This window comes from Chlorocebus sabaeus, chromosome 21 (assembly GCF_047675955.1).
Source record: "Chlorocebus sabaeus isolate Y175 chromosome 21, mChlSab1.0.hap1, whole genome shotgun sequence".
Lineage (NCBI taxonomy): Eukaryota > Metazoa > Chordata > Mammalia > Primates > Cercopithecidae > Chlorocebus > Chlorocebus sabaeus.
Window position 1 is genome coordinate 122,283,650 of NC_132924.1, and position 70,228 is coordinate 122,353,877.

The 70,228-nt window shown below is 47.3% G+C and overlaps 2 protein-coding genes and 1 non-coding gene across 3 annotated transcripts; all 3 read left to right on the plus strand.

The window, feature by feature from the left end:
• The first annotated feature begins 1,441 nt into the window (after positions 1–1,441).
• Positions 1,442–29,790, plus strand: LOC103227191 (zinc finger protein 783). The gene is made up of 6 exons (XM_037990911.2): positions 1,442–1,971; positions 5,864–6,259; positions 6,349–6,475; positions 6,627–6,752; positions 23,850–23,978; positions 26,305–29,790. Exons 1-6 carry the CDS (start codon positions 1,948–1,950, stop codon positions 27,141–27,143), a joined length of 1,641 nt encoding a protein of 546 aa, XP_037846839.2. The 5' UTR covers positions 1,442–1,947; the 3' UTR covers positions 27,144–29,790.
• Positions 29,791–32,548: 2,758 nt separating this feature from the next.
• LOC119621549 (uncharacterized) lies at positions 32,549–44,283 on the plus strand. The gene is made up of 3 exons (XM_037990912.2): positions 32,549–32,774; positions 38,461–38,576; positions 39,743–44,283. Exons 1-3 carry the CDS (start codon positions 32,655–32,657, stop codon positions 40,677–40,679), a joined length of 1,173 nt encoding a protein of 390 aa, XP_037846840.2. The 5' UTR covers positions 32,549–32,654; the 3' UTR covers positions 40,680–44,283.
• Positions 44,284–55,478: 11,195 nt separating this feature from the next.
• Positions 55,479–55,550, plus strand: TRNAC-GCA (transfer RNA cysteine (anticodon GCA)). Its single transcript has one exon. It is a non-coding gene; the product is annotated as a tRNA-Cys (tRNA).
• Positions 55,551–70,228: the final 14,678 nt, after the last annotated feature.

Consider the following 70,228-nt stretch of genomic DNA (forward strand, 5'->3'; position numbering starts at 1 on the left):
CCTAGACATGCTGAGGTTTGTGCCTAGCATTCTGTGTTTTTAACAAGCACCCTCAGTGAACATGATGCACGCTCAAGTTTGAGTACCACTGACTTAAACTTTTTTTCTAAAAAAACGAAGACTAGGTGTCAAACATTATAGCACTCTTTTCTTAACAGAGATTAAATTCTAGCGTTTTTGTCTCCAGCCCATTTTCCTGACCCTTTTTTTTGATACGGGGTTTTGCTCTTGTTGCTCAGGTTGGAGTACAATAGCGCGATCTCGACTCACTGCAACCTCTGCCTCCCCGGGTTCAAGCGATGATCCTGCCTCAGCTTCCAGAGTAGCTCACCACCACACCCAGTTAATTTTTTGTAGTTTTAGTAGAGATGGGGTTTCATCATGTTGGCCAGGCCGGTCTCAAACTCCTGACCTCAGGTGATCCATCGCCTCAGCCTCCCAGACTGCTGGGATTACAGGCGTGAGCCACGGCTCCTGGCCCATTTTCCTGACCCTTTCTGTTTGCATTGGGCCTTAACTGTTACTCTATAACGTCACCACTTACTGGTATTTTATAATCCTTAATGGATTGTACTGATCCCTGATAAGATCCTAGGGATGCTCTTAATGTCTTCAGTGCATATTTGCAGTTTGTGTCTTAGGTTGGGATAGTTCAACAAGCATTTCCAAAATGAATAATGCCAAATATTGATTTGACTTGTTACCTTAAAGTAACACGTCCTAACCTTTCCGCAAACTCTAGGGGTGCACCTTAGGGTATCAGATTGTGTTTTTTTCTGATAGTTGACCACGCTTTTGCTTGGCTCAAATATTGGTGAAAATAATTTATCATCCCCGCAAAAAAAGAAAAAACTAAAACCAAAACCAAAACCAAAAAACCCCAAACAAAACCAAACACAGAAAGAAACAAAACTGCAGATTTCTAGCGGGAAGAGTTTGCCAGCTTGTTGGACAAATACTGTGAGATGAATGGGAAATGCGGAAAAGACAAAACAAAGCTTCAACTGCATACAGCACATTTAGTTCAATGTGCCTCAGCACAGGCCGAGGAAAACGGGTCCTGCGGTTTATTCAAGATGCCTCAGGGCCTAAATGAGGGGTGGACTGATTCACACTTGCTGTGATCTGCAGCCTGGTCCAAAGCTACAGAAGGATCCTAGTGGGTGACTGAGGACTTTCCCTGGGTGGGCCCCGGGAGGAGGAAGAGACCCCAGCGTCCCCAGGAGGGGAGGGCAGGCTTAGGAGAGAAAAAAAAATCCTACAATCTTCACCTTTGTTCTGTAAAACCTAAAAGAGTTTAAAAACGTTCATCTAAGTTTCCTTGGTTTCTCCCTGGGTACACACGTATCCTTTTTACTTTCCCCAACTCAGTTCTGTGGTGCGTGGGAGGCGCTGCAACAGAGTCTCGGTCCGGACTGGAGCCCCGGCGAGGGACGCCCCGGTTCCCCACGTAGCTTTCCCTCGCGAGGTTTCGCACTTTCCAGCGCCGCTCCTTCCCCCAGCCCTCCCGGCTCCCGCGTGGGACGCAGAGAGGGGTTGGGTGCCGCACTGGCCCGGGAGTGGCTTATGCCTGATAGAGCCCGGATGGAGACCGTGGGACGCCCGCCCCGGCGTCGACTCCCGCGCCCCGGGTGAGGGTGGGCGGCCGCGCCTGGGTCCCGGACGCCGCGGGCGCTGAAGGCCTCGGGTGGGCGCGGCGCGGTGGCCGCGGGCGTGCGGTCCTACGGGCTGCAGGGGGCGCTGTGCACGCCCTCAGGCTCGGCCGCCGAGCGCAGCTCTTTTTAAAAGGGACGGCGGGGCACGTGGCTCGGGACGCAGTTCGCGGCCCCCCGGCAGTAGCTCCCAGGCTAGGCGGGTCCCGCTCCGCCTTCGCTGTCGCCGCCGCGCCGCCCCGGGCCCGACAGGCCGGGTCCAGGGACTGCAACCCAGCGAGGGACGCGGGTAGCCATGGCCGAAGCAGCGCCTGCCCGGGTAAGCGCCCTGGGCCCCGCGGACGCCGGGAAGGCCCAGGCCGCCGCTGCGTGAGCCCGCGCGAGGGACTCTGGCCGCGCGGGGCCGCCAGGCGAGAGGGCCCTGCGCGCAGCCTCCGCGCTCGCCGCCCCCGGCCCATCGCCCGGCCCGCGTCGAAGGCATTGACCGGGCGGCCCAAACTCCAGGCCCGGCGGGTGGGGCCCCGACGTCAGCGACGGACGATCCGGCCCTTCTGCGGCCTCTGCCAGCCCGGGCCTCAGAGTCACGCTAGGCGACTAGGAGGCCGCGCCTTGGAAGCATTGTTCCCTTTGAGGCCCCGCGGCGCCCCCACAGCAGGCTGGGCGGGCAGGGGCAGCAGGCCCCACGGGACAGTCGCGGAGGCTGAGATGGGAAGGGACTGGCCCAGGGTCACGCATCTGTTAGAGGCGGGAGCCTCACGCCGGGGCAGGGACTTTGGAATTAGACACTTTAAAACGCCTCATAGTCTACTTTTGCCAAAGAGAAATATTTAAGTGTCGTTTACAAGAGAGATTGTAGATTAAAAAAAAAAAAATCAGTGTAGCAGATTTTATTTAAATTTGTTTTTTAGAGGGAGTCTCGCTCTGTTGTGCATGCTGGAGTGCAGTGGCACGATCTCGGCTCACTGCAAGCTCCGCCTCCCAGGTTCAAGGCATTCTCCTTGAACTGGGACTCTCCGTGTAGCTGGGACTACAGGCGCCTGCTACCACGCCTGGCTAATTTTTCTATTTTTGGTAGAGACGGAGTTTCACTATGTCGGCCAGGCTGGTCTTGAACCCCAGACCTCGTGATCTGCCTGCCCCGGCCTCCCAAAGTGCTGGCATTACAGATGCGAGCCACTGCACCCGGCAATTTAAAATTTTTAAAATTAAAAAATGTTATATATATATATATATTTTTTAGACAGGGTCTCTCAGCCAAGCTGGAGTGCAGTGGTGGGATCTCATCTCACTGCAACCTCTACCTCTGCCTCCCGAGTTCAAGCGATTCTCCTACCTCAGCCTCCCAATCCCAAGTAGCTGGGATTACAGGCGCAGGTGCCTGTCTCGTTTATATCTATCTATCTGTCTATCTGTCTATCTAGATATATATCTATATGAATAAGTTTGTTCATAAGAATAAACTGTATATATAAGTATTCCTATACAGAATTTTCTCCTGGAGAAGGAAAAATCACATCAGTTTTTTTCTGCATCTTCATCTATATAAACTAGGCCAGTTTAACAGATTTTAGAATATTGGTTTGATATTGTGCAGTTTGTCCAATTGGGAGATTATAATCCTTTGGCCATTTTTGACATACTGGAAAATGCTTGTAAAGAGCTCAGTAGATGATACCTACTGTTATTAATACACCTCAGTGAAGGTTTTGAAACCTTGATTTTTCTGGATACTTTTATTAAAGTAGAACTTCCTCTCCCTCCTCTTAGTGAGTGTGGTGAGCTTCTTTTTGGGTTCCCTGAGTGCAAGGGAGAGAAGAAACGCTGGGGATTCTGCAGGTTTATAGTCCTGTTGCCTGGGAAGAGGGGGTCCTAGGAGGTGACATCATCCACTCCCCCTAGCCTGAAGCTCACAGCTTTACTACCTTTCAGCTCACTCCTGTCCACCTGCTCCTTTCCCAGTGCCTTCTTGCAGCACTTGAGATCCCAAGAAACTTCCCAAAAGGGACAGATTTGCCCTGGACTCTTGTTAGCCCATCCTATCACACTGTTGTTATTTGTAAGTATTCCTATACAGAATTGTTCTCCTGGAGAAGGAAGAACCCCATCAGTTGTTTTTTTTTTTTCATCTTCATTGTATGTTTACTATGATAGGTGTTCAGTAATTGTTGAATGAATGAAGCAATTATAGATTATTAGTGCTAAGAAGGAGGGAACAGTGAAAGTCTCTAGGATGCGTTGTCTAAGCAAGACTCTTAAAGACCAGAGGGACTCAGGCATACAGAGGATGCATATTGAGAGCTGACATGAAGGTGGAGGAGGGCCAGGTGGGTCCTCGCAATCCACAGGAGGCCAGCATGACTGGAGCGCGGCAGGAACTGGATGGCTCAAGGTCAAGAGAGGTCGGCTGGGCCATGAAGAAGTCTAGATCTTACGCCAGGTACACTGGGAAGCTACTGAAGAGTTTTAAGCAGGGGACTGCAATGATCTCTTTGTGTTTTTAAAAGATTACCAGGCCGGGAGCAGTGGCTCATGCCTGTAATCCCAGCCCTTTGGGAGGCTGAGAAAGGCGGATCACAAGGTCAGGAGTTTGAGACCAGCCTAGCCAATATGGTGAAAGCCCGTCTCTACTGAAAATATAAAAACCAGCCGGGTGTGGTGGCAGGTGTCTGTAGTCCCAGCTACTCGGGAGGCTGAGTCAGGAGAATCGCTTGAACTCGGGAGGTGGAGGTTGCAGTGAGCTGAGATTGCGCCACTGCACTCTAGCCTGGGTGACAGAGCAAGACTCTGTCTCAAAAAAAAAAAAAAAAAAGATTACCGGTTACTCTGTGGAAAGTGTATTGTCGTGGAGAAGGCTGGAAGTAGGGGAGAAGGCTGGAAGTGGGGAAATCAGGTAGGCAGGACCGCAGTGGCCGAGGCCAAGCAAGGTGATGGGGACTTGGACTAGACACTGGCAGTGGTGAAGGAGAAACATGGATGGATTTGAGGTAATTTTGGAAGTTAATACCCCGTGGTGATTTAACCATGAAGGATGAATGAAATTGAGGGGTGAGATGTCGATTTGTCTCTCCAACGAGGCTTTTAGCAGCACCAACCAGGACTGTGCCCATTGCACATGCACGATGATGGCTTGTGAATCAGATATCAGGGTAAGTTGAGGCACTTGAGAAGCTTTTTCCAAGGCACTGAAGGACAACGGAATAAAAGAGGTGGAGGTAAAAAAAGGCCATATGAACTATTTGTACCATATCCCTGAGCCAGAACCATCACCATAATCACCGTCATTGTCTCAGTCTGCTCAGGCTGCCTTACTTGGTTCCCGGCAGGTCTCTTTTCCTGGTTTGCAGACGGCTGCCTTCTCATTGTATCCTCACATGACATACAGCAAGATCGTGTCCCTTGTGTTTCTTCTTACAAGGGCACGAATCCTACATATGAGGGCTCTGCCTTCATGGCCTAATTGCCTCCCAGAGGCTCCACCTCCAAATACCAGCATATTGGGGATTACTGCTTCAGCAAATGGATTTTGAGGGAGACACAAACATTTGTTCCATAGCAATCATCATCTTCTTAGCCCTGTGACATGGGGCTCATGTTTATTATTTGTGCTGTGCTACACATTGTACTAAGTGCTTTGTACACAGATTTTTCTTAATTCCCTCAGTCTTATTGTATAGGTACTATTATTATCTCCATTTTCTAGATGGGGAAGGGAAGTTGGAAGCTGTTGGAAACACCTTGCCCACAGTTGGCCAGCTTGTGAGTGGCAGAGCTGAGTTGCACCTGGGCTGTCCACTGGAGAGTCATGTCTCTGTGCCACAAAGCCTTGTCTCTTCATTTTTAGAAGAGGAGACAGACCCAAGAAGGGGAGTCACTGGTTTGAGGAAGGGGAGTCACTGGTTTGAGACTGCATGGTTTGCTCAAGCCTATGGGGCATGCCCTGTCCCCATAGCTAGTGTATAGGATGGGCGGGGGCTGTTTTTCTTCCACTTTCCCACTTGCTGACACGTTGGTCCAGCCACTGTCTCTTGTATCAGTTAGGCTGGATTCCTAACTGACACCCTAGCCTCTCCATCTCCCCCCAGGGTGCTGCTAACTCAGGATCCCAGATGGGGCTTTACCATTGCAGGTGTCATTTCTGAGGTGTGTTTTTGAGATGGAAGGTTTGATTGTATAGTTCTCACAATACCTCTCTTTTCTCTTCTTGTGAGCAGACCCCCAAGACAGACAAGCACACAGAGGACCAGAGTCCTTCCACACCCTTGCCCCAGCCAGCTGCTGAGAAGAACTCGTACCTCTACTCCACGGAAATCACACTGTGGACGGTGGTGGCTGCCATTCAGGCCTTGGAGAAGAAGGTGGATTCCTGCCTGGCCCGCTTGCTGACTCTGGAGGGGCGCACGGGGACAGCCGAGAAGAAGCTGGCCGATTGTGAGAAGACAGCTGTGGAGTTCGGGAACCAGCTGGAGGGCAAGTGGGCGGTGCTGGGGTCCCTGCTGCAGGAGTACGGGCTGCTGCAGAGGCGGCTGGAGAATGTGGAGAACCTGCTGCGCAATAGGAACTTCTGGATCTTGCGGCTGCCCCCGGGCAGCAAGGGGGAGTCCCCCAAGGTAGCGGCGGGACACCCTGCGGGTGGGAGAGCTTGAGGGGCCGAGCCTGTGAGTGTGTGGGTGAGTGAGTGCAACACTTGTGGTTCCAGGTGCCCGTGACCTTCGATGATGTGGCCGTGTATTTCTCTGAGCTGGAGTGGGGCAAGCTGGAGGACTGGCAGAAGGAGCTCTACAAGCACGTGATGAGGGGCAACTACGAGACCCTGGTCTCCCTGGGTAAGGCCACGGAGGGAGGATCTGGGCATCTGTCCACAGGTTGTCTGTGGACAGTCTGTTTCTTTGTTTTGGCTTTTGGTACTTTGGGCACCTCTGCATCTTTGTGGGCATCTCGGGTCCAGCTCTTCCCCATTTCTTGTTCTGTGCACAGATTATGCCATCTCCAAACCGGACATCCTCACCCGGATAGAGAGGGGAGAGGAACCTTGTCTTGACAGGTGGGGCCAGGAGAAGCAGAATGAAGTAGAGGTGGGGCATCTAAGGATGTCGGGCACTGGTAAGTAAAAGAGCAAGATGTGGTGGCGTGGGGGGAGTGCCAGGGGCTAGCTGCACCATCGCCCACCCTCTTGGGCTTCCCAGACAATCAGGGAGGCCAGAAAGGGAGCATAGGCCATTAACCCAAAGTGGGATCACTCTGTACAAGGCCACCCTGGACAGGAGTGGGTGGCAGACTTAGAGCCATAGGGTTTCTGTATCTGTCCAATGTGGGCCATCATACTCACCTTACGTGGCTGTGATGACTGAGTGACAAATATTAAGCATGTACATGCTGATCACTTTGTAATAGTGGGGACTGGCCGGGCGCGGTGGCTCACGCCTGTAATCCCAGCACTTTGGGAGGCTGAGGCGGGTGGATCATGAGGTCAGGAGATTGAGACCATCCTGGTTAACATGGTGAAACCCTGTCTCTACTAAAAATACAAAAAATTAGCCGGGCGTGGTGGTGGGCGCCTGTAGTCCCAGCTACTCGGGAGGCTGAGGCAGGAGAATGGCGTAAACCCAGGAGGCGGAGCTTGCAGTGAGCCGAGATTGCGCCACTGCACTCCAGCCTGGGCGACAGAGCGAGATTTTGTCTCAAAATATATGTGTGTGTGTATGTGTATGTGTGTGTGTGTGTGTGTATATATATATAGTGGGGACTTAGTAATACCTCCACCAGCAGCACTGCTGCCTCCTGGCGTCTTCAGGCCTGTCCATGTCCCTGCTATTGCTTGTGCCCCTGTCGCGGTCCCACAGCCCCAGCCTGCGGCAGGAGGGCCTGTCATGTGCTGGCTTCCATTTGTGTACATGGCCCTCGGTAGGAGGGCCAGGCATGCCCTGTCCTTGTAGCTGGTGTATAGGACAGTGGTTCCAAAGGGGACTGCACATCCCAATCCTCTGGGGGGCTTTTTTTTAAATTAAATTTTAATAAAGTAGAATAGCACAGTGAATCTCCAAATGATCGTCACCCAGACTCAGCACTCCGCTGGGTTTGCCACACTCGCTTCATCTGTTTTTTCCCTTTTCCTGAACGTAACCACAATACCATGGTCACACCCACAGAATATCAGAATATCATCTAATACCGTCTAATACCTAGCCTTTGTTTTGTTTTCCCCAGTTGTCTCAAAAATGTTTTCCATAGGTCTTTGGATCCTAATTGTAATACACCCAAGTCCACATTTTACATTTGGTTTGTGTCTCTGAAGTCTATAAAAACAAACTTATGAAGACCCCCCAGTCTTTTTCAACAGCTTTATTGAGATATAATTCATATACTATATAATTTACCTATTAAAGTGTGCAATTGAGTACTTCTTAAAAAAATTTCAACTTTTACTTTGGATATAGGTGTACACGTGCGGGTTTGTTACCTGGGTATATTGTGCCCAGGTAGTGAGCATAGTACCCAAGTTTTTCAATCCATGCTCCCCTCTTTCCCTTCCCCCTCTAGTAGTCCACAGCGTGTGTTTTTCCCAGGTTTATGTCAATGTATGCTCATTGTTTAGGTCCCAGTTATAAGTGAGAACATGCAATATTTGGTTTTCTGTTCTTCCATTAGTTCACTTAGGATTATGGCCTTCAGCTTCATGTTGCTGCAAAGCACATGATTTCATTCTTTTTTATGGCTATGTGGTATTCCATGGTGTATATATACCACATTTTCTTTATTCAACCCACCACTGATGGACACCCAGGTTGATTCCATGTCTTTGCTACTGTGAATAACATTGTGATGAACATATGTGTGCATGTATATTTTTGGGATAATGATCTATTTTCCTTTGGGTATATACCCAGTAACAGGATTGCTGGGTCAGATGGTAGCTCTGTTTTAAGTCCCTTGAGAAATCTTCAAACTGTGGAAACAGTGGCTGGACTAACTTACATTCCCATCAGCCGTGTATAGGCATTCCCTTTTCTCTGCAGCCTCGCCAGCATCTGATTGTTTTTGAGTTTTTAATAATGGTCATTTTGACTGGTGTGAAATGGTACTCATTATGGTTTTGATTTGCGTTTCTCTGATGATTAGTGATGGTGAGCATTTTTTCATGTTTGTTGGCCGCTTGCATGTCTTTTTTTAAGAAATGTCTGTTCATGTCCTTTGCTCATTTTTTGCTTGTTGGTTTAAGTTCCTTATAGATGCTAGATGTTAGACCTTTGTCAGACGCATAGTTTGCAGATATTTTCTCCCATTCTGTAGGTTTCGGTTTACTCTGTTGGTAGTTTCTTTTGCTGTGTAGAAGCTCTTTAGTTTAATTAGGTCCCACTTGTCAATTTTTGTTTTTGTCGCAGTTGCTTTTGAGGACTTAGCCAAAAATTCTTTGCTAAGGGCAATATCGAGGAGGGTATTTCCTAGGTTTTATTCTAGAATTTTTATAATTTGAGGTCTTACATTTAAATCTTTAATCCATCTTGAGTTGCTTTTTGTATATGGTGAAAGGTAGGGGTCTAGCTTCATTCTTCTGCACATGTCTAGCTAGGTACCCCAGCAACATTTATTGAATAGGGAGTCTTTTCACCATTGCTTTTTTTTTTGGTCAGCCTTGTCCAAGATCAGATTATTGTAAGTGTGTGACTTTATTTCTGAGTTTCCTATTCTATTCCATTGGTCTACATGTCTGCTTTTGTACCAGTACCATGCTGTTTTGGTTACTACAGCCTTCTAGTATAGTTTGAAATTGGGTAGTGGGGAACATCACACACCAGGGCCTATCATGGGGAGGGGGGAGGGGGGAGGGATTGCATTGGGAGTTATACCTGATGTAAATGACGAGTTGATGGGTGCAGCACACCAACATGGCACAAGTATATATACATATGTAGCAAACCTGCACATTGTGCACATGTACCCTACAACTTGAAGTTTAATAATAATAAATAAATTAAAAAAAAAAAAAAAAAGGATAGAAACACACACACACAAAAAAAGAAATTGGGTAGTGTGACACCTTTGACTTTGTTCTTTTTGTTTAGGATTGCTTTGGCTATTCTGGCTCTTTTTTGGTTTCATATGAATTTTAGAATTGTTTTTTCTTACTCTGTAAAGAATGATATGAGTAGTTTGAAAAGAATAGCGTTGAGTCTGTAAATTGCTTTGGGCAGTATGGCCATTTTAACAATATTGATTCTTTCCATCCATGAGCATGGGATGTTTTTAAATGTATCTGTGTCATCTCTGATTTCTTTAAACAGTATTTCATAGTTTTCCTTGTAGAGTCTTTCATCTCTGCGTGGTTAGCTGTATTCCTGGGTATTTCTTTCTTTTTTTTGGTAGCTATTGTAAATGGAACTGTATTCTTGATTATACACTCTCAGGCTGATGTTATTCTTGTGTAGGAATGCTACTGATTTTTGTACACTAATTTTGTATCCTGAAACCTTACTAAAATTGTTGATCAGTTCCAGTAGCCTTTTGGCAGAGTTTTAAAGGTTTTCTAGGTACAGAATCATTGTCAGCAAAGACAGATAGTTTAACTTCTTTTCCTATTTGGATGCTGTTTGTTTCTCTTGCCTTATTGCTCTGGCTAGGACGTCCTATAGTTGAGTGTTTTTTAGTATATTCACAAAGTTGTGCAGCTATCACCACAGTCCAATTTTAGACCTTTCTTGTTCCATCAAAAAGAAACCCCATACCCATTAGTAGTCACTGCCTGTTCCTCTGCCCACCTGTTCCCCTGCCCCAGGCAGCCTCTGATCTGCTTTCTGTGTCTATGCATTTATCCATCTGGAAACTCCATATAAATGGAATCATACAGCCGGGCGCAGTGGCGCACGCCTGTAATCCCAGCACTTTGGGAGCCTGAGGTGGGCGGATCATGAGGTCAGGAGATCAAGACCGTTCTGGTCAACATGGTGAAACCCCGTTTCTACTAAAAATACAAAAAATTAGCTGGGTGTGGTGGTGTGCAACTGTAATCCCAGCTACTCAGGAGGCTGAGGCAGGAGAATTGCTTGAACCCGGGAGGTGGAGGTTGCAGTGAGCCAAGATTGCACCACTGCACTCCAGCCTGGGCAACAGAGCGAGACTCCGTCTCAAAAAAAAAAATGGAATCACATATTATGTGGCATTTGTGCCTGCCTTCTTTCATTGAGCATAATGTTTTGAAGGTTCATCCACATTGATTGTAGTATGTATGAGTACTTCATTCCTTTTTGTGGCTGAGTGACACTCCATTGTAAAGATATGCCACATATTGTTTATTCCTTTATCAGTTGATAAATTCCCCCCGTGCCCCCCCATTTATTTATTTATTTATTTATTTATTTAGAGACAGGATCTCACTCTGTTGCCTAGGCTGGAGTACAGTGTCATGATCTCAGCTCACTGCAGCTTTGACCTCCTGGGCTCAAGTGATCCTCCCATCTCAGCTTCCCGAGTAGCTGGGACTACAGGCACATGCCACCATGCCTTGGCCTTTCAAAGTGCTGGGATTACAGGTGTGAGCCATGGGCGCCTGGCCTGGTTCTTTGATTTTATGTTGTTTATCACTTTCCTTTTACGTGGAAGTCTTAAATTCTCAACTAAATTTGCGTAATTTCTTCAATGATCTTATATCCAATCCTAGCACTTCATTATCCTGTAATTTATCTTAGAATTTCAAAACAGTGAAGCAATAATACTACTAACAATTAGACTTCATTGAAATACAAGATATTTTTGCAGCTCTTTTTGTCCTCTGTATACATTCTGTGCAGGACTTATGGGCAAAATAATACCTTTTAAAGTCACTTGAAATATTTTCTCTATGTACTTATGCCACCAACTTGGTATACAGTTGCATTCGTTTATTTTTAGATTTTTTTTATAGATTATTCTTTTTGTTTTTTGATGTAACTTAATTTTTTGAATATGTAAGATATTTTATGTTTGCAAAGTCAAAATGATTTAACATGGTACATTCAAGGAAATCTCATTTCCATCCTTGTGCCCTCTCCCTATAGATAATCATCTTTATTCGTTTCTTATTTATACTACCATGTTTCTTTTGGAAACATCAGTAACACAGATGTATTTGTATTCCCACCCCTGTCTTATTCAGTATGTTGTGGAGACCACCTCATGCGATGATGTACAGGTCTTGCTCAGTTCTGTGGATTCGGAATGTTCTGTGGTGTGATAGTTTATTTCACAGTCTACACCTTGGACATTTAGGGTATTTCCAGCATATTGCTGACATAAATAATGCTGCAGGGAGTACTTTGTGCATAAATCAGTTCATATTTTTGCCAAGGTATCTTTTTTTAAAATTTGTTTTTTGTGAGAAGGAGTCTCACTCACTGTGTTGCCCAGGCTGCAGTGCAGTGGCACGATCTCGTCTCACTGTAATCCCTGACTCCTGGGTTCAAATGATTCTCGAGCCTCAGCCTCTGGACTGACTGGGACCACAGGTGTGCGCCACCACGCCTGGCTAATTTTTGTATTAGCAGAGATGGGGTTTCATCATGTTGGCCAGGCTAGTCTCTAACTCCTGACCTCGAGTGATCCACCTTCCTCAGCCTCCCAAAGTGTTGAGATTACATATGAGCCGCTGTGCCTGGACCCAATGTATCTTTGAGATGTAATCCTGGAGGTTGGATTGCTGGGTCAAAAGGTAAATAAATATGTTATTTGGGGAGAATTTATTTCCAGATTCCCCTGGACAGAGGAATCATGTGCATTCCCATCTGTGTTGTCAAAAAGGTTCTCTTGCCAACAGAGGATGTGGACAAACTTGTAGGATTCTTTTCAGTGTAATAGTAACAAGTATGACAGTGTAGTTTTAATGGCACCTCTCTTACTGAGTGTGGATGAGTTTTTTTTCCTTTAGAATTCTTTCTATTTTAATTTCTAATTTTTATGGTACATAGTAGGTGTGCATATTTATGGCGTACATGAGATATTTTGATACAGGCATACAATGTGTAATAATGACATCAGGGTAAATGGGATATTCATTATCTCAAGCGTTTCTTATTTCTTTGTGTTATAAACATTCCAATTATACTCTTTTAGTTGTTATAAAATATACGATTAAATTATTGTTGACTGTAGTCACCCTGTTATGCTATCACATACTAGATCTTATTCATTCTATTTAACTATATTTTTTACCCGTTAACCATCTCTACTTCCCCCTTTGCACCTTCCCCCAACCCTTCCCAGCCTTAGGTAACCATCGTTCAACTTCTCTGTCTCCATGAGTTCAACTGTTTTACTTTTTGGCTCCCAAAATGAATGAGAACATACAAAGTTTGTCTTTCTGTGCCTGGCTTATTTCACGTAACATAATGTCCTCCAGTTCCACCCATGTTGTTGCAAATGACAGGATCTTCATCTTTTTTATAGCTGAATATTACTCTGCTGTGTATATGTACCACATTTTCTCTGTCCATTTGTCTGGTGATGGGCACTTAGGTTGCTTCCAAATCTTGACGATTGTGAATAATGCTGCAATAAACATGGGAGTGCAGATAGATAACACTGATTTCCTTTCTTTTGGGTATATACTTAGCAGTGGGGTTGCTGGGTCATGTGGTAGTTCTGCTTTTAGTTTTTTTGGGGCACCTCTATACTGTTCTCCGTAGTGGTTGCACTAATTTACATTCCCACCAACAGTGTTTGTGGGTTCCCTTTTCTTCACATCTTTGCCAGTGTGTGTTATTGCCTGTCTTAACTGGGATGAGATGATAAGTCATTGTTGTTTTGATTTGCATTTCTCTGATGATTGATTATGTTGAGCACCTTTTCATATATCTGTTTGCCATTTGTACATTTTTTTTTTTTTTTTTGAGACGGATTCTCACTCTGTCACCCAGGCTGGAGTGCGGTGGCGCATCTTGGCTCACTGCAAACTCCGTCTCCCGAGTTCACGCCATTCTCCTGCCTCAGCCTCCCGAGTAGCTGGGACTACAGGTGCCCGCCACCACGCCTGGCTAATTTTTTATATTTTTAGTAGAGATGGGGTTTCACCATGTTAGCCAGGATGGTCTCCATCTCCTGACCTCATGATCCGCCTGCCTTGGCCTCCCAAAGTCCTGGGATTACAGGCATGAGCCACCATGCCCAGCCATTTTTTTTTTTTTTTTGAGACAGGGTCTCACTCTGTTGCCCAGATATGACAGGAGTGCAGTGGCACAATCAGAGCTCACTGCAGCCCAATCTCCTGGGTTCAAGCCATTCTCCCACCTCATCCTCCCAAGTAGCTGGGACTAGAGGCATGTGTCACCACGCCCAGCTAATTTTTGTATTTCTTGTAGAGATGGAGTTTTGCCGTGTTGCCCAGGCTGGTCTTGAACTCCTGGACTCGAGCAATCTTCCTGCCACAGCCTCCCAAAGCACTGAGATTTCAGGCATGAGCCACCATGCCCAACCTGGATGCCGTCTTTTGAGGAGTATCTATTCAGATCTTTTGCCCATTTTTAATCAGATTGTTTTTTAATTGGGTAATTGGATTTTTTCCTATAGATTTGTTTGAGCCCCTTAGATATTCTGGTTATGAATCCCTTGTCAGATGGATAATTTGCGAATATTTTTTCCCATTCTGTGGGGTGTCTTTTCACTTTGTTGATTGATTCCTTTGCTGTGCAGAAGGTTTTTAACTTGATGTGATCCCATTTGTTCATCTTTTGCTTTGGTTGTCTGTGCTTTAGGGTATTACTCAAATCTTTGCCCAGACCAATATCCTGGAGAGTTTCCCCAGTGTTTTCTTGTAGTAGTTTGATAGTTTGAGGTCTTATATTTAAGTTTTTAATCTATTTGATTTGATTTTTTTATATGATGAGAGATAGGAGTTTAGTTTTATTTTTCTGCATATGGATATTCAGTTTTCCTGGCACAATTTATGAAAATGACTGTCCTTGTTCCAATATATTTTCTTTTTTTTTCTTTTTTGTGACGGAGTCTCACTCTGTCACCCAGACTGGAGTGCGGTGGCACAATCTTGGCTCACTGCAACCTCTGCCTCACGGGTTCAAGCAGTTCTCCTGTCTCAGCCTCCTGAGTAGCCGGGACTACAGGCGCCTGCCACCACTCCCGGCTAATTTTTGTATTTTTAGTAGAGACGGGGTTTCACCATATTGGTCAGGCTGGTTTTGAACTCCTGACCTCAGGTAATCCGCCAGCCTCAGCCTCCCAAAGTGTTGGGATTACAGGCATGAGCCACCACGCCTGGCCTAATATATGTTCTTGACACCTTTATCAAAAATGAGTTCGCTGTAGATGTGTGGGTTTATTTCTGGGTTCCCTATTCCGTTCTTTTGGTCTATTTGTTTTTATGCCATTACCATGCTGTTTTGGTTACTATAGATCTGTAGTTTAATTTGAAATCAGGTAATAGATTCCTCCAGTTTTGTTCTTTTTGCTTAGGATGGCTTTGGCTATTTCAGGTTTTTCAGGGTTCTATATATACTTTAGGATTATTTTTTCTATTTCTGTGAAGAATGTCCTTGATATTTTGATAGGAATTGCATTGAGTCTGTAGATTGCTTTGTGTAGTGTGGGCATTATAACTAATTCTGAACATGGAATATCTTTCCAGTCCTCTTCAATTTCTTGCATTAATGTTTCATAATTTTCGTTCTAGACATCTTTTACTTCTTTTGTTAAGTTTTTTCCTAGGTATTTTATTTTATGTATAGCTATTGTAAACGGGATTATTTTCTGGATTTCTTTTTCAGATTGTTCACTGTTGGCATATAAAAAGGCTACTGATTTTGTATGTTGATTCCGTATGCTGCAACTTTGCTGAATTTATCAGTTCTAATAGGTTTTTTTTGGTGGAGTCTTTAGGTTTTTCTAAATATAAGATCATATAATCTGCAAACAAGGATAATTTAACTTCTTCCTTTCTAATGTGGGTGCTCTTTATTTCTTTCTCTTGTCTGCTCTAGCTAGGACTTCCAGGATTATGTTGAATAACAGTGGTGAAAGTGCATCCTTATCTTGTTCATCCTTATCTTGTTCCCGATCTTAGAGGAAAGGCTTTCAATTTTTCCCCTGTTCAGTATCAGGGGAAACTGGCTGTGCATCTGTTGTATATGGCTTTTATGGTGTTGAAGTATATTCCTTCTGTACCCATTTATTTGGATTTTTTAAAATCATGAAAGTATGTTGAATTTTATCAAATGCTTTTATGGTATCAATTGAAATCCTGTGGTTTTTGTCCTTCGTTCTGTTGATAAGATGTATCACATTCATTGATTTGCAGAGGTTGAATGATTCTTCCATCCCTGCCTGGGATAAATCCCACTTGGTCATGATGAAAGATCTTTTTAATGTGGTGTTGAATTGGTGTGCTAGTATTTTGTTGAGGATTTTTGCATCAGTGTTCATCAAGATATTGGCCTGTAGCTTTCTTTTTTAGATGTGTCTTTGTTTGGTTTTGGTGTTAGGGTAATACTGGCCTCATAGAATGAGTTTGGAGGTATTCCCTCCTCCTTTATTTTTCAGAATAGTTTGAATAGCATTGGTGTGAATTCCTCTTTAAATGTTTGGTAAAATTCAGCAGTGAATTCGTTACGTCCCTGGCTTTTCTTTGCTGTGAGACTTTTTATTGCAACTTTGATCTCATTACTTGTTATTGGTCTGTTGAGGTTTTGGATTTCTTCATGGTTGAATCTTGGTAGATTGTATATGTCTAGAAATTTACCCATTTCTTCTAGATTTTTCAATTTATTGGCATATAGTTGTTCATAATAGTCTCATGATCCTTTGATTTTCTGCAGTATTACTTGTAATATCTCTTTTTTATCTCTGATTTATTTGGGTCCTCTTTATCTTAGTCTGGCTAAAGATTTGTCGATTTTATCTTTTCAGAAAACCAACTTTTCATTTCATTGATCTTTTGTATTGTTTTTTGTTTCAATTTTATTTATTTATGTTCTGATCTTTATTGTTTTTACACTAATTTGGAGTTTGGTTTGCTCTTACTTTTCTGGTTTTCTAGCATGCATGATTACGTTGTTTATTTGAAGTTTTTCTACTTTTTTAATAGAGGCACTTATTGCTGTAAACTTATGTCTTAGTATTGCTTTGCTGTATCTCACAAGTACCGTAGGTTAATTTGATATGTCGTGTTTCTATTTTCATTTCTTTCAAAAAATTTCTTTCTTTCTTCCTCTTTTTTTTTGTTTTGTTTTCAGACAAGGTCTTGCTCTGTTGCCCAGGCTGAGTGCAGTGGTGTGATCACAGCTTACTGCTGCCTGGTCCTCCTAGGCTCAAGCAGTCCTTAGCCTCCCAAATAACTGGGACTAAGGGTGTGTGCCACCATATCTCGCTAATTTTGGATTTTTTGTAGAGATGCATTCTTGCTATGTTGCCTAGGGTAATCTCAAACTCCTGGATGCAAATGGTTTCCCCACCTTGCCCTCCCAAAGTGCTGGGATTACAGCTGGCCTCAAAAAATTTCTTAATATCCTCCTTAATTTCTTTGTTGACCCATTGGCCATTCAGGAACATATTATTTAATTTCCGTGTGTTTATATAGTTTTCAAAGTTCCGCTTGTTATTGATTTCTAGCTTTATTCCATTGTAGTCAGAGAAGATACCTGGTATGATTTCAAGTTTTTGAATTTTTAAGAACTTGTTTTGTGGCCTAACATATGGTCTATCCATGAGAATGATCCATGTGCTGAGAAGAAAAAAGTGTATTCTGCAGCCGTTGGATGAAATGTTCTGTGAATATCTTTAGTCTATAGTACAGATTAAGTCCAGTGTTTCTCTGTTGGTTTTCTTTCTGAATGATCTGTCCAGTGCTGAAAGTGCGGTGTCAGAGATGCCAGTTATTACTGTATTGGGGTCTGTTTCTCTCTTTAGCTCTAACAGTATTTGCTTTATACATCTAGGCGCTCCAGAGTTGGGTGCATATATATTTATTATGCTATTAATATATCCTCTTGCCGAATTTACCCCGTTAGCATTATATAATGAACTTCTTTGTCTCTTTTTATAGTTTTGTCTGAAAATCTGTTTGGTCTGCTGTAAGTCTAGTTACTCCTACTCTTTTTTGGTTTCCATTTGCATACAGTAGTTTTTCTATCCCATAGTGCACATGTGTCTTTAGGCATTTCTTTGGGCAACAAGAGTGAGACTTTGTCTCAAAAAAAAAAAAAATTGGTTCATCTTTAGACTTTCTACTCAAGATATGAGTAGCTTACACAGTACAATTACAGTATTATCATACGCTGTGTTTGTGTACTTGCTATTACCAGTGAGTTTTGTACCTTCAGATTTTTTTTTTTTATTCCTTATTAATGTCCTTTTCTTTTTGATTGAAGTACTCCCTTTAGCATTTCTTGTAGGACAGGACTGGTGTTGATGAAATCTCTCAGCTTTTGTTTGTCTGAGAAAATCTTTATTTTTCCTTTATGTTTGAAGGATATTTTTGCTGGATATATTATTCTAGGATAAAAGCTTTTTGCCTTCAGCACTTTTATTTTTAGTTTCTTGGAGACAGTCCCTCTGGTGCCCAGACTGGAGTGAAGTGGCACAATCTTGGCTCATTGAACCTCTGCCTCCCAGGTTCAAGTGATTCTCGTGTCTCAGCCTTCCAAGTAGCTGTGATTACTGGCATGTGCCACCACATCTGCCTAATTTTTTGTATTTTTAGTAGAGACGGGGTTTCACCATATTGGCCAAGCTGGTCTCAAACTCCTGAGCTCTGGCAGTCCGCCCACCTCAGCCTTCCAAAGTGCTAGGATTACAGGCATGTGCCACTATGCCTGGCCTTTCAGGACTTTAAATATGTTGTGCCACTCTCTTGAAAACTTGTCAGGTTTCCACTGCAAAGTCTGCTGCCAGACATATTGGAGCTCTATTGTATGTCATTTGTGTCTTGTCTTTTGCTGCTTTTAGGATCCTTTTTTAATATCCTTGACCTCTGCGAGTCTGATTACTAAATGCCTTGTGGTAGTCTTGTTTTGGTTAACTCTGCTGGGTGTTTGCTAACCTTCTTGTACTTGAATATCGATATATCTTTAGGTTTGGAAAATTCTCTGTTATCATGTTTGAGTAAACTTTTTGTTTTTTGTTTTTTTGGTTACAGAGTTTTGCTCTGTTGCCCAGGCTGGAGTATAGTGGCGTGATCTTGGCTCACTGCAAACTCTGCTTCCCGGGCTTGCGTGATTCTCCCGCCTCAGTCTCCCTAGTAACTGGGATTACAGGTGCTTGCCACCGCACCCGGCTAATTTTTGTACTTTCAGTGGAGATGAGGTTTCGCCATGTTGGCCAGGCCAGTCTCAAACTCCTGACCTCAAGTTGATCCATCTGCCTTAGCCTCCCGAAGTGCTGGGATTGTAGGCATGAGCCGCCATGCCTGTCTGTGGCTAGGGCTGTTCTAAATGCTCCCTCTGTGGGTGGGTGCCAGCTAGGTTCTGCCTGGTGTTGCTTTCTGCTGTGACAGGGCAGCACTGAGTTCCGATGCAAAGTCCTACAATCACTGCCCTCTCCTTCCCCCAAGCGCACACATTCTCTCTCTGGAGCCGCATGGCTGCTGCGGGGGTACGGAGGAGGGTTGGTATCAGCAATTCAAGACTATCTTTCCCACCCTCTTCAGTGCTTCTTTCCTTCATATGATGTTACAGCTAGGTACTGTGACTGCTCATCTGGGTTTTGGTTTTTTTGAAGGTGCTTTCTTGTGTGAATAGTAGTGAATTTGGGGTTTCTGTGGGGAGATAATCGCTGGAGGGTTGTGTGGAGGGTTGTGTTCGACCATCTTGTTCCCCCACCTCCCTTTTTTTTTTTTTTGAGGCAAGATGTTACTCTGTCATCCAGTCTGGAGTGCAGTCATATAATCATGGCTCACTGCAGCCTTGAACTCCTAGGCTCAAGTGTCTTCCCACCTCAGCCTCCTGAGTAGCTAGGACTACAGGCATGTGCCACTATGCCTGGCAGGTTTTAAAATTTTTGTAGAGACAGGGTCTTACTGTGTTGTCCAGGCTGGTCTCAAACTCCTGACCTCAAACAATCCTCCTGCCTTGGCCTCCCAAAGTGGCAAAATTACAGGCATGAACCACTGCACCCGGCCCTATTTTTTATATGTTTAAGGGCCATTTAAATTACTTATTCTGTGAATTATTTATGTTTCTTGCTCTGGGAATCTTTTAAAAAATGCATATTTCCTAGGCCTACCCCAAATCTACTGATGAGACTCCCAGGCGTGCTCCCCAGGGGATGCTGCTATACTAGCCTAGTACAGGATTTGGGTTTGGGAGCCCCCATTGTAGTGTTCTGAGCCAGGAGTCCCTAAAGAGTGAGGTGTGTGTGTGTGTGTGTGTGTGTGTGTGTGTGTGTGTGTGAGACTGAGTCTCACTCTGTTGCCTAGGCTGGAGTGTAGTGGCACAATCTCAGCTCACTGCAACCTCCACCTCACAGGTTCAAGCGATTCTACTGTCTCAGTCTCCTGAGTAGTTGGGATTACAGGCATGCACCACCATGCCCGGTTAATTTTTGTATTTTTAGTAGAGATGGGGTTTCATCATGTTGACCAGGCTAGTCTTGAACTCCTGACCCCAGGTGACCCGCCTGCCTTGGCCTCCCAAAGTGCTGGGATTACAGGCGTGAGCCACTGTCCCCAGCTTCCCCCACCCCTTTTTAAAATCACTCTATATTCAAAATATATCAGCTCTTTTACTTACAGAGAAAATATGAAACTAAACATTTGTTCTCTTAGCCTCCATAATGAAACCTGTATTCAGAATATGTCCACTTTAAAAAGAAATAAAAGATTTGCAGATTATCAAGCTGAAACCTGGGAACTTTGGCATGTATTGTTTCTGTGAGTCCAGTTTTTTTTTTTTGTTTTTTTTTTTTCCTGGAGTCGGAGTTTCTCTCTTGTTGCCCAGGCTGGAGTGCAATGGCTCGATCTTGGCTCACTGCAACCTCCACCTCCCGGGTTCAAGTGATTCTTCTGCCTCAGCCTCCCAAGTAGCTGGGATTACAGGTGCACGCCACCATGCCTGGCTAATTTTTTTTGTATTTTCAGTAGAGACGGGGTTTTGCCATGTTGGTCAGGCTGGTCTTGAATTCCTGACCTCAAGTGATCCACCCACCTCAGCCTCCCAAAGTGCTGGGATTACAGGCATGAGCCACCGTGCCCGGCCTGTTTATGGGAGTCCAGTTCTTTCATCCCTTTGTAGCTGATACCTGCCTACTTGGGGCACTGGTTGCCACCACCACGGGCTACTCTTTTTTTTTTTTTTTTTTTTTAAATTCCCATTTTACAGATAAACTTTAAAATTTATTATTTATTTATTTTTTATTCTGAGTGGCATACTCTTGTGTGTCGTCACTTGTAACAGCTGAGCTCATGGCATTTTCTGGGAGACGGTGCTGCTGTCTCTCCTGCTGTTCTTTCTTTCTTCTTTGTTTTGTTTTTTTTCTTTGAGACAGAGTCTTGCTTTGTCACCCAGGCTGAAGTGCAGTGGCGCTATCTCAGCTCACTGCAAGCTCCATCTCCCGGGTTCATGCCATTCTTCCTGCCTCAGCCTCTCTAGTAGCTGAGACTACAGGCGCCCACCACAACACTGCCCGGCCAATTTTTTGTATTTTTAGTAGAGACAGGGTTTGACTGTGTTAGCCAGGATGGTCTTGATCTCCTGACCTCGTGATCCATCAGCCTTGGCCTCTCAAAGTGCTGGGATTGCAGGCGTGAGCCACCGCGCCTGGCCCTGTCCTGCCATTCAAAATCATCTCCAATGAGGTTGCCTTCTTGACCTGTGCTTCCCTTTATTCATCTGGGGGCACTGGAGGCCAAAGGGCTGCGTGGGTCTTCACCTGATGGAACTGATGGAACTGATGGAAGTGGCATTTTTGGAGAGGCCTGCGACTGCCCCAACTAGGAGCACCGCTGGCTTGTAGGCTGCTCGATCCTGGGGGTGCTGCTCCTTTGCCAGTGCTGTCCCCCAAATCCAACTGCAGCAGAATCTGGCTCTTCTTTCCAATATTTAAAAATCATTCTTAAATTTTTTTTTTTGGCACGGTCTTGCTCTGTCGCTCAGTCTGGAGTGGTGCAGTCATAGCTTACTGCAGACTCAACTTCCTGGGCTCAAGTGATCCTCCCACCTCAGCCCCCTGAGTAGCTGGAACTACAGGCACACGCCACCACACCCAGCTAAGTTTTGTATTGTTTTGTAGAGGCAGGGTTTCACCATGTTGCCTATACTGGTCTCAAGCTCCTGAGCTCAAGTAATTCTTCCACCTTGGCTTCCCAGAGTGTTGGGATTACAGGCGTGAGCCACTGTGCCCAGCCTTATTTTCAACTATTATTGGCTCATGAACAGTCAGGATTCATTATTTTCACTTAGACCATTCTGTTTCTCATTCTTTTTTGAGGCTTCATCTTGCTCAGTCACCACCTTGTGATGCTTGGGGCTGTTTAGTAGGATGGATGATGTGTTTCTCTTTGTCGTAGAAAGGATCCAAAGATCAAACTTCAGAGGATGATCCACTGAAATTTTCAGGATCTGCTGATGAAGCAACTGTCTTTAGGCTTGTCATGAAAATAACATTTTTAGGGGCAGTAAAACCCATTGGTTTATAACTCTCCCGTACATAAAGGGGAATTGGTAGCAGTGTTAGCAGGCACAGACTCCACTGGATTATTATTTTTCACCAGTATTTCACCCTTTGATAACCTTCTGGCTGGTTTTACCTCTTCTCTTAGAAGAGAACCTCAGTTGAGGTAGAGTGGACAGGACCCCACTTGGGTTACTATTTATTTATTTATTTATTTATTTATTTATTTATTTATTTGAGACTGGGTCTGGCCCCGTAGCCCAGGTTGGAATGCAAGTGGCACAGTCATGGCTCACTGCAGCCTCACACTCGTGGACTCAAGCCATTGTCCTGCCTCAGCCTCCCAACTAGCAGGGACTGCAGTCATGCGCCACCACACTTTTGGTTGTTCTTTTATCTCTTGACAAGCCATTGTTCTCTGGAGTTTTAAGTTTAGGAAGATCCAACGTGGTAAATTCAAACTCAGGTTTGGAGATTTTCCCACTTTTCCCATAATTCTGGGTTTGTTGTCTGTTCCCTTCTGATCTGATGCCCATCCAATTTCAAATTCTTCTTAGCGTCAAGTGGACAAACGATGTGAGCCATTTGCTGATTTCATCTCTGATGGTAGCATTCTGTCAGCTCTTACTGTCAGCCTTTTGCTCATCATAGTTTTTTTCTCATCATCTTTTTTTGCTTAAAAAATCAGAGCTTCAGCTGGGCGCAGTAGCTCACTCCTGTAATCCCAGCACTTTGGGAGGCCTAGAGGGTGGATCACGAGGTCAGGAGTTCAAGACCAGCTTGGCCAAGATGGTGGAATCCTGTCTCTACTAAAAAAATACAAAAATTAGCCGGGCATGGTGGCGGGCGTCTGTAATCCCTGCTACTCAGGAGGCTGAGGCAGAGAATTGCTTGAACCCGGGAGGTGGAGCTTGCAGTGAGCCAAGATCACGCCACTGCACTCCAGCCTGGGCGACAGAGTGAGACTCTGCCTCAAAAAAGAGAAAAAAAATCAGAGTTTCATTTCTTGTGTGAGAGGACACGTACTCATTTTGGGGCTCTACCATTTGAAAGTCTTGCTGACAGCTGGGTTGGTTACGATCACTCTGGGAGGCGGGCACTGATTAAACGTGAATGGACTCGGTTCTAAGAAGTAGGTGTAGGGACGGAGTTATTTTGAAAGAAAACTTCTGAGGGGGAAACCTTGATGCTCCTAACGCCATGTCTTCAGTTGTGTTTCTGCCCCGCCTTGGGTCCCTTATGTTGTAAGAGCAGCTTGGAGGAGGAGGAGGAGGAGGCCCGAGCGCGGGAGGTGGTGGCCACCCCATTGGCTGCTGGGACAGGCATGGTGTTTCTCTTTCCTGCCTTAAAATGCCAGAGTCTGTCATGACCTGCCTGGTGATCATTACCATGAATTCCTGTCTACTGAATTCCTGTGCTGCAGTTTCCTTCTCTGGGACCTGAGGCTTTAGACTGGAATCTAGCTGCCGGGTATTCGGTGGGGTCCACCTCACTGTCATGCCCTGTGCTGCAGCTGAGGCCCCAGGATCCCAGTGACTCTGCCTTTCCCTAGAGGGTCCCTGGTCATCTGGGCAGGAGACCTCCGCGTTGTGCTCAGTGTCACTGGTTTGCATTCTCCAGGCCTCCCTCCATATCCAGAGCACCTCACCAGCCCACTCAGCCCTGCCCAGGAGGAGCTGAAAGAAGGGCAGGCCCCCAAGCAGCAGCAGGACTCAGAGGTGAGAGTGGCCCCAGTCGGGCCAGGAGCAGGTGAGTGAGGACAGCGAGGCAGCAGGATGAATAGTGTCCCGAGGCAGCACGCGGTTACCAAGCGACGGTGCTGAGCAAAAGCACTGGAAGCGTGGGGCTGGGAGAGATGGCTGGGAGACTGGTTGGGCTGGGTTGAACAGGCTTTCTGGGAAAGGGGCCCCTGAGACAGGCCTGAAAGAAGGTAGGTTTTGGCATTTTCAGCATGAGAAAACAGTCCGTATAGACGGGTGGGTTCCTCCCTGTGTTGGGGGCCTGGGCACGCGGGTCCAACAGAGTGAGGGGAGGGGTAGATGGGTGTATTGTGCCTCCCCAGGGTTCTTACGAGGGTCCCATCCACAGGGCAGTGTGTGTCCTGTGCCCAGCGCGGCACCAGCGTGGTGTTTCTCAGTAAATGCCCTTTCTGAAGACCTGCTGGGAACTCTGGCTTTAGCCATCCTTCCAGACTTCTTTGTCTGCTTTTATTTAAAGGCAGTCCCTGCCTGTCCTTTCACAAAAATATGTATCAGGCCATTTAGCAGAACACTTGGCAAACAGTCCAGAGCTCTGTTCTCTGTCTAGTGTTCCTCTGCGGAGCTGGCTCCTCCACCTGGTTCTGCCACTGGCCCGACTTTCAGTCTCTGGTTGCTTTCTCTGCGGTGATTTCTGGGTATCTTCCCCACTGGATCTTCCTCCATTCCCTGGGTTTCTCTTTCCAGCATCGTGTAAGTCTGGGCTCTGCTCATGGAGTTGGAGAGATGGGACCCTCTTAGGCAGGAAGGCAGTGTTCTTGCCCCATTGCAGACCTGGAACGGTGTCCCGGAGCCTCCCAACCCTCTGTTCTTTTGAGGCTCATCAGGGTGACAGATGCTGAGGGACAGGTCATTAGCACTGGCCTGCAGGGGTGTTGGGGACGTGGCCTTCGTAGCTCTTGTCTCACCTCTGAAGCCCTCCGGACAGCAGCCCTAGGCCTCCTCTCCCTGGCAGGGACTTGCGTATGTCCAGGGCTGCTGGGGAGATGGCTATGCACGCTGCAAGCCGTGGGTGTCCTGCAGCCCGTGTTGGGAGAGGCCCTTGCCGAGTCTTTCTCACACAGCCCCCAGCCAGCACCAGCATTTTATCCTTGATTAAGTCGAAAGGAGAGTCTAGATGGGGAGTCTCCAACCTCCTCCACCAGGGACATCCTGCCAGGCATGGGGCCAGGGGAAGAAGGGCGGAGGCACCTGTGGCCACAGCAGAGCCCCACAGGAGCGTGGTGGCCTTTTGGGAGTGGGGTGGGGTTGGGTGGTGGGATGTGGTGAGGGGCTTCCTCCTGAGGGTTCCTTCCCTCCCTCTCCAGCTGCTATCTCCCTGGGGACTGTGGGGACCCAGATCAGTCTGGGCTCCTTCCTGGTGTTTCCCCATTGTGGTCTGGTCTGGCCTGGCTGGAAAGGCACTGCATGAAAACCCAGGCATCAGATCTCAGGCATGTGGTCTGATGATGATGGAAAAGCTATTCATGTGGTCTTGGCATGGCCGGGCTCCCAGCCCCCATGTCAACAGTCTGTGTCCCTCTGCCCAGAGGCTCCGCTTCCCTGAGAGGGTATGGTGCCAGGACCCTTCCTCCCTCACATTAGGGACCCCTGAGAGCTGGGTGCTGAGACCTGGGGTCTCAGGTCTCCAGCACTTTGCTGTGACCACCTGCCACTGCCTTGGTTGTCCTTGTCACTGCTGTCCAGCAGCTCCTTGGCTCCACCCAACCTGGGAGTTGAGCGGGACTCACACAGACCCAGGCAAGAATCTCAGGTCCTAGCGCCTCCTGTCACCAGTGAGTGTAGTGGCAGGCAGGTCATGGACGCTCTGCGCGGATTTGTCATGTGGATGAGCAGCTGAGCATGGGTGCAGCACTCACCACCCCTAATCCGCAGAGGCCTCTTAGGGTGGTCTGGGGGCAGTGAGGGCCCCTGGGGCTCATTGTCTTTCACAGATGGTAACTAGTGTCACCAGAACTCTTGGGGGTGGGGTCCTGCCACCCTCTCTGCTGTGCCCAGGGTCTCTGCTTCTGTGTCCCACTCCAGCTGACCCCTAACCTCCGGGCTCCCTGGCTCCTGGCCTTGCAGCTTGATCTCCCCTCCCCTGGTGTCCTTAGCTTGGCCTGCAGGAATGAGGCTGATGACAACAATCAGGACTGAGTGACCGTGCGAGGCAGTGCCTGTGTGGCGGGGCTCAGTGAGCAGGACCCCTGCAATGTGCTGTGAGCACTGTGGGGAGACAGGGCCCGACTGAGGCTGGAAGCCAGGACTGGGCCGAGTGACCTAGGGGACAGGGTGGTGAGGTCCACTTGGAAACCAACGTAGACTCCTTTTGCCAGGTGGTGGTGTGGTCATCAAGACAGAGGCACAGTCTGAAGATGAGATGACGCCTGAGCGGCTTTTTCTGGGGGTGTCCCGAGGCCAGACCGAATGCAGAATTCCCCGAGGGCCCAGGAACAGGCCTGGGGGCCCCAGCCGTCATCAGGCCCAGGGCGTGCCCAGGGTGCGGGCAGGGGAGCCACGGCCACCGGGGGTCGGCGGGGAGACGCCCCGAGTCCTCTCCCGCCGGCGGCAGCGGGCATTCACCTGCCCCGACTGTGGGCAGAGCTTCCGCCTGAAGATCAACCTGACGATTCATCAGCGGACCCACGTGGAGGAGGGGCGGCGGGAGGCCCCCGGCCACTCGCCCACCACCTGCGGGGACAGCCAGACCACGCTGGAGCCGGGGGAGGTGGTGGTGCCTGGCCCTGTCATCCGCTGGCTCCCCGAGGAGCCTGAGGGCCGCCGCTCTGTGGCGGGGGGCCGTGCATTGGTGGGGCGGCGGCCCGCGGCCAGCAAGATGTACCACTGCAGCGAGTGCCTGCGCTTCTTCCAGCAGCGCAAGAGCCTGCTGCTGCACCAGCGCCTGCACACCGGCAATGGCCAGGGCTGGCCCGCCTGCCCCTACTGCGGCAAGGCCTTCCGCCGGCCCTCGGACCTCTTCCGGCACCAGCGCATCCACACTGGTGAGCGGCCTTACCAGTGCCCCCAGTGTGGCCGGACCTTCAACCGGAACCACCACCTGGCTGTGCACATGCAGACCCACGCCCGAGGCCAGGCGGGCCCACACTTGCCTGCCGCCCCTGCCCGCCACGGGAGCCCCCCGCTGCCCTGGCCCAGCTGCACGGAAGAGGGCTGACTAGGCAGTGGGCCACAGGGGACTCCTGGCAGGGCCTCTCCCCTGTGCCTGACGCGGGTTCCTCCTCTTCCTGGGATGGAGAGAGGTTTGTTGTTTTTACCCATTCAAATGGGAAGCTCGCCGCCCTTCTGGTGGCAGTGTGTGTGACCGGGTGCCTTCTGTTTCCTGTTTGCACTCTTTGCTGCCTTTTCTGCATTCCTGACTTGTAAAAGATTCCTTAAGGCTTAAGGGATGTCTTATTTTTGATGGGGCCTCTGGTAGGTACCAGAGCCAAGAGGACCAGAGATCATGGCCCTTCCAGTATGGGGGCGATAGAGACATCGGGGACCTGGGATTTTTGTTTTGTGCGGGGACCTGGGATTTTTGTTTTGTGCAGAGGTCTCCTGCCTGCTGTCACCATGAGACAGGGGAGTGGATGGTTGGCCTGAAGAAAGGGCCCTGGAAAGTTTTTTTACTTTGCTATTTTGAAACTTTTTTTCCCTTGTTATAGAGACTCAAGTGCTTTTGTAAATGTGTGTAGTTGCTAATGGAACTTCGCCTTTTGCAAAGTGGAAAGAGCTGGCTTTTCCATGTGGGGCTCACAGAACTGGAAGGGGAACTATCTCCACCAGCCTGTGGGTCTTTTATATTTTTAAGATGGAGTTTCGCTCTTGTTGCCCAGGCTGGAGTGCAATGGTGCAATCTCCAGAGGTTGCTCACTGCAACCTCTGCCTCTCGGGTTCAAGTAATTCTCCTGTTTCAGCCTTCTGAGTAGCTGGGATTACAGAGGTGTGCCACCACTCCTGGCTAATTTTTGTATTTTTAGTAGAGACAGGGTTTCATCATGTTATCCAGACTGGTCTCGAACTCCTGACCTCAGGTGACCCGCCTGCCTCGGCCTCCTGAAGTGCTGGGATTACAGGCGTGAGCCACCACTCCTGGCCCAGCCTGTGGGTTTTGACGGGGATGTCTTGGCTGCTGTCTCGGAAGCACAGTGTCTCCCTAGGTGTGTGTTTCTTGGCCCAGAGTGACTCCCAGTATTCCTAGTCCTTACCCCACAGGATAGGCACGTCCATTATTTACTTTTGTTTGTCAGCTGGGAGGGGAAACTGAAGCCTGGAGTGGGAGACACTTCTTCCCAAAGCTCAGTGTTCGTGGGTGTGTAAGATCCATTGACTGGACCCCAGAAAGCACCCTGAGGGGCAGTGCGGAGAGAGCCCAGGAAGCCCCTCCCCTAGAGGAGGCCCTTGGTCTGGCTGAGGGCCACCTCTACCCTGGGCCTCCAGGCGTACTTTTCACATTAAAGGGGAGGCAGGCTCTCAAAGGAGTTCTCCCTTGAGCACTTTGGGCTCTGGGGCAGAGTTGGGCTAGGAGATCTGGGTGAATCCTTCAGTCACAGCTAGTCTCATGTTCCTCTTCTGTCAAAGGGGGTCATGGCCCTAGTGTATCCTACCTCAAGAGTTGTCAGGATCAAATTAAGAGGCACTGGGACAAATATGAAGCCTAGCTTTGTGCTTCCTTTCAAATTCAGGGCCTCCTTTCTACTCATTCCAGCCTTTTTTTCCCCGTCAGGATCCCTCAGGAAGGACCTTTATCTTCTGGAGTGAGTAGTGGCAGTTCCACTGGGCTCAGTGAAAGACTCGCCCATGGGGCTTTGTTCTGCAGGAGTCCTTTGTGTTTCGGTGAACAAATTCCTACCAAAACATGAGATTCAGACTGTAGAAGTTCAGGCAATAATATCAGGCCTCATGGAGAAGTCTGGAGGTCAGCTGGCTTCTGGTGTCCCGTCACACCACTGCGGTGCTGCCTGTAGAGCAGCCTTGGTGTGGGTGACTCTGAAGCTGGAGTGATGGGACCCCGGCTAACCTTGTTTTTTACCGCCTTGTCTGGCACTGAGAAGTGGCCACCCTTCAGGGCTGCTTCTGGGGGCCTTGGTTCCTGGATGTGCCATTTCCTTGCCCTTCTGACCCTCACACTTCTTCCAAAGTCTTGAGCATAGTTGGGGGCCAGTGGTAGCATTGCCGTCATCTCTGGGAGGAGGGTGAGTATACAAGTCAGTGACAGTTCGGCCAGGCTCCCTTGGGTTTGGGAAGAGGCACCGCTCTTCTGTGCTGTGGATCCTGCTTGTTTGTTTTGGGGTCCCCCAACCCTTGCCAGCAGCTTCACAAATCAGAGACAGGCTGTCAGCAAGAGCTCAGACAGGATATGTGCAAGTGCAGGTGCGCGAGTTTAACCCTCAGCTGCAGGAGCTAGTCTCAGGTGTTCTAGGGATACCTCAGGCTAAGAATTTTGCCGAGTTTCTGGGCTTGTTTTTCTAATGCCAAATGCCCCTGTGTAAGTATCACAAGGTGCTGATTCTCCTTTTTTCTTTTTTTCATAGCAATGTGCACAACTTTGAGCTAGGTCTTGTGAGTTTGCCTAGCACTCGGACGTGTTTAAGTAACGTTCTTTACATTGAAACGAGTCAACCGAAGCTTTGTGGTGCAGGAGCTGAGGGTGCCCCAGACTCGGTGGGAGCCCTGGTTGGGCCCCAAACTTCCCCAGCAGGGTCCTCGTCTTCCTCATTTTTGAAATAAACGGGTGGGCCATGACGTTAATAAGCCCGAGAAAACTGTGAAGGTGGTAGTCCCTTGCCCTAATTGGTGCTCAATAAACTTGTTGACATGAACGAGTGCGTGCGCGTGATCTGGTTTCTGCTCTTTGGGAGGTGAGTGACCGTGCGGGGCAGTGGCAGCTGGCGACACCTGCGGGCTGTTGGGCACCAGCCTGGGGCGGGCACTCACACCTGTCGGCGGGCGCGCACACCTGTCGGGCACGCACAAAACCTCTGAGCACGCTGTGGGGGCGGGGCCTCCCGGGCTGGCCAATGAAAAGCCGGCACTGGGTTGCAGGCGCCAGCCAAGCGGGGGCGGAGCCTCCAGCAGCGGCCAACGGGGATCTGGCTTCGGGATGCGGGGCGGGGCCCACGCGGGGCCCACCCGGTCGCAATTCGCTGGGCCTGGGGCACAGCTGCCTGCCAGGCGCGTCCTCCGTGTGTCCCGAGTCCCGGCAGCCCCGCGAGCTCGGTCCGTGCGGGGAAAGCGGGGCTGACGCCGTCTGCGAAGAGAACTGTGCAGCCGGGCTTGTGTGGGGCCGCGCGCAACGGCAGTGGCGACTCCCTGCCCAGGCAGGCCAGCACAGGGCCATGGCCGAGGCGGCTGCGCCTCCGGTAGGGGCGACTCTCATGGAGGCGTGGGAACGTGGAGCCGAGTCCTGAATTCGCCAGGAGGATGTCTCACCTCCCACCATCCCCCGCCACCTCCTGGAACTGGGGAGGGCTCAGCCCGGGTGGCAGGAGGAGGACAAGGACTCCTAAGGCCACACGATAAACTCCCTTCTCGCTCTTCATTTCCTTGCCTGTGGAATAAGGCGAATGGCCCTAAACACAAGATTTGGAGGTCTCTCCTGCCCTGATATCCACTGGACCCGGCTCTGAGGGCGTGGTGGACTGTGGACATCTTCATTCCAGACTCTCCAAGGTTCCTCTTTCAGGACCCGCCTTTTGGCACTTGCCCCCACCCCGCCCCACCCCCCAGTGGACCATCTCAAAGATCCACCCCTCCCGCCAAGCTGAGACCAATGCCATGGCCTGGGAAGGGATGTCTGCTGCAGTCTGGTGGAGCCAGAGTCTGGCTCCTGACTGTGAAGTGGACTCTAGACTTGAGCTCTGATTCCAGTCAGGAGGATTCTGATGCCTGCCCACTCTTTCCAAAATTCCCTGACAAGTCCTTCTGGCCACTGCTGAGGGGATCTGCATTGTGAGGACTTTTGGTTAGGGACTTCAGGCTCAGGCTTGACCTAGGCCATTGCTGGCCTGCATAAGAACTGTTGAGATTTTCATAGGTCTTTAAAGGTAGAGGGGCCATCTCCTAGTATAAATAGCTTTGCAGTGGTTTTGGATCCATTCCTGGGTGGCACATTTGTGGCAGGGCATTGCAGGGAGGTGAGGATGTTAGCCCCTAATTTGAAGACGGTGCTGCCTCCTCTGGGCTCCACTTCATTGTATCAGACAGAGGCCAGACTTGAGGATGGAGAGCCATGGTGTGAGAGGAAGGAAAAGGCCAGGTATCTGGTGTCTGGTACTTGTATGTGTGGGACACTTTGCTGAGTATGTTTATTGGGGAGGTCTCTGAGAAACTCAGTTGCACAGAATTAGATTAATCAGTCTCTGGTTCTTAACACATTCAGATCACTGGTCCATAGCCTTTATATTTGTTTTTAAGAATATAACATGTGCTAATGTCATACGCCCTGAGTGCTTTTTCGTATATTCAGTGTGTTTCATCCACACAGCCACCTTAGGAGTGAAGGAAGTTAGGATATCCCTGTAAGTGAGAACATAGAACCTTAGATAAGTTATGCGGCTTGACCTCAGGTTGTGCAGGATTCAGATGGCAGGAGAGGCACTGAGTCAAGTTCTAGGTGAGTTCCATTTCCAGGAGTGCTCCCTTTATACCTCAACTGTTCCCCACTGAGGCATTCCTGGATTTAAAATTTTATTTCCAGCAATACACAATGCATTTTCCACCTCCTGTGAACAGGGTATTCCTTGTAATGTTTCCTTCTTCTTTCCTTTTCTGTCTTCAACTTTCTCTGGCCCCTGTTGCCTGGCAGCTAGGAGGGTGAAGACCATCCTGGGGCTGGTTGACAAGGCACCTGGATCATGGGGATGTGGTATCAGGCAGGACAGGAAGTCACACCAGTAGATGTCAGGGTGGATGGGCCTTAGAGATCGCCAAGGTGGAACAACAGGCCTTTCTCCCCGTGAGCCCACTAAGGTGTGTGGACTTGTTCTAGAAGAAGTTGAGGACTCAGATTGCTGCTTGGGTGTGCATTGGACCCCGGGTCCCCGGCAGGTGTTCTGGACTTGGGCTTCTCACCATTTCTTGGCTCCTGCTTCTGGCCATGTTCCCTAGTTGGTTGAGTAATGGGCTGAGCTAATAGAGGCAGTGAGTGGTACAGCTGGGATCCACTCTATTCATTTATGGTAGTAATGTTAGTTATGTCATTTTCCATTGCCCCTGGGTCTTGGTTCTTGGTTCTTGCCCCTGGTCTTCTCATGGGGGCTTTGTGGGGTCCAGTGTCTGCTGTCTTTGAGTATTAGGTGGGGTCTGTTTGGGAGTCTGACCAGTGGGGCCCTCTGGCATTCAGAAAACGTCTCCCCCATTCTGGAGAATCCTGACCTTCCTGTGTCTGGTAGCGGCTCTGGGCTGCTCTCGTTCTGGTGGCTGACTCACAAACTTGTGTCTGGTTGCAGGACTGGTATATGCAGACTGACCTCCAGGGAGAGGCCCAGATCCGATCTGCAGAGGTCTCCCTTCTGGCTATCGTGGCTGCTGTTCAGGTGGTGGAGAAGAAGATGGAACCCCAGGCTGCCTGGCTACAGAGCCTGGAGGGACGCACAGACAGCCGAGAAGAAGCTGGCTGACTGCGAGAAGGTGGCTGTGAAGTTTGGGAACCAAACTGTTGCTCAGGCTGGAGGGCAAGTGGGCCATGTTGGGGACTCTGCTGCAGGAGTATGGGCTGCTGCAGAGGCAGCTGGAGAACCTGCTGTGCAACAGAAACTTCTGGATCCTACCGCTGCCCCGGGGCAGCAAGGGGGAGGCCCCCAAGGTATAGGAGCTGGGTATGGGTGGAGAGGCCCTGCCTGGATTCTGTAGGGTTACCATATGCATAGCGGAGGGAGCTCCTTGGCTCCTGAAGCCTGACCTCTGGCCATCCAAGGCAGTCACTAGTTGACTTTAAAGGGCTTGAAAAATGTCAGAAGAAATTGTGACACAGAAGAATGTCTGCTTTGGAAGATGGAATGGGGTTTGTTGGGAGAGAAATGGTTGTGCAGCAGTGGTTGTACATGATCTCTGAGAGTGAGGACTGGCACAAGTAGGAGATATGTGTGCCTGGGAGAGGGGAAGAGAACCCAGGAGCCCCGATCATGAATCCCATTAGTCACTGGTTCTGCCCTTTAGCCGAAGGTGTTGTGATGGAGTTGAGTTTGCATTTGCTTAGTAGTTTGGCCTGCGATGCCCACTGCTTCGGGGGAAGGGAGAGGAGACTGGAGTTGGTTTTGGCTGCTCCCTGAAATGGTTATTACTCATGGTGGGTGCAGGCAACCTGTACTTTCAGGTGCCCATGACTCCTGAAGATGCGGTCAGGTATTTCTCAGAGCAGCAGGGTGGCGGCCTGGAGGACTCATAGAAGGAGCTCTACAAACGTGTCGTGAAGGGGAGCTGCGAGACCCTGAGCTCCCTGGGTAAGAGGCTGGTCTCTGGGGGCCTCCACACCTTGGTTTTACTTCTTTACTCAATCACACGAGACTTCTGAATCTGAGAGCAGGAAGCATGTAGAGATCATTTGTTCAGCCCTCTGTCTTCAGGCAGGTAGAAGGTATCCGTCATTCTCATTTTGAGGTTTTATGTCATGAAATGCAGAGGTTATGTGACTTGCCCCAGGTCTCATGGAGTAAGTGAACTGGAATCTGCTCCTTGCTGTCCTGCCCTTTGCGTGGTGCCAGAGGCAGCTCCTGTGTGCACACCTGTGGCTTGCCAGCCTGTCTGCTCCTGGGGAGCTGGGGCCTCCCCTGGTTTACATCTGCATCCCTAGGACTCCCAATCTGCACTCTGCACACTGATTCCTGCTGAGCAAAGACGGATAGACTGTAGGCCTGCTTTTTTTTTTTTTTTGAGATGGAGTTTCGCTCTTGTTGCTCAGGCTGTAGTGCAATGGTGTGATCTCAACTCACCACAACCTCTGCCTCCCAGGTTCAAGTGATTCTCCTGCCTCAGCCTCCTGAGTAGCTGGGATTACAGGCATGCATCACTAGGCCCGGCTCATTTTGTATTTTTAGTGGAGATGGGGTTTATCTATGTTGATCAGGCTGGCCGCGAACTCCCAACCTCAGGTGTTCCGCCCACCTCGGCCTCCCAACCCAACGTGCTGTGTGAGCCACCGTGCTCGGCCAGGCCTGCCTTTTTTTTTTTTTTTTTTTGAGGCGGAGTCACTGCAAGCTCCACCTCCCGGGTTCATGCCATTCTCCTACCTCAGCCTCTCAAGTAGCTGGGACTACAGGTGCCCGCTGCCACGCCTGGCTGATTTTTTGTATTTTTAGTAAAGACAGGGTTTCACCATGTTAGCCAGGATGGTCTCGATCTCCTGACCTCGTGATCTGCCCGTCTCAGCCTCCCAAAGTGCTGGGATTACAGGTGTGAGCCACCGCGCCAGGCCCTGACCTGCTTTTAAGGATGCCCCAGGTCCAGAAAACGAGGGCCAGCCCTGGGAAGTTCGGTCCTTCAGGCAGGTGTGTGTCTTCATGTGAGACTTGATCAGATGCGGGTTTTTGTAGCTACCCTACTCCCAAGCTCTCCTGCGTGCACCTGGAATTCTCACTGCTTTGGGCAGGTGAGCAGTTGGCTTTTTGTCCCCTCTCTCCCCTTGTTGGGAGGCTGAGGCCCAGAACACAGTGCCTTCCCTCTCTTTGCCTGGCTGCAGAGGTTCCTCCTTCAGAAAAGGGTCCCAGTGTGCTGTGGGAGGCAGGGTGACGAGGCTGTCCGGCCTCAGGCGGGGAAGGAGAAGCACGTGGAAGGAAGGGCGCAGGAAGCCTGAGCCTGACCACCAGGAATGGCCAGCCCCATTTTTGGGCCTGAGTTTCCTCATCTGTCTGGACTAGGTGACTTGTCTGTGTGGGCAATGGATGGGAACCCTTTCTCTTGGTCTCATGGCACTTAATTCTAGTCCACGAAAACTGAGAGGCCTTGCCCACCCTACTCTCCATACCCCTCAACACATGTCTTGAAGAGGGAGTGAGTCCTGCTCCAAGCCTGGCAGAAAACCCTCCTTTCCAGGTCTGCAGAGGACAGCCCTGCCACTGGCCTTTTCCTCCCTGCGGGCCGGGCCACCACCAAGCCAGATCTTCTGGCGCCAGTGGAGAAGGGACACCAGGCAGGCAGCTGCAGCCTGCCCAGTGCGGAGAGGGGCCAGAGCCCGGGCCCTGGTGAGTCCCTTAGGGTGTGGGCGGACCTGGGCCTCTCTACGTGCATCTGGTAAGGGCATCTGGTGTCAGGAGGCCCCCCTGGCGAAACAGAGGCAGAGGTGGGGGGAAGTGAACTGCTGGGCCTCACAGCTGGCGGTCAGGGCCAGACCCGGGTGTTCTGACACCCAGAGGACCTGGGCCATTTCCCACACTCCATGTCCCTTTGGAGCCATCGCTTGGCCTGAGACTGCTCTGGAGGCTTGAGGGGAAGGGCAGAGGGCACAGCAGATACCAGGGAACCTGAGGCAGGCTGTCGTGGTGCGTGCAGGGTCCCGGGAGGAGCGACCGGCTGGCGGCCTCTGTGAGACCTGCCCTCATGCTGCGTCTGCTCCCAGGGCCCTTGGTGCCTGCGTGCGGGTCCTCCTCGTTTTGCAGCCTAATTCCTGCTTCCTCTCCTTGGGTGAAGGGACTGAGTCTTGCTGTAATATCCCCCTCCTCCGGCACCTTACACAGTGCCTGGCATGTACTGGGATTATAAATAGTAAATAATTATTCAATGAAGGGTGAACCAGAATAGGAGCTCCGTGTTCTCCATTTTTCAAATAATAGCATTGGATCAGAATGCAGTTTTTTATTTTTTATTTTTCATTTTTTTAAGGCGAGAACCCTTTATTCCAGTGACAACCAGAATCACATAACATGGGGGACAGTGGGACTATTCTGGCTGAAGGACAGGAACCCTGGAGCTGGTTGCTCGGAACACAGCGGGTCATGCCAAGACACTGCTCCTTGCTTTCTAGAGTCTTAGATTTGGGGAGGAAGGCTCCCCTGTGAAGCACACTCTTTGAGTAGGTAAATTAAGTCACAGTGAGCCTAGAGTGGGGAAGAAGGTGGGAGTTGACAAGGGTACTGAGTGGCTGGCATGTAGGTCCAAGGCTGGAAGTGGCATTTCCAGGCACCTGCAGGGGACGGGGGCACCACAGAGAAAGCAGGGTTGCGTAAGGGGTGGGGTGTGGCAGGATGCAGGTCACATAGCTCGAGCTGGGGAGCCCTGAGCGAGAGGCCAGCTGGGCGGAGTGTGGCTCTTGTGAGAGCTACTACAGCACTGAGGGCTATTACAGCAGCAGCCTGGCCAACAGCTCCTCCCCTGTAGTGCAGGGAGGGGACCTGGGCCCAGGCACTGCAGCCACCCCAGCTCTTGGGCTGGCCCCCCACAGCAGGTGTGGGCAGGACTAGGGTATGTTCAGAGGCTGTGGCCGGTGCCACAGTCCCCAGGGCTGAGCAGCTCCTAGGGGGATGCAAAGCAGCAGGCAGGGCCTGGCCAAAGAGCCCCAGGCACGACTCTGCCATGAGGCTGGGCTTGCACCTGAAGGCAGCTCAAGGAAGCGTGGTGGGTGGAGGAATGAGGGCTGCTCAGCGGGGTTAGGGTTGCCCTGAAGTCTGGGTGGTCCTTGCCATTCTAGCAGTCACTTCTTGTTTTCCACTCTCCGTAAGCTTTTCCAGATTTCTCCAGGAGAGAGCTTTGTTTACCCCTCAGGACTAGGCCTCACTCCTAAAAGCTGCTTCTAAACCCTTTGTGGGCAGGCCCCAGACAGTGTGGGTGCATGACTGCTTTATCTGTTGGATGTTTCCATAGGCGGGCTGTTCCTGCCAGAATTCTAGAAGCAGTGTAAACGGGCTGCTCATTCGTTAGGTCCGGGCAGGGTCTGGGCACTGGACTTTCAACACTTTCCTCCCGTGATTCTGGTGTCGTTAGTTTGAGGATCAAGGCTCAGAGATCCCTGTGAACAGAAAGTGACCCGTCTCTGGCTGTTGAAAGTGTCTGTGTTTTGATTATGCAAATAGATTCTTACACGAATACGTTCTTACTGAGCAATGTGGAGGTCATGGGCAAAGCTAAGCGGCTCCTGCTGGCCACCCGCCCAACCCTAGGCCCCTCCCAGGGTAGCCACTGTTATGATTTTGCTGCATAACCTTTCAGGCTATTTTCTCATGCATATACATACTTGTGTGTACTGTAGAAAAATACAAGGGTTAAGAACACACAGATATAGTCTACATATCTTCTGCAGTTTGCTGTTTTCACTCAATAGTATGTCTTAAGGATCTTTTCGCGTTGATACATTTTGATCAGCTTCCTCTCTGAAACGGTTTCCAGGGCCCTGGTTAATTGTGAAGCCAGCCTGGTGTGTGGCCGCCGGGCTGGGCTGGTGTCTTCAGAGTGGCTGCATCAGAAGTGCCTCATATATGACAGAAAGAAGTGGGCTGTGCCCTGGCTATAAAACCTGGCAGCATTGGGCGATTGGACAGCAGTTAGATATGGGTGACTTGGAATGTTCTCCATTCATTCATTTATTTAACAAAAAATGTGCCTACCCTGTGTCAAGCCTGGAGCAGGAAGAGGAGCAGTAACTACTCCCTGATCTTAAGATAGGCCTTAGAGGTGGGCACAGATTGGTGAGGTCGCCCAGTCCTTGAAGGACACCCACCTAAGGGCACTGTAGGATCTGTGTTTGGCTGCTGTAACAGAGACTGAAGAAAACAATGAAACCAAAACCGCAGCTTCCACGTGGCCGGGGATGGTCTCCCTCCCAACAGAGCTGTTTGGCAGCTCACAGGCCCAGGCTCCTTCCAGCCTATCGCTCCACCTTTCCTGGGGCCAGGCCTTGTTACTGTGGTTCGAGATGGCCTGCGACCATGCCCGTGGCCCTGTTGAAGGAAGCAAGGGGATGGGCTGGGGCGGGGGCAGGGGGAGTGTGCCCTTTCCCTTTTCGTTTTAGTTGATGCCCTTCCCTTTAACCAAACACTTTGGTTTGTTGTACATTTAGTACTTACTGTGCAATGTTTACTTTATAAACATTGACCCATTTAAGCTTATTCCAACTCTCAGTTTCCTCATATCATAGATGAAGAAACGGAGGCAGAGAGAGGCGGAATCCAGTGTCAAAGATCCCATAGCTGGAGGAGGCAGCGCCCTCACATCCATTAGCCAGACCAGCCACAGGGCACATCTCCTTACAGGGAGGCCTGGCAACATGTCTGGAGTCTAGGTGGCCACATGCCCAGCAAGACACCAAGTGCTCTGTTAGTGTTGAAGCGGGGTGGATAGCATTGGAAGATGGCTGGTCATCCCCGTCACAGCTCACAGCCCATCATTCACAGGCCAAGCTCCCCTCGCTGCCATGTCACACGTCCCCAGGATGTGCTGTGCCTTTGCTGGTACCTACAGTTCTGTTGGGAGTCTCTTTGGGGTCGTGGTCCCAACAGAGGCTGTGAGAGGAAAGATGCTCCATGACACCTGCTGCCCTCAGGGCCTCTTCCTCTTTCCCTTAGACGCAGGCCAGCTGGAAACACCCCAGGAGTTCTGGCCTGGATCAAGCAAGAGGCAGGGGCAAGTGGGAGGAGCCAGCAGGGCCCACAGGAGACCACTGTGGCACACCTGTGCTCAGGTAAGGCATGCTGGGCTGTGTCTCCCCAGGCCTGTATCCCTGGGCCTTAGGAGACATGGCGTCCCCCGGGGGGCCTCCCAGCGCCTCTAGCAGGGCCTCCTCCTGCGCCAGGCTCCTGAGGGAAGGCAGTGCGCAGCCTTGGCTGTGTCTCTGCAGAATCTTGTGTGCTTGCTGCGTGGTGTCCTCCCATGCAGTTGCATGAAATCATTCTTTTATTCCTGAACCTGTTTCCTGTTCATTTCATGAACTGGTCTGTAGGCAGCATGGTGCTGGGCACTGCAGGGGCTCATTAATGTGTGAGACACAGATCACTCAGGAGAGAGAAGACGAGCACACAGTACACAGTGGGGAGGGGCACCATTGTGTCTACAGCCAGAGAGCCCTTTCAGGATCTGATCCAAAAGACGGCCAGTATTTTTTTTTTTTTTGACACGGAGTCTCGCTCTGTCACCCAGGCTGGAGTGCAGTGGCCGGATCTCAGCTCACTGCAAGTTCCGCCTCCCGGGTTCATGCCATTCTCCTGCCTTAGCCTCCGGAGTAGCTGGGACTACAGGCGCCCGCCACCTGTATTTTTTAGTAGAGACGGGGTTTCACCGTGTTGGCCAGGATGGTCTCGATCTCCTGACTTCGTGATCCGCCCGTCTCGGCCTCCCAAAGTGCTGGGATTACAGGTTTGAGCCACCGCGCCCGGCCGACAGCCAGTATTCTAAAAGCACCTATGCTTACGATGTGCAAATAGCTGAAGGTGTTCTTTCAACTGTAGTAAAAGGGGTGTCTTGGTGGCCACAGGCGGCCCGGATGAAGGTGCTGCCGGGGAAAATGTCACCACACTGGTCTTGGGAGGCTCCGTGAGAGAGAGGTGGGACTGAGAGGGGCTTAGAGCCTGGGTGAGAGGCAAAGACGAGGCCAGAGGTGTTCTGGCTGGAGAGGACCCTCGGGCCGAGGCTCAGAGGTGGATGAACGGGGTAGCCTTAGGTGGAACAGCACAGGGTGGAACCCGCCAGAGGACAATGGGAGCTGAAGGAGGCTAGGCTAGAGCAGGGCCTTTAGTGATGCTCGAGCCCCGGGCTTCAGACTCCAGGAGAGCCAAGGGCGGGTGGCCTGGCTGCAGAGCCTGTGGCAGGGAGGCCTCACTCGCTGTACCCTTCTGTGTCCCTTCCCTGCAGAGACCTGTCTGAGCCGCAAAGAGGAGTCTGGAGGGAGGGTCCGAGGGACACAAGCCAGCCTGGGCTGCTGGAGGGGGGCCTGGCAAGGAGGGCTCTCGGGGAAGCACCTGTGGGGGTCTGCTTCCTGACCCCAGGGAGCGAGAGGTGGCCTTCTTCCCTCCAGGCCCTCCAAGCCAGGCTGAGCCAGCTGCTAGGGGCATGGAGCAGTGCCCACCTTGCGCCCAGTGGGGCCAGAGCTTCGGCTGGAAGGAGCTCCGCCCGCAGCAGGAGTGCGCGCATCATGCCCCATGGCCTTTCGCTAGTGCTCAGTGTCCCAAGAGCTTCGCGCATTGGGTCACCCCCGCCAGCCACCGCCAGGCGCATGTGGCCCAGCGTACCTACACCGGCGCCAGATGCAGTAAGACCTTTGTCCACCAGTCGACGCTCACACCCACTACCGCACGCACATCGGGGAGAAGCCCTACGAGTGCGCCGAGTGCGCCAAGGTCTTCGGCGGCCGGCGGCCTGTCCACGCTGCTGGAGCACCAACACACGCACACGGGAGAGCGGCCCTTCCAGTGCGCGCAATGTGGCTGCCGCTTCAGCTGCCTGTCCACGCTGCTGGAGCACCGGCACACACACATCAGCGAGAAGCCCTTCCAGTGCGCCCAGTGCGGCAGGCGATTTGCGCAGAAGCCCGGCTTCCTGCGCCATCTGTGCGGCCACTCGCAGGAGAAGCGCTATCCTTGCAGCCGGTGTGGCGAGAGCTTTACCTGTCCCTCCCGGCTCATGTGTCACCAGGACAGCCATGCTGGTCATGCTTCTCCACCTTGCCTGGTTTGTGAGAGGGACTCCCAGATCGACGAGCCGCCCACGGGCCTCAGGGATGCAGTGCGGGGGAGCGCCACTAGTGATCCTTCTGCCGCACTCAGATTTGAGGGCACCGGTACAGAGCTGAGCCTCAGGAGGTGCCCTGGGGACAGGCAGCGGAGCAGTGGTGATCAGGAAGGTCTTGGGGGGAGTCCCTTGGACAGTTCTTTTTCTCATGTGAAGATGGAGAATGTGGGTAGCACCCAGAGAGCTCCCTAAAGGGGGTCTGAGGGCACAGGGGCAGTTGGTGCCCCTTAAATCCAAGCGGCCTCTCCTGGGGGTCACTTCTTGGCCAGGTCGAAGTATTCTGGCCATGGTCATGGCTTCCCAAGGGAGGGCTGTTCTCCCAGGCACTGCGATTGCCCACGGGGCTTCTCGTCGCAGGGAGGCATGCAGGGAGGCAGGGATGTGGCCGGGATAGAGGCCAGTCCCAAACACCTGAGCCTCACTGAGGGGAAGACCTGGGCTGGGAGATGGGGTGGGCAGGAGTGGCCGGCTTTGCCTTGTTCTATTAGGGGAGTGATTTTCAGAGACAAAGGTTCCAGTTAGGAGATGTGATTACTCAGTGCTTTGAAGGGACATCCAAGGTATTCACCCTTAGCCATAGCCGTTGGTTTCCTGGATACTGACTGTGAAGATTGTAAAGTGCTTCCTAGGGTGGGCAGTGGTAGCAGGAGGCCTTGGACGGAGTCCAGGCCAGGCCCAGCCTCCTGTTTAATAGGCTGAGCCCAAGCATCCCTCAGATGCGAATCCAATAGCCTTGGTGAGTTGTAAGATGTTTCATGGAAACTTTCACTGACTTCTGTCTCCCCCTTGCCCCCTATTACCTGGGAAAGGCAGCTTTGTGGGACATGTGTCCCAGAAGGGCCTGGGCTGGCTGTGGCCCAGTGCTCAGGACCAGCCATCTTGGCTCTCACAGGGCACTGTCCAGTTGGTGTAGTATTTGCCTTCAAGCCGTTGTTGGAGCAGGCAGGCAAAGGGGGCTTTCTGAGGATCCAACCTGTGCCAGTCACTGGGATACAAAGAAGACTGAGGCCTGGTTCCTAGCTGTGGGGCTGGGAGGGGTATCTGACGTCAGTGGTGGCACCTGGCAGAGGACACACAGACACCAGCAGGCAGCAAGGGCTGCAGTAAATGTTGCAGAAGCACCTAAAGGTTGAGCAGAAGGGAGGTAGGAAACCTGGACGTGGGCTGCCAGCAGCTGAGAAGCCCCCCTGAGATCCTGGTGACCCCACCACCGTCTGAAGATTTAGGCCAATCACTAGGGCTTTTCAGGCAGGCCCTTACGGTGGCCCGCCAGTTTGGGACCCTCCCATTTTGATACATTAGTTCCCCCTCAGCTACTGGAGATCTCAGCCACAACTGGGCTCTAGCTGTGACCCAGACTCTGCCAGCATTCTCTAGATCCTCAGCTGTCAGATAATCCCGTGTCCCCCTCCTCCTCCCCACTAAACCCCCAGTGCTTGACATGAATGCATGTGTGCTTCCTAGGACTAGAGGCCGGTGCTGTCTCTATCATTGCCCTTGCTTTAAGGGACACACGAGCAGATGGTAGTAAGCCCTGGAGAGCAGCACTCGGGCAAGTGAGGTGGCTCTGGCACTGCCCTTGGACTTTCATGTTTGTAGCTTGAGTTGGTTTTTATTGGAAGCTCTGTGATTTACATAATCACTTACAACCTCTGTAAATAAGGAACCATTTGTGAGGAATTGTAAATTTCCTCTGTCCCCCTTCTTATCCTGTCTGTGATCTTGTTTGTGATGCAGTAATAATATTCCACTCTAGATTCCCATGATCAGTGGTGAAATATAGTGATTTTCACCTGTGCTTCCATTCTGAAGCTCTGAAAAGAAGTACTGGATGGACTGAAGTCCAGGACAATGTCCCAAAGAAAGGCAGAGTCCAGGTGGGCTTGGAGGACCAAGGCCTGGATGGGCACTGGAGGGCAGAGGCCTCAGTATCAACGCCTGGAGGGCACAGGCCTCAGTGTCAATGCCTGGAGGGCACAGGCCTCAGTATCATCGCCTGGAGGGCACAGGCCTATGTCAACACCTGGAGGGCAGAGACCTCAGTGTCAACGCCTGGAGGGCACAGGCCTCAGTGTCAACGCCTGGAGGGCAGACGCCTTAGTGTCCAGCACTGTGCCCTGCACATGGAAAGCCCCTATGTTTGTGGAATGAATGAATAAAAATGTTTTCATAAGTGATGCAATTCTCAATTTTAATGTCATTGATCTGATAATGCAAATTTTAACAACACATCTTTACCATTTCCTGCCTTCAATAATAGTTGTTAATACATTTCCAGTATTTCATTGAATCTAAGATCCATTGATTGTAAGACACACCCTTATTTTCTACTTCACTAAGCAAGGGAAAAAATGTGTCAGTTTCACCATGACTCTTCTCAATGCGGGATGATAACTAGGTAGGTGGTGACCTGTGAGCCACTGTTACTATTCTTGACAATGTCAGATCAAGTGATTCATTTCTTTGTTGAGACAAGGAGTGGAGTGGCACAGTCGCGACTCACGTTACCCTTGACCTCCCAGGGCTCAGGTGATCCTCCCACTTCAGCCTCTTGAGTAGCTGGGACTACAGGTGCACACCACCATGCCGGGCTAATTTTTTTTAGTTTTTTTTTGTAGAGACTCAGTTTCACCATGTTGCCCAAGCTGGTCTTGAACTCCTGGGCTCCGGCAGTTTGACCACGTCATCCTCCCAATGTGCTGGGATTATAGGAGTGAGCCACTGTGCCCAGCCAAATGATTCTTTTTTTTTTTTGTCCTGAGATGGAGTCTTGCTTTGTCGCCCAGGCTAGAGTGCTGTGGCGTGGTCTCAGCTCACTGCAACTTCCACCTCCCGGGTTCAAACAATTCCGCCTCAGCCTCCTGAGTAGCTGGGATTACAACAGGCACATGCCACCACATCCAGCTAACTTTTGTATTTTTGGTAGAGACGTGTTTCACTTGAACTCCTGACCTTGTGATCCGCTTGCCTTGGCCTCCCAAAGTGTTGGGATTACAGGCGTGAGCCACCATGCCTGGCCAATGATTCATTTTTAACAAAGGTCCTAGAAGTGTAAAAATGAACCAAGAACAGCACTGGGTCCTATCAAGATGGGCTACCAATACATCATATCCTAGACAGCTCTTGAATTTGGAATCCCATCATTTCTGTTGGCACCAGGGAGCTCAGTTTTGTGACAGCAGCTCCCATCGTCAACCCCAGCTACAGACAAATCACCCTGAGACACCTGAGCCTCCCTCACCTTAATAAGGTGAGGCACCTATTGCAGGGAGGAGCCTCTGGTCCTTTAGGTCCTCTGGTCTCATGTAGCAAATTTATTGATTAGGACCTGTTCCGGGTCTCCTTCCTAGAGCACAGTCCAGAGTCCTGGGGGAAGGCGTCCACACCAGCACCCTCTCCAGCTCACATCCATCCTGTCCCTGACGATCCAGAGCCCCACACTGCTCTGAGGGTAGCTGGCTCAGGGTTGTGGTTTCAGTTGTGTCCTCCCAAAGATATGCTCAAGTCCTCATTTTCAGTACCTGTAAGTGTGACCTAGGTTGGAAATAGGGGTTTTGCAGATATAATTAAGATGTAAGTTAAGATGAGATCACACTGGAGTAGGATGGGCCCTTAATCCAGTATGGCTGGTATCCATGTAAGAGGAGAATGCCATGTGAAGGGCACAGATGCTGAAGGACATCATGTGATGGTGGAGTGAGTTTGGAGGGATGTGTCTGCGGTCAAGGAAGGGTGGTTGCCGGCGACACTAGAAGCGAGGAGAGGGATGTGGAACAGGTTCTCCCTTGGAGCCTTCAGAGGGAGCACAGCGTTCCTGACACCTTGATACCACACCTGCAGCCTCTGGAAGTGCGAGGGAATACATTTCCATTGTTTTCAGCCCGCAGGGTGTGGTGCTTTGTTTCAGTGGCCCCAGGACACTCCTGGGGTGGAGACTGTGCTTCCCCGCTGGGCTGGGATGAATGGGGCAGTGAGGCACAGCTTTGAGGAGGAGGGCGAGGCTGGGCCCTGCTCCAGAAGAGGCTATTACTTTTCTCCAGGTGAGAGGCAGCTGTTCCATTTTCTCCTGGCGGGAGTAAGGAGAAAACAGAATAGCTTTTCCGCCCTCAGCCCTGCTTTACCATCTGGAAAATGCAGGGAGATTGGGTGGGGGTGGGGTCCCCATTTCTCAGGCTTGTCTATCCAAATCTCCCCATCCTGGACCCCATGTCCCACTGTCCCATGTGGACTCTGACTCTGACCTGGGCAGCCCATTGCTGTCCCTTGTCTTCTTCCAGCCGTCTGCGCAGACTGCCCCGTGGCTAGAGGATGTGAGAGCCTCTTTCAAAGCGCCTTTAATGACCTTCTGGTATTCAGTTTGTCTCAGTCGGCGGTTGGCGTCCTGAGCCTGCTGTTTCATTTATGCAGAGTGTTCATGTTGTGAATGGAAGCCAGACCCCTCACCATCCTCATCTTTATCATTGCCCTACACCAGGCATTGGCGACTGCAGCTTCGAGCCGACTCTGGGCAGCTGTGTAATTTGCAGGGCCCAGTGCAAAATGAAACTGTGGGGCCCCTCATTCAAAGGCAGAAAGAAACTACCATGGAGGGTACTAGGATACCAAGCTTCTCCTTTCTTCCACATGCTCTCTTTTGACCTGTCATGGTGTTTTTTGTTTGCTCTTTAATGTCATTCTGAGTAAAGTTAAAACGTGAATTGTTAATGTAACACGATAACTGAAAACATGAGTGTATGTACCATTCATCTTTGTATTATGACGTGATAGTTTTAAATGCAAATAGAAGAACATTTACTGGGATACAGAACCACTGGAATCACACGATTCCACACAAGTAAACAATATTTGTTGTTCACACATGCATATGCATTTCATTCTTACAAGAACCGTGGAAACTGCCCAAAACTAGCTTCATTGTTTTCATTTCACTTCCTGCTCTGTGCCTGTTCTACCAACACTCTCTATCTTCAGTATAACCAGGAGTGAAGGACTGAGGGAAAAGGAGCCATGGGCTGCCCTCTCTTCTTCCTTCTAGCCCAACATTTTCAGAGTAAGTGATTGGCTAGCACATGTATGATAATACGAGTAGCATGGGGAAGAAAGTGTCTGATACATTTCCTTGGTTGCTTGTGTTTCTCAGAACACCATGTGATATGGTTTGGCTGTGTCCCCACCCGATCTTGAATTGTAATTCCCACAATTCCCATGTGTTTTGGGAGGAACCTGGTGAGAGGTAATTGAATCATGGGGGCGGTCTTTCCCGTGCTGTTCTAGTGACAGTGAATAAGTCTCATGAGATCTGGATCTGATGGTTTTAAAAATGAGTTTCCCTGCACAAGCTCTCTCTTTGCCTGCTGCAATCCATGTAAGATGTGACTTGCTTCTTCTTGCCTTCTGCCATGATTGTGAGGCCTCCCCAGCCATGTGGAACTGTAAGTCCATTAAACCTCTGTCTTTTGTAAATTGCCCAGTCTTGGGTATGCCTTTAGCAGCAGCGTGAAAATGGACTAATACACCATGGTATTCTTTCTGTATTTGAACCAAGTTCTGGTCCCAAAGGAAAGTAGGACCTCTTGGGCTGTCAGCACCCTACTTTCTCAGTCATAGATGGAATGTGCTTACCTTATATCTATCCCACGGGGTCTTGCTGGACTCCATGCATTGTGGGCCTCCGGAATTCTATGCAACGGGGCACCACAAGCACTCTATATGCAAATTGAGCTGCAAGGAACATGCTGTGCTCATCTCTGCTCCTGACATGCTCATTGTCCTGTTGGATTTCACCTGTAAAACACAAGTTCAAAGGTAAGATTATGAGTTTCCTGATGGCGACAGCAAACTCGGGTCTTTCTAAGCACGAGGATCTGTGCCACTGCACAGGTTCATGCCCATGAAGCACTCCTGATCTAAGTGGTGCTTGGGAGGTGTTAGTATCGCCTGTTCCAGGCACTGCTGAATAGAGCAGCAGTTCCAGACAGAGTCCTGCTCTTTTACTATGAAATCACAGTGCAGTTGGGGAATGTGAGTTTATGGATTCGATAACTCACGTATTCAGTAGCATTTTCCATGCTAAGTCCTGTATATTAGAAATATCAAATCCGTGGGATCTGCAGTGAGAGTCCATGCTCTGAGATGTGTGTGAGTGTGCATGTGTTAGATGTGTGAAGGGCTTGAATGGCTCAAATCCAATACAAAGCAGCAATAATGAAATAGACTACACGTTGATGTGGGAACCCGGGGGAGGCGGAGACTGGCTGTCAAGAGAGTCAGGGATGAGCTCACAGGAGCATGACGTTTGTGCTAGGTCTCAAAGAATAAGTGTCTTCAGGGACTCCCAAAGGCGTGAATCCCGTCCAAAGTCCTCAGCCACCCACCTCTGCCACCTCCTCTGCTACCACCCTGCCTCGAACATCGTGCTCCACAGCCAGGCCTTGCCCTGGCTCCCTGCAGTCTGCACTGCCCTCCCTCATGGCCAGGGTAAAGGGCCCATCCTTCTACCTGTCCACGCTGGCCATGCTTCCAGACCTCTGCTCTCGCTGGTCCTCTGCCTGAGAGCCCTTCCCGTCAGACATCCACATGGCTCACTCCCCGCTCCCTTCAAATCACTTGCAGATGTCACCCCTGAATGCTCCATCTAAAATAGCACTCCCCTGCTGCTGGGACCCCTTCTCTTCCCCCAACTCTGCCTTATGTGTCTTCACAGCACAGATTTGCATCTGGCATTAATTATTTGATTATTATCTTTTTAAAAAATTTATTTCTTTTTTGACACTGGGTCTCCCTCTGCCACCAGCCTGGGGTGCAGTAGTACAAACACAGCTCACTGCAGCCTCGACCTCCTGGGCTCAAGCAGTCCTCCCACCCCAGCTGTCAAGTAGCTGTGACTACAGGCACATGCCACCATGCCTGGCTAATTTTTAAATTTTTTATAGAGACGGGGTCCCTCATACTGCCCAGGTTGGTCTTGAACTCCTGGACTCACATGATCTCCCTGCCTCGGCCTCCCAAAGTGCTGGGATTACAGGCGTGAGCCACTGTGCCCTGACTGTTTGATTATTATCTACTCTGTGAGTATGGGGATTTTGTTTTGTTCCTGCTGTATGCCCAGTACCTAGAATAATGCCTGGCACACAGTAAGTGCTTACTAAATATTTGAATTATGGAATGAGTGTTTTGTGTTCTCTTCTCTTCTCTTTTTTGATGGAGTCTCGCTTTGTCGCCCAGGCTGGAGTGCAGTGGCACGATTTCGGCTCACTGCAAGCTCCACCTCCCGGGTTCATGCCATTCTCCTGCCTCAGCCTCCCGAGTAGCTGGGACCACAGGCGCCTGACACCACGCCCGGCTAATTATTTTCTATGTTTTTTTTGTAGAGACAGGGTTTCACCGTGTTAGACAGGATGGTCTTGATCTCCTGACCTCATGATCCACCTGCCTTGGCCTCCCGAAGTGCTGGGATTACAGGTGTGAGCCATTGCACCCAGCCTTGTGTCTCTTTCTACTAAAATGTCAATTCTTTGAAAGCAAGCACCGTGTTCTTCATCTCTGCGTCTATCCCATTTAGCACCGAGCCTGGCACAGAGGAGATGCGTCATAAACGTTACATGATCTCTTCAAATGGCAGCATAACATTCCACTAAGTGAATGCTGTGCACCGTTCCCCTACTACTAGACATTTAGAGTGTTTTTTCTAATTTTTAATTAAAAATAATACAGTGATAACCTTCTTAGCTTTATTATTTTTCATGGGTGTTTATTTCTTTAAAATAGATTCCCAGAAGCAGCATGACCGAGTCAATATAATAAATACAACATTGGCAAAACTGCTTTTGAAAAGGGTCGGAGAGGATTGAAAATGTGGAAAATCCCATTTTACCAGACTTGTCATCTTAAAATGTTAGTGCTAGATAACAAACAAGCAGAAACAAAAACAAAACAACAACAAAAAGTACTGTGTTGACGCTATTGGTCAGCCTGGGCTGCTAAAACAAAATACCATGGACTGGGCGGCTTGAATAACAGAAATTTATTTCTCACAGTTCTGGAGGCTGCAAGTCCAAGATCAAGATGTGGGCAGGTTCCTTCCTGGCTCTCCTTAGGGCTTTTCTTCTGGCTTGCAGACATCCTCAACATGTTGGGGAGAGAGGGAGAGACAGCAAGAGAAAAGGAGAGAGAGAGAGAGAGAGAAAGAGAGAGAGATGTGGAGATGTGGTCTCTCTTCATGTAAGGGCACTAATCCCACCCTGGGGCCCCACCCTCATGACCTCATCTACACCTGATTACCTCCCAAAAGCCCCACCTTCAAACACCATCACCTTGGGGATTAGGGCTTCACCATATGAATGTTGGAGGACACATTCAGTCCGTAACACTAACCAAGAAAAGTTTCTGGAAGGTGACAGCATGAGCAGATTCATGCTGTGTGTGTTATGGGTTGAATTATTTCCCCCTCCCCCCACTTTTTTTTTGGTTTGTTTTTGAGATGGAGTCTTGCTCTGTCGCCCAGGCTGGAGTACAACGGCACAATCTCGATTCACCGCAACCTCTGCCTCCTGGGCTGAAGTGATTCTCCTGCCTCAGCCTCCCCAGTAGCTGAGACTACAGGTGGGTGCCACCATGCCCAGCTAATTTTTGCATTTTTAGTAGAGACGGGGTTTCACTGTGTTGGCCAAGCTGGTCTCGCACTCTTGACCTCAAGTGATCTGCCCTGTCTCAGCCTCCCAAAGTGCTGGGATTACAGGTGTGAGCCACCGCCCTGCCTCCCCCACAAATTTATACGTTGAAGTCCCAAACCTCAGTACCTCATAATGTAACCGTGTTCGAAGATGAGGTCTTTAGAGGGGTGATGAAGCTAAAAAGAAGCTGTTAGGGTGGGGCCCCATCTAAGAGGACTGGCGTCCTTATGAGAAGGGGAAGAGACACCAGGATGGGCACACATAGAGGAAAGGCGTTTGAGGACACAGCGAGAAGGTGACCACCTGCACGCCACAGACAGGCCTCAGGAGAAACCAGCACCACCGACACCTTGATCTGGGACCTCCAGCCTCCAGGACTGTGGGAAAATCAATGTCTGTTGTTGAAGCCACCCAGTCTGTAGCATCTTGTTATGGCAGCCTGAATGGATTCATGGTGGGTCAATTGCTGACGGTATGGAGAGTGAACAGCTCATAGGACAGGGTGAACCAGTTGCAGCTTCTTTTGGGCTGGGTGGAGGCTGCCGGCACCACCCCACAGGATTCTTCTCTCTGTGGGTGCTCCTAGGGGTTTCCTGAAGGCTGTGGGCCCAGGAAGTGCTAACTCTGCTGGCTGGAGAAGGCGTCCCTCCAGGGGCTTGGATTGGCCTTTATCATTCCAGAAATATTTACTGAACCCAAGTCACGTGCTGTGTGTTAGGTGATGGGGCTACAAGGCAAGTAAGGCAAGGGTCCCCAAGGCTCAGACCAGCGGGATGCCTGTAAGAAACAAATCACTACACTCATGCTAGAGCCAGTGTTTCGGGAAATTTAACTTAGGGTGCCTGGACATCGCAAGCATGTGTCCTTTTTAATTTGTATTTTTTTATAATATACAGACAACTGGGTTTGGGAGTCATATTACTCCTGTTTTTTATTTTTTTATTTTTTTGTGACAAAGACTCATTCTGTCACTCAGGCTGGAGTGCAGTGGTGCCATCTTGGCTCACTGCTAACTCCGCCTCCTGGGTTCAAGTGATTCTCTCACCTCAGCCTCCCAAGTTGCTAGGATTACAGGCACCTGCCATCATGCCCAGCTAATTTTTATATTTTTGTAGAGACAGAGGTTCACCATGTTGGCCAGGCTGGTGTTGAACTCCTGACCTCAGGTGATCCGCCCACCTTGGCCTCCCAAAGTGCTGGGATTACAGGCATGAGCCACCGTGTCTGGCCACTCCTAATATTTTTAAAAAATACTGTGGATGTTTTAATAACTTTTATATATACTTTTTGTTAGGAAAAAAGGTACGTGTTTGTGTGAGAACATAGAGGCCCGACGGGAAGGGGGCAGAGGAGAAGGCTTCGGCGAGGTTTTGTTCTAGTTACACTCTCTTCCTTTTTAGAAAGTTAAGAAAATATTGACGCAATAATATATTTACATGGTTCAAAATTCCAGTGGCACAGAAACAATGGTATCTCCTCTCACTCCTGTCCCCAGCCACCCATGTCCCCTCCTTGCAAGCAACTGATGTTCCCAGTTTCTTGTACATCTTTCTAGAGCTTTTTCATGCCATAAATGCAAATACGTCATCTCTCCTTTTCTTCTCGTCTACGAACAGTAGCAGGCTATGCGGAAACACGTTGTCCTTGCTCGCTTTTCTGTTTCTTCTTGGCAATCTTTCCATATCAGTGGATAAAGAGCATCTCCATTTGTAAGCGTGCCTAACATTTAGTTGTACAGCTGTATGTAATTTATTTAATAGTCCCCAGATGATGGACAATTAGGTTGCTTCTAATGTTTTATAATTAACAATGATGTGGCTGTGGAATTACCTCGCACAGACATCATTTCACAATTGTGTTCATAGACCTCTTAGTTTCTAGAAGCGTAATTCCTGGGTCAAAGTTATGTGCTTTTAGCATTTCAAGAGTTCTTGCCAGATGCCTCCTTAGAGGTGTATCAGTGTACACTCCTACCAACAACGCAGAAACCTGTCTGTTCCCCACACACCCTGAATCCCTAGTGTGATATCAGACTTTGTGGTTTTTAGCATCTTAAAGGAGTTTACCTGGAGGTCTTGGAGAATGAGGCTGGGGGAGGAGAGGAAGCTGGGGTTGCAGCTGTTGTGAATGAGGCCAGAAAGTCAGGGAAACGGGAATGGGAGGCAGGGAACTCTAGGCTCTCCGGTGAGCCGTGCTTACTCTCTGCTGCAATAACACCACTGGCCATCGTTTATGAAACTTTTGCTATGGGTCAGGCACCACCCTAAGGCTGTAAGCCTGGAGTCAGACTCTTGTTCTGAAAAGGGCCAGATTGTACATGTTTGTTATTCTATAGGCAAAATAGTCTCTGTTGTAACCACTCAGCTCTGCCTTTTTAACAGGAAAGCAGCCACAGACATTGAAGAAATGAACCAGAGTGGCTGTATTCCAAGGAAACTTTATTTATGGACACTGAAATTTGATTTTCATATAATTCTTGCATGCCACAAACTATTTTTTTAAAGCAACAGCAAATATTTATTGAACACTTACTCTGTGCCATTAAAAAAAAAAACCGATTGTCTCATTTACTTTTCCCCAAGTCCCATGAGGTCCCATTTCCCATCCCCCCAGTCAAACCACTGAGAAGGGTAAAATCCGTTCTTAGCCTGTGGAGCTGTGCCCTGTGACAGGTCATGGCTTACCGATGCCTGCTGCAGAGGTTCTCATTTAGATAAAGAAAATACGGTACACGTATACCCTAGAATACTACACAGCCATAAAAAAGAATGAGATCATGTCCTTTGCAGCAACATGGATGGGGCTGAAGACCATTCTTCTAAGTCAACTAACAAAGGAACAGAAAACCAAATACTGGATGTTCTCACTTAGAAGTGGGAGCTAAACATCTTCACATGGATACAAAGAAGGGAACAACAGATACCAGGGCCTACTGGAGGGTGGAGGGAGGGAGGAGGGTGAGGATCAGAAAACTACCTATTGAGTACTATGCTTATTATTTGGTGACAAGATAATCTGTGCACCCAACGCCCACGATACGCAATTTACCCATATAACAAACATGCACATGTACCCCTGAACCTAAAATAAAAGTTAAAAAAAAAAAATAGAAGATTCTCATTTAATCCTCGCAATTGCAGGACCTTCTATTTTATTCTTTTTGAGATAGGGTCTCGTTCTGTTGCCCAGGCTGGACTGCAATGGTGTGATGATGGATCCCTGCAGCCTCAACCTCCCAGTCTCGAGCCATCCTCCCTCCTCAGCCTCCCAAGTAGCCGGAACCGTAGGCACGTGCCACCACACTTGGCTAATCTAAAAAAAATTTTTTTGTAGAGTTGGGGTCTTGCCATGTTGCCCAGGCTGGTTTCAAACTCCTGAGCTCAAGCAATCCTCCAGCCTCAGCCTCCCAAAGTGCTGGAATTACAGGTGTGAACCACTGTGCCCCGCTGTAGGGCTTTTACATCCCCATTTAACAAATGGTAAAACAGAGTCCTAGGCAGGTTCAAGAGAAAAGGACTCAGTTAGCACTCAAGGAGGCGGCCACACTCACAGCTCCAGCTGGACCATCAGGAAGGAAGACCAAAGGACTCCCACCTGGCTACAGAGCAGCCCTTTCCGTCCCGCTCCCAGAGCGCTGTGGCCTCCTCCTCACTTGCTTCCTGCAGGTAAGAGGCGGTGAACAGGACCTATGAGGGTCTGGGCCAGCCTCCTGGCTTCATAAGTAAGGAATGGCGTTTTGTGTGGTGTGTGTGTCTCAGCCTTCACCGAGCATTCCTAACAGCTCTCTACTTCGCCACGTGCAGGGAGGTCCACTTATTTTCTCCTGATCTGGGCTATTTCCTTCCCTTCCCTTACTCAGCCCTCCCTCTTCCCTGGGGAGCCAAGGTCTCCAGGAAAGCTATTTATTTCCTGGCCAGAGAGGCTGCAGCCCTAGCAATCCCAGGGACCCCCACATCTGCGCAGGCCAGCCAGGCTGGAGAAGCTGGAATTTCACAGCCTGGAGGTGATCAGGCCCAGTCGGGCAGCTTCAGTCTTTTCTCTGCAGTCCCTGCCCTGGATGTAGGGACCAAGGAACCCTCTGCATGGGGACTGTATTAATTCCCTAGGGCTGCCATACAGGGTATTACAAATGGGGTGGCTTGAAACAACAGCAGTTTATTCTTGGACAGTTCTGGAGACCAGAAGTCAGAAGTGGAGGTACCAGTCAGGCCTGCTTCCTCGGTGACGCTGGCTAGAGCTCTTCCTTGCCGCCTCCGGGCTTCTGGTGTGGCTTTGCTCCTTGGTGCTTTGGCTTACAGATATTCGCTCCAGTCTCTGCCTCCATCTTCCCATGACATTCTTTCTGTGTTTGTGTCTGTCTCCTTTCCTCTTCTTACAGGGACATCAGTGATATTGGATAAGGGCCCACCCTAATGACCTCATCTTGAGCTCATTATATCTGCAAAGACCCTGTTTCCAAATAAGGTCCCATTCACAGGTACTAGAGTTTAGGGCTTCAACATATCTTTTTAGGCAACCCATTCAACCCAAAGCAGGGACCTTGTCTCTTGGCGAACATGCACAGTGAAGACCACCCCTGAATACCAGAGTTCGTCTCTTAAGTGAGCTATAGTATGAAAAATATGGGAAGATATTCATATGCGAAAGCCAGAATAGGGAGAAGGCACCTGGATTTGAACCCCAACTTCTTGACCTACAGTCCAGTGCCCTAAGCTGTGGCCCCAACACATCAGCAGGTCTTATGGGCCCTTTTCTCCACTGGGGTCACACTCAGGGCCCATGTTGATTATTAATTCTGCAAGGAGGTCCTGCTGTACTGTAGCCCTTGGGCCTCGACACCTCTCCAGGATCCTCCCCCATCGTCTCACCCAACACTGCGCCATGACCATCCTCGAGCTTTCTTGTCAAGCCTGCACCTGAATCCATTGCTCTTGCTGCCATTTTCACGTGGAATTCCTTCCCACCTCCCTTGTTTATTAAGTAAGCCCTTCAGAATGCAAGGCCCATTTTGAATAGGGAACGTGCCGTTACCCTAGTTTCGGACAGGCGTGTAATTTATACCATCTCCTCTGTATTCCAAGAGCTATTATCATGCATTGCCATGACAGGCATTTCCACTAAACTTTTAGCTCCTGAGACCAGGAATTGTGTGGTTGTTAGAATCTGGGACACAGGAGGCACCTACTAGTGCTCGTTGAATTAAAGCATGAAACTCATCAAGGAATCTGTCTGTGCAGGGCTTCCCACGGCTCTGTTTAGCAGAGGCAGTAGGTTGCTAGTCTTTCTTAATATATTCCACTCTACTGAGAATGCTGAGAAACCACTAAGGCTGCAGTGATGGTCCCCCACAGCCATGTCCTGGCTACTCCTGGCTTCTTTTAGAAAACCACTTTTCTCCTCATACTATAGACATATATTCTGAGTGTAAGCAGATATACTCTTAGAAGACCTTACTCCTGAAATGGTTATACCACTCACGTACCTTAACCCCTGGTGGCAGTGGCTGGTCATGGATAGGCACAGAACTCAAGCCAAACCACCCAGAGTCCTTCTCTAGAATTTCTCTAAAACAATTTTTTTTTTCTTTTTTTGAGGTGGAGTCTTGCTCTGTCGCCCAGGCTGGAGTGCAGCGGCGCGATCTCACTGCAAGCTCCGCCTCCCGGGTTCACGCCATTCTCCTGCCTCAGCCTCCTAAGTAGCTGGGACTACAGGTGCCGCCACCATGCCCGGCTAATTTTTTGTATTTTTAGTAGAGACAGGGTTTCACCGTGTTAGCCAGGATAGTCTGGATCTCCTGACCTCGTGATGGGCCTGCCTCGGCCTCCCAAAGTGCTGGGATTACATGTGTGAGCCACCGCACCTGGCCTTCTCTAGAATTTTTTAGATTCAAGTCTTTTTCTCTCTGGCAAGTGTGGAGCTATGAACGTACAAATGTTGGAGGCAGGGTCTCAGCTGCGTGGAGAGATGGGTTTGAGACATTAAAGCTAACTTAAGAGGGAACCAAAGAATAAAGCTACAGGGAGAGAGTCCTGAGAACATTTGAGTTCCTGGAAGTCAGCTTCTTGTCTGATATTTATATTATCTTTTATTTTCTATCAGCTGAAATTTAATCTCTGCCACTTACCATCATGTTAATACACCATGATTCCAAAGCTGAAATAATATTAATAGAAATTATAATAGCGACAGGGGGTATAGCTCAGTGGTAGAGCATTTGACTGCAGATCAAGAGGTCCCTGGTTCAAATCCAGGTGCCCCCTAGTTTTCTTCACTTCTAGAATGCATCTTTTGGGAGAGAGTATTTGAGACAAAAAAGGTGATGAAGGAGAAACAATGAAAGGTTAAGAAGATGAAGAAATGGATGCTGGGTAAAAAGAATCAACAACTGTCCACCAGAGGGAGTGATATGGTCAGGTTGAAATCTGAAAAAAAAAAAAAAAAAAAAAACTAGTTTGGCCCAGCAATATCTGGGTTGGAGGAGAAGACAGGAAGAGATGCTAGACTACTGCAATAATGATGTGCTGAACAAAGCTGGATTGAGTATTGTTCCTTCTCAACAATTAGCCTCACTGGAGGTCTAGTCCCAAAGCCCTTGCAATCTCTTAATATGGTTTGGCTCTGTATTGTCACCCAAATCTCTTGTTGAATTGTAATCCCCGATGTTGGGGTAGGGATCTAGTAGGGGGTGATCATGGGGCAGATTTTTCCCTTGCTGTTCTTGTGATAGTGATTGATTTCTCATGAGATCTGATTATTTGAGAGTGTGTAGCACTTCCCGCTTTACTCTGTTTCTTTCCTGCCGGCCATATGAATATGTGCTTGCTTCTCATACTCCTTCTGTCATGATTGTAAGTTTCCTGAGGCCTTCCCGGAAGCAGAAGCCTGTACATCCCACAGAACTGTGAGCTGATTACACCTATTTTCTTTATAAATTATCCAGTGTCAGGTATGTCTTTACAGCAGTGTGAGAACAAACAAATATACTTCTGTTTCCCTTCCCCCATTCTGTGGACAAGGATATCACAAGAACATTTTTCTTTGGTGGTCTGCACATACGCTCAAGCCCAAAAGAGCTGTTGGCCTGGGGCACAGAGACCTCTCCTGGAGGCCTGAGACTAGGATGATGATCATGTTGTCTCTTGGGTACTCTGTATATATCTGCAATGGGAACAGTTCTCTGGCCCACGAGCTCCTTGAGTGCCAAAACAAAGTCTTCATCAGCTAGGGGTTCAGGGAACATGACACAGATTGGAACAGGTAGGAGCTCAATAAATGTTTGTTGAATACATGAACTAGTTATGACCTGTTTAAAAATTTTTAAATTTTAAACTCAAGGAGTACATGTACAGGTTTGTTACATGGGTATATTGAAAAATGCTGATATTTGGGCTTCTAATGATCCCATTGCCAAACAGATAGTTTATCAACCCTTCTCCTCCTCCCTCTCCCCTTTTGGATTCCTCAATGATTATTGTTCCTATCTCTCTGTCCATGTGTATCTAATGTTTAGCTCCCACTTATAAGTGAGAACATGTGGTATTTGTTTTTTTTTGTTTCTGCGTTAACTCACTTAGGATAATGGCCTCCAGCTGCATCCATGTTGCTGCAAATGATGTGATTTCATTCTTTTTTTTTTTGTGACTGTGTAGTATTCCATGGTACATATGTACCACTTTTTTTTTTTTTTTTTTTTTTTTTGACAAGGCCTTGCTTTGTCACCCAGGCTGGAGTGTTGTGGTGCAATCATGGCAATCATGGGTCTCTGTATCCTCAACCTCCTGGGCTCAAGCAATCCTCCTGCTTCAGCCTCCTGAGTAGCTGGGACTACAGGCATGCACCACCATGCCTGGCTACTTTTAAAATTTTTTTGTAGAGATGGGGGTATCGCTATGTTGACCAGGCTGGTCTCTGGACTCAAGAGATTCTCCTGCCTTGGCCACCCAAAGTGTGGGATTATAGGCGTGAGCCACCATGCCTGGCCCCATATTCTCTTTATCCTATCTACTGGTGATGGGCACCTGGGTTGATTCCATGTCTTTTTTTTTTTTTTTTTTTCTCCTTGAGACAAAGTCTTGCTCTGTCCCCTAAGCTGGAATGCAGTGGCATGATCTCGGCTTACTGCAACCTCTGCCTCCCAGGTTCAAGCGATTCTCCAGCCTCAGTCTCCCAAGTAGCTGGGATTACAGGTATCTGCCATCATGTCCGGCTAAACATTGTATTTTTAGTAGAGACAGGGTTTCATCGTGTTGGCCAGGCTGGCCTTGAACTCTTGACATCAGGAGATCCACCTGCCTTGGCCTCCCAAAGTGCTGGGATTACAGGCAAGAGCCACTGCACCCGGCTTTCCATGTCTTTGCTATTGTGAATAGTGCTGTGATAAACATACAAGTGAAGGTGTATTTTTGGCAGAACGATTTATTTTCCTTTGGGTATATACCCAGTGTAGGATTGCTGGGTTGAAGGGTAATTCTATTTGTAGTTCTTTGAGAAATCTCCAAATTGCTTTCTACAGGGGCTGAACTAATTTACATTCCCACCAATAGTGTATAAGCATTCGTTTTTCTTTGCAACCTTGTCAACATCTGTTATTAAAAAAAATTTTAATAATAGCTATTCAGATTGGTGTGAGATGGTATCTCATTGTAGTTTTTATTTGCATCTCTCTGATAATAATGTTGAGCATTTAAAAAACATGTTTGTTGGCTACTTGTATGTCTTCTTTTGAGAAATGTCCTATCATGTCCTTTGCCAACTTTTTAATGCAGCTATTTGCCTTTTTCTTATTGATTTGCTTATGTTTCTCATAGATTCTGGATATTAGACCCTTATTGGATGCATAGTTTGCAAATATTTTCCTCCAGTTGGTAGCGTGTCTACTCTGTTAATAGTTTTTTTGTTTTTGTTTTTGGTTTTTGCTGTGTAGAAGTTCTTTAGTTTAATTAGGTCCCACTAATCAACTTTTTGTTTTTGTTGCATTTGCTTTTGAGGACTTAGTCATAAACTCTTTGCCTAGGTCAGTGTCTAGAAGAGTATTTCCTAGGTTTTCTTCTAGAATAAGACATTTAAGTCTTTAATCCATCTTGAGTTAATTTTTATTTATGGTGAGAGGTAGGGGTCCAGTTTCATTCTTCTGCATATGGTTAGCCAGTTTCCCCAGCACCACTTACTGAGTAGGCTATCCTTTTCCCACTAAAAAAAATCGATTTTGCTGAAGATCAATTGGTTATAGACGTGGCTTTATTTCAGTGGTCTCTATTCTGTTCCATTGGGCTATGTGTCTATTTTTGTACCAGTGCTGTGCCATTTTGGTTATTGTAGACTGTCGTACAGTTTCAAGTTGGGTAATGTGATGCCTCCACCTTTGCTCTTTTTATTTAGGATTGCTTTGGCTACTTTACTGTTCCCATCTCTCTGTCCATGTGTATCTAATATTTACCTTCCACTTATAAGTGAGAACATGTGGTATTTGGTTGTTTCTTTTATGGTTCCATATGAATTAAGTTAAATTTATTTATTTATTTATTTTTAAGACAGGGTGTTGCTCTGTCACCCAGGCTGGAGGGCAGTGGCACAATTTTAGCTCACTGCAACCTCCACCTCTCGGGCTCAAGTGATCCTCACACCTCAGCCTCCTGAGTAGCTGGGACTACAGGTACACACAACCATGCCCAGCTAATTTTTGTATTTTTTTGTAGAGATGGGGTTTCGCCATGTTGCCCTGGCTGGCCTGACACTCCTGGACTCAAACAATCCACCCACCCCAGCCTCCCAAAGTGTTGGGATTATAAGCATGAGCCACAACACCTGGCCCCATATAAATTTTAGAATAGTTTTTTCTAATTCTGTGAAAAATCATGTTGGTAATTTGATAGGAATAACATTAAATCTATAGATTGCTTTGGGCAGTATGGCCATTTTAATGATATTGATTCTTCTAATCCATGAGTATGGAATATTTTTTCCATTTATTTGTGTCATCTGATTTCTTTTATCAGTATTTTGTAGTTCTCTTTGTAGAGGTCTTTCAACTCCTTGGCTGGATGTATTTTTGCATGTGTGACTATTATAAATGGGATTGTATTCCTGATTTGGCTCTTAGCTGGAATGTCGTTGGTGTATAGAAATGCTACTGATTTTTCCATGTTGATTTTGTGTCCTGAAACTTTACTGAAGTAGTTTATCAGATCTAGAAGTCTTTTGGTAGAATCTTTAGGGTTTTCTAGATATAGAATCATATTGTCAGTGAAGATAAATAATTTGACATCCTCTTTTCCTATTTGGATGCCTTTTCTTGCCTGATTGCTTTGGCTAGGACTTCCAGTATTATGTTAAATAGGAGAGATGATAATGAACATCCTTGTCTTGCTCCAATTCTCAGGGGGAATGCTTCCAACATTTGCCCAGTCAGTATAACATTGACATGGGTTTGTCAGAGATGACTCTTATTGTTTTGAGGAATGTTCCTTTGATGCCTAGTATACTGAAGGTTTTTGTCATGAAGGGATTTTGGATTATATTAAATGCCTTTTTCTGCATCTATTGAGATGAGCATATGGCTTTTGTTTTTAATTCTGTTTATGTGTTGAGTCACATTTATCGACTGCATATGTTGTACCACTCTTGCATCCCATGAATAAAGCCCTCTTGATTGTGGTGAATTAGCTTTTTGATGTGTTGCTGAATTCAGTACGATATTATTTTGTTGAGGATTTTCGTGTCTATGTTCATCAGGAATAATATTGGTCTATAGTTTTTTTTTATTGTATCTTCATTTTGGTATCAGGGTGATACTGTTTTCATAGAATGAGTTAGGGAGGAGTCCCTCCTCCTCAGTTTTTGGGAATTGTTTCATTGGGATTGGTACTAGCTCTTCTTTGTACATCTAGTGGAATTTGGCTGTGAATCCATCTGGTCCAGGGCATTTTTTTGGTAGGTTTTTAATTACTTATTTAATTGCATTACTTGATATTGGCCTGTTCAGGAATTCTGTTTCTTCCTGTTTCACTCTTGGGATGCTGTATGTTTCCAGGAATTTATCCATTTCCTCTAGATTTTCTAGTTTGTGTGCACAAAGATGCTCATAGTAGTCTCTAAGAACCTTTTGTATTTCTGTAAGATCAGTTGTGATGTCTCCTTTGTCATTTCTGATTGTGCTTATTTGGATCTTCTCTTTTTTCTTTTGTTACTTTAGCTAGCAGTCTATCAATCTTGTTTATCCTTTCAAATTACCAATTTTTGGTTCTGTTGTTTCTTTCTATAGTTTTCTGGGGTCTCAATTTCATTTAGTTTTGCTCTGATTTTGGTTATCTTTTCTTCTGCTAGCTTTGGGTGTAGTTTGTTCTTGTTTTTCTAGTTCCTTTAGGTGCAAGGTTAAGTTTTTTATTTAAGATCTTCCTATCTTCTTTATGTAGGCATTTAATACTGCTTTTGCCACATCCCAGAGGTTTTGGTATGTTGTGTCTCTACTTTCTTTGTTTTGGATAATTTTTAAATTTCTGCCTTAATTTTGTTGTTTATAAAAAAGTCATTCAGGAGCAAGTTGTTTAGTTTTTGTATATTCTTGTGGTTTTGAGAGTCCTCTGGATATTTATTTTTATTTTTATTCCACTGTGGTCTGAGAAAATGCTTGGTATAATTTTGATTTTTTAGAATTTTGTGAGACTTGCTCTATGACCAAGCACGTGGTCAATCTTAGAGTACGTCTCATGTGCAGAAGAGAAGAATGTACATTCTGTGATAATTTGGGTGGAGTGTTCTGCAGACATGTATTAGATCTAATTGGCCAAGTGTCAAATTTAAGCCTGGAATTTCTCTGTTAGTTTTCTACCTCCCTGACCTAATTCTGTCAGTGGGGTGTCGAAGTCACCACAAATTATTATATGGTTGTCAAAATCTTTTCTTAGGTCTGGAAGTAATTGTTTTATAAATCTGAGTGCTCCAATGTTGGGTGAGTATATACTTAGGATAGTTAAGTCTTTTTTTTTTTTCTGAGATGGAGTCTCACTCTGTTGCCCAGGCTGGAGTGTGGTGGTGTGATCTTGGCTCACTGCTACCTCCACCTCCTGGGTTCAAGCAATTCTCCTGCCTCAGCCTTCTGAGTAGTTGGGATTACAGGCATGCACCACTATACCCAGCTAATTTTTGTATTTTTTAGTAGAGATGGGGTTTTACCATGTTGGCCAGGCTGGTCTCGAACTCCTGGCCTCAAGCAATCCACCTGCCTCAGACTCCCAAAGTGCTGGGATTATAGGCGTGAGGCACCATGCCTGGACCAGGATAGTTAAGTCTTCTTGTTGAATTGAATCCTTTATCATTATGTAATGTCCTTTTTTGTCCTTTGTTACTCTTGTTAGTTTAAAATTGATTTTATCTGATAGAAGAATTGTGACCTCTGTTCTTTTTTTGTTTTCCATTTGCATCATAGATCTTTCTCCATCCCTTTGCTTTAAGGCTGTGGGTGTCATTACATGTGAGATGGGTGTCTTGAAGACAGCAGAAGAAAGGGTTTTGTTTTTTTTAAAAAATCTAATTTGCCACTCTATGCCTTTTAAGTAGAGTGTTTAGGCAGTTTACTTTCTTTTTTCTTCTTCTTCTTTTTTTTTTTTTGAGACTGAGTCTTGCTCTGTTGCCCAGGCTGGAGTGCAGTGATGCGATCTGGGCTCACTGCAAGCTCTGCCTCCCGGGTTCATGCCGTTGTCCTGCCTCAGCCTCCCGAGTAGCTGGGACTGCAGGCGCCCACCACCACGCCCGGCTAATTTTTTGTATTTTTTTAGTAGAGACGGGGTTTCACCGTGTTAGCCAGGATGGTCTCAATCTCCTGACCTCGTGATCTACCCGCTTTGGCCTCCCAAAGTGCTGGGATTACAGGCGTGAGCCGCCGTGCCTGATAGGCAGTTTACTTTCAAGGTTAATGTTGATATGTGAGGTTTTGTTCCTGTCATAGCATTGCCATTTGGTTGCTTTGTAGTTTCAATTGTGTAGTTGCTTTATAGAATCTGTGGGCTATGTGCTTGTATGTGCCTTTGTGGAGGCAAATTTCGTTCGTTTGTTTCCATGTTTAGAACTCTGTTAAGCATCTCTTGTAGGGCCAGTCTGGTGGTGACAAATTCCCTTAGCAATTGCTTGTGTGAGAAAGACTTTATTTCTCTTTTGTTTACGAAGCTTACTTTGGTGGGATATAAAATTCTTAGCTGGCATTCTTTTTCTTTAAGAATGCTAAAAATGGGCCCTCAATCTCTTCTGGCTTGTAAGGTTTATGCTGAGAAGTCCACTGTTAGTCTGATGGGTTTTCCTTTAGAAGTAATATAATCCTTTTCTCTAGTTGCCTTTAAGATTTTTTTTTTCTTTCACTTTGACCTTGGATAGTCTGGTGACTATGTGCCTTGAGGATGACTTTCTTGTGTAGTATCTCGTAAGAGTTCTCTGGATTTCTTATATCTGCCTGTCAATCTCTCTAGCAAGATTGGGGAAGTTTTCCTGATTTATACCCTCAGATATATTTTCCACGTTGCTTATGTTTTCTTCTTTTCTCTCAAGAATACCAGTAAGTCATAGATTTGGTTGCTTTATGCAATCCCATATTTCTTGAAGGCTTTGTTCATTTAAAAAGAATACTTAAAAATTTGTGTGGGTTGAGTCAAAAGAGTGGTCTTTGAGCTCTGAAATTCTTTATTCTGCTTGGCCTCGTCTGTCGTTAAGGCTTCCAACTGTATTTTGAAATTCCTGTAGGGAGTCTTTCAATTCCAGAAGTTTTGTTTGGTTCTTTCTTAATATAGCTATGTCTTCTTTCAAATCTTGGATGGTTTTTCTGGCTTCTTTGTGTTGGATTTCAACTTTCTCTTGGATCTCATTGAGTTTTCTTGCCATCTATATTTTGAATTCTATATCTGTCATTTCAGACATTTCATTTTGGTTGGGATCCATTGCTTAGAAGCTGGTGGGATCCTTTGGAGGTGATGAAACACCCTGGCTTTTTGTATTGCCAGAGTTCTTGTGCTGGCTCCTTTTCAGCTGAGAGAGCTGATGCTTTTTTTTTTTTTTTTTTTTTTTTTTTTTTAAATTTGCTATCATTTGGGTGCGGTTTCATAACATTTTATTCTTTTATCCCTTAGGGGTATGACTCTGGTGTATATTGTGTGTGATTGATTGGTTGGCTATGTTTCTGGGTGCTTTCAGGATACCATGGCTCTGTATTGTTCCTTGGATGCAGATAGGTAGCTTTCTCAGATGTTGCTTGTAGTAGTGATGTAATTTTGCTTGGTGGTGTAAGTCAGGCTTCTGTCTAGCAGGCGCACTTAAGAGTAAGAGCCGACAGGTAGGGATGGGGGTAGAGGCAATGTCGAAATGAAAAGGGCGCCCTTTTCAGGCATGCATTCATCTTCAGTGGGGTGGAGCAGCTGGAGACACTGTCTCTTTCCACCCCAACAGGAGGAGCCACTGCTGAGTATGCAACAGTGCATCGAGGAGGGGCACCAGCGGTAAGAGATGACCCCCCTTGATGTCTGTTCTGGTCTTTGGTGTGCCTTCTACAGAAGCTAGCATGGTGCTTGCATTTCCTTTGACCTAAGGGTGGCTTTGACATACTGTGCTCCCCACCTTCTTAGAGGGGACCATGCCAAGAGTTAGATTTCCATGGGAGTGGAGTGCACTGCCCTCCAGCTTTTCAAATGGTGGTGGGGCACCCCCCAACTGACCAAGAGAGTAGGCTGGGGCACCCAGCACTCACACACGCAGACTGGTTCCAGGTCACAAAACTGCCCCTGTGTTGCCATCCAGGAGAAACCCTGGCTTCAGCCACTCTCCTGCTGCAGCCTGCAGCAGGAGAGAGCCTAATTCCCGCACCTACTGCTGTGCACCTCCTTATTTGCTGCTCAATTCTGGCTGTGGAGGGCTTTTCCCCCATTCCAAAGCAAGTGCTCCAATGTCTAGCTGAGACTAAAATGCCTGTTATGGCCACTGCTGTCACGTTGCCAAATAATGTCTCTAAACTCTCAAAATGGTGCCAGCTGTGAGCTTCTGACTAGAGCAGGTGGAGCCCCTCTCAGGAAAGCATGGGAAAAAGCTGTGGGGAGTGTGGTTTGCTTGACTGTCAGTCTCACAGAAGTCTGTGGCAGGGCACTGGATATTGTTCTAGGTATGCATAGGAGAGTCTGGCTTCCTTGTCCCTCAACTGGGCAGTGGCCATGGCCACATCAGTTTAAATTTAGGCTGAAGGTGGGGCCCAACCCAGTGTTAAACCCTCAAAATGGCATCTTGGGCCTAGGACCAGAGAGAGAATGGGGCACCACCCAGACAAGCAGTGTGAGCAAGAAGCTGTGGGGAGTGCAGTGCGCTTGCACCCCAGTCTCAACAGCAGCTCATAGCAGGGTGGCAAGTACCCTTCTGGATGCATGGAAGTGGCCATTCTCCCTCTTCCCTCCTTGGAACAGTGCACCAGCTGCAGCCATTCTATAGATCCCAGGAATCTGAGACAGCAGGTCATTGCTGGGGAAAAGTCATACAACTATGTTGATTAGACTCACCTGTGACTGCTACTTGGCACTTAACATTGCCAGGCAAGCTTGTTAGTTTATGTAATACACTTGCCTTATCACCTCCTGAGATGGCTCTTTTACCTCTTTTATTCTCTTCTCAAATCCTCAACATGCCGTTATCATCTTCTATTGTAGTTGAATATGCAAAAGTTGTCAGAATCAAAATGGAATCACTTGTGTTAAAAAACCCTTGCAAATAGAGTTGGGGAAGGTCATGAAGGGAGTGTTCTCTGCACCAGTGCCTGATAACAAGGACTATCACAGAAGACTGCAGAACCCACAAGGTTCCACAAAGGTCATTGCAACCTTACACACACAAAATATACTTTTGTGAGAACATCTGTCCAGAAACTGCTAACCTTGGACTGGCACCCTCTTATTATTGATCCTTAGTGTCAAGGATAATTATCTCAAAGCAGTGATATAATTCTCACTTTTTTCATTAAAAACTTTTGTCTTTCTTTGCCACCATGAATACACACATAGTTACTATGGCACACATATTCCCATTGCAATGCTCTATTTCCAAATAAGCATAATTTTTAGAGTCTCCCTCTGTATTTCTTAGTTTGACAAAATGGTGTCTCAGGAGTGGGACTGAAGTGAGCTCAGCTTGAATGGGTTGGTGGCTCCAGAATCAAGTGCGGTACCACCTGAGCTCTTTGCACTCTGCTTCTGTCAGTTACATTTTCTGCCCTGGTGAATCTCTTCCTGAGTTTTTGGACTCCCTTTCTTTGGTGAGTTCTTTTTTATTTTATTCACGTTCTGATTTGGTTATAAGGCCTCCTCAATAAAGAACTTTGCATCTCTCCTGGGATGACAGGAGACTTTGTTTTTCTGGCAAACCGTTTCTAGTATAAGGACAATGTTCTTCTGGTTTCAGTACTCTGGTTTCTACAGAATTTATGTTCTGTCTGGTTCTCCATGCCTGGTTTAATGTTTTGTTTGGTCTGTACATTAGTCTGTTCTTGCATTGCTATAAAGAAATACCTGTGACTGGATAATTTAAAAAGAAAAGAGGTTTGATTGGTTCACAGTTCTTCAAGCTGTACTGGAAGCATGATGCTGGCATCTGCTTGGCTTCTGGGGAGGCCTCAGGGAACTTTCAACAATGACGGAAGGTGAAGGGGAAGCAGGCAATTCTTATGTGGCTGGAGCAGGAGCAAGTCAGGTGGGGGAGGTGCTACACACTTTTAAATTACCAGTTCTCAAGAGAACTCACTTACTCACTATCACGAGAACAGTACCAAGGGGATGGTGCTAAACCATTCATGAGAAACCACCTCCATAATCCAATTGCCTCCCACTAGGCTCTGCTCCAACATTGGGGATTACAATTTGACATGAGATTTGAGTGGGGACACAGATCCAAACCATGTCAGTCTGCATACCTGGCTTAAAATTTTTATGAGCACTCTTACTTTTGGTTTCATTTTGATTAGGTCACGTGTATCTGTAAGTGATTTGGCTCTTTTCTCCCTTGTTTGTTTCTGAACATGTTCTGAGAGAAAAAAAAAAAAACATTCTAAATGGTGGGTATAAGATGACTAATTAAAAGCTACTAGGTGGTCACTGCTATCTATCATGCCAGTTCAAATTACTGACATTCTTTGACAGGATTTCTATGAATTTTTTTTTTTTTTTTTTTTTTTTTGCCCTTGAGAGATAAACAAGAAATGGAATGCAATTATCAAATTCTAAAGGCATACCACAAAAACCTTCCTTTGGGATTCCAGTCAGCTGTATTATAGCTCATTCTCATGCACATTTTAAAATGGGCAAATTACACCAATAAAAATTTAGAGCACAAATGGTCATTATTCACAGTCTCTAAGAAAACTGCAACCAACTATAGGGTTGAGCCTTCTAAGTTCTCACTCTACTTTTTTCTGCTTTTTTTTTTGACTCTGATGACTTTTCTCTTGGCATTAGGATGAATTCACTGGTTATGGCATTCCAGCCTCTCTCTCTCTCTCTCTCTCTCTTTCTCTCAGATAGATAGATAGATAGATAGATAGATAGATAGATAGATAGATAGATGTGTGTGTGTGTATATATGTGTGTGTGTGTATATATATATATATATAAATAAAGATAGGGTCTCACTCTCACCTAGGCTAGAGTGCAATGGCATGATCATAGCTCACTGCAACCTCCAACTCCTGGGATCAAGTGATCCTCCTGCCTCTTGAGTAGCTAGGACCACAGGTGAGTACAATCACACCCAGCTAATTTTGTTGTTTCTTTGTAGAGACAGGGTCCTCACTATCTTACCCAGGATGGTCTTGGACTCCTGACCTCAAGCCATCCTCCTGCCTCGGGCTCCCACAGCTGGGATTACAGGTATGAGCTCCCATGTCCAGCCCCAGCCAAGATTATTTAAAAAGGAGTCTTAAAGGGCTTTCAGATTAATAGCTTTACATATTACAATAGCTCCATGGCAACTAACAACCTAGATACATTTTGGAAATGAAAATTTAGGTTTGCCCAACTAACAACTGCTCAAGGTGATGGAACAATTAATTAAAGGATTGACATTCTAAAGGAAAATAACTAAATAAATATTTATAAAAGTTAGGCTACCAGATCAAACAAGTCAAAACCTTGAGCTCAGAGTAATAATATAAGGAAAGTGTCTCCATCCAGCATAAAAATTGCTTTACCACACAGGGGCAAAGCAATTAAATGAGCACTCACAGAAAATATATAATAATTAACACAAATACCTTTTAGTTTATGTGACTTACATAAATCTTTGATAAATAAGCTAGTTTTAATTTGTTGATAAAAATATAAATGCCTTCAAAATGGTCAGCATATACTTTTGCCTGGGTTTGCTGGTCAGATAAGATTATTTTGTTACGTTTTTTAGACAGTGTCTTACTCTGTCGCCCAGGCTGGAGTGCAGTGGCATGATCTTGCTTCACTGCAACCTCTGCCTCCCAGGTTCAAGCAGTTCTGCCTCAGTGTTCTGAGTAGCTGGGATTACAGGTGTCTGCCACCATACCTAGCTAATTTTTGTATATTTAGTAGAGACAGGATTTTGCCATGTTGGCCAGGCTGGTCTCGAACTCCTGACCTCAGGTGATCCACCTGCCTCAGCCTCCCAAAGTGCTGGGATTACAGGCGTGAACCATTGTGCCTGGCCTGGCCAAATGGGATTATATTTTCCTCTGCTAAATGGTTTAAGGTAATAAAACTAGAAGCCCTGCCCCCAAACAGAATAATCTTTGTTTTTGTAACTCTTTGATAAATAAGATGAATTTAACATTGTTGATTTAGTAAAACCAGTTGTATCTTCTGAGGTATTGGCAAAATATCCACATATGCAAAGTTAAGGTTGTTACTCAGGTGAATACCTGATATTCACAGGCTACAGAAAAGGGCTAACAGGGAAATAAAATAATGACTAGTTTTGTCTATTATTTTAGTTTTCATAAGTTATCTGGGTATAATTGTTTAAAATAAATCAATATAAATGGGATTCACATTTATTAAACTTTTCATGCAATTTGAAATCTTAACATTATGTATGTTAAGTGATACTCACTAAATGTCTGGGTTATTTTTAAATAAGACAAAATACTAAAACATAAATATAAGCTTATTCTTGGCTTCTAAAATTTTATAGGAAGACTAAATAAATTTGGGTCTACTAATACATAATAAAAATTATGTTATGGGGAAACATATTCCTAACAATTATAACATGGTTCTCCATCTATAAAATACTAATACGTGACAGGCAGTTCAAAATTTTTTGCTTCCTAGGTTTTCACTAGAATTTAAGGTTACTAATAGTTAAAAATACTAATTAATATATATGATTCTGTCTACAAAATACACAAAAATCATGTGTTTTGATGGGAAAAATTAGAAGGAAGGTTTTAAAAATGTGTTCTTTATTGAGAAAAACCAGTAATTTTGTCTAATTCAGAGATTATTTAAAGGCTGTTTCAAAATATGTGTTTAGGAATGAAACAGAAACAATATAGAAAGTAACCAGTAAGCAGAAGAGAGATATGAAGAAACTAATAGGTATGGAGCTGTATTTTTGGTACAAAAATACAAAAAAGGAAGGTTAAAAAGAAAAGAGAATAATTTTATATGAGAAATATAAAATTGTGTGGTACATTTTTGGCCTAAAGTAAAATGACTTCTTATTTGGGAAAGAAAAAGTATAGGACAAAGCGGAAAGTCTAAGCATGTCATGGAAGGTCTGTGCAAGTTGTGAAAGATTTATGAAGGATGCATTTATGAAAGAACTTTTTTGTGTGTGATCAAGTAGGCTGTAATTAGAAGGCAGTTATTAAAATTATTTCTAAACATTGAGGTTTTATGTTAGAAATATGCTAATACAAAACTAAAAATGTGATCCCTTATGTTAGAACAAGGTTTTCTTGAAGTAAAATTACAAGAAGTTTTGATTTAATTATGAAATGTTTAACAACCATATTCTAAACTGCAGACTCTTCCTGTTTTACAGTTTCTATTTATGTCACATTTCATCCTGAGATGTATTTAATTTCCCTAGTTTCAGCTGAAAATGTTGTCTTCATCATTTAGAATGGTAATTTTATTTCTTGAGGTAGAGTTTTCCTCTACCTCAAGGTACGTATCTTAGAAATTCAACTTCCCAGGTTCATATCTCACAAGTTCAACTTTGGCTGTGTCTCCCTGTAGGTGATTTGAAAATAATATATTCATCTTTTTGCCTGGCTGGAGTGATAATTTTAACTTTTTCATCAGCTCAGTCCTCTAGTCCTAACTCTGCTGGTATGACCTGACACTGAGATGCTTATCTTGAAGGTCTAGAAGAGAAATGTTTTTGTTTAATATAACTTGATTTCTTGATGTTTCTGAATTGTTTCATGTAACCAGGAACTCCCCATGCTTTTACCAAGAGCCATGCATTTTACTGCTCAAGGTACTAGTTTTTTGTTTACATTCCTCTATAATGTGTTGTACACTCATAACTTTGGACACACAATCTTTCTGTGTCTTTTTAAGTTTAAAGAACTTTTGCATCAGGTTCAACTTCCATGTTATATAAGTGAGCTTCCTGTAAGAATAAGCAATCACATTGCAGGATGTTTGTCTTATCCTTCTGGTAACTGTTCTAATAAACAAAGATTTTACCTTTTATCAGGATGATTTTCTATGTTGTCTTTACTAGGTTTTTGATTACTTAGGAAAACTGAGCTTTGAAAGCTTTAAGGCTACAAAAAAATCCATGTAACTTTCTGTATTGCTTTTGAATTTTTTTAACTATTACTATGGTTAAATGAATGACTATTATTTCACAGTGACTTGTGATCCTGTTTTAATCAGGTGTTTAAAAACTTTTGGCATCTTTGACAGGCTTCCCCAGTGTAAAAATTCTAAATTAAGTCTTTTTGACCTGG

What these genes read in the sequence shown, in the direction of transcription:
- LOC119621549 (XM_037990912.2), top strand. Translation starts at nt 32,655, where the DNA reads ATGTTGGGGACTCTGCTGCAGGAGTATGGGCTGCTGCAGAGGCAGCTG. An exon ending in GCAAGGGGGAGGCCCCCAAG is followed by an intron (nt 32,775 to 38,460) that starts GTATAGGAGCTG and finishes TCTTTCCCTTAG; the next exon opens with ACGCAGGCCAGCTGGAAACA. An exon ending in TGTGGCACACCTGTGCTCAG is followed by an intron (nt 38,577 to 39,742) that starts GTAAGGCATGCT and finishes CCTTCCCTGCAG; the next exon opens with AGACCTGTCTGAGCCGCAAA.
- LOC103227191 (XM_037990911.2), top strand. Translation starts at nt 1,948, where the DNA reads ATGGCCGAAGCAGCGCCTGCCCGG. An exon ending in GCAAGGGGGAGTCCCCCAAG is followed by an intron (nt 6,260 to 6,348) that starts GTAGCGGCGGGA and finishes TTGTGGTTCCAG; the next exon opens with GTGCCCGTGACCTTCGATGA. An exon ending in TCTAAGGATGTCGGGCACTG is followed by an intron (nt 6,753 to 23,849) that starts GTAAGTAAAAGA and finishes TGCATTCTCCAG; the next exon opens with GCCTCCCTCCATATCCAGAG.